This window comes from Phragmites australis, chromosome 14, assembly GCF_958298935.1.
Source record: "Phragmites australis chromosome 14, lpPhrAust1.1, whole genome shotgun sequence".
In the NCBI taxonomy this organism is placed as follows: domain Eukaryota; kingdom Viridiplantae; phylum Streptophyta; class Magnoliopsida; order Poales; family Poaceae; genus Phragmites; species Phragmites australis.
This window is the reverse complement of record NC_084934.1, coordinates 8738523-8810611: the sequence shown is the minus strand read 5'-3', so window position 1 is coordinate 8810611 and position 72089 is coordinate 8738523. Positions and strand designations below refer to the sequence as shown.

The following is a 72089-nucleotide window of genomic DNA, read 5'->3' as shown; positions in this document are numbered from 1 at the left end:
AGTCCTTAATTGTCTCTAAACCAAAAATCTTATGATCAAGTAGAGATAACATGGTATAACGCCTAGAAAGTGCATCAACAATCCATTTAGCATATGTTTTATGACATATGGAAATGACTCAATAAATTCTATCCATTTAGCATGTCGTTTATTCAGTTTAGCTTGACTTCTAATATGTTTCAGTGATTCATGATCAAAATGTATAACAAATTCTTTGGGCCATAGATAATGTTACCAAGTTTCAAGAATACGAACTAAAGCATACAATTATTTATCATAAGTGAAATAATTCAGACTTGCCCACTTAATTTCTCGCTAAAATAAGCAACCGGTTTACCTTCTTGAATTAGCACACCTCTAATTCCAATCCCACTAGCATCACATTCTAGTTCAAAGGTCTTAAAAAATCAGGGAGTTGGAGCAATAGAGCATGGGTAAGTTTCTCTTTCAACAACTTGAATGCTTTTTCTTGTGCAGATCCCTATTTAAAAATTATCCTTTTCTTTGTCAACTCATTTAATGGAGCAGCAATGGTGCTGAAATCCCGCACAAATCGTCGATAGAAACCCGCAAGACCATGAAAGCTTCTTACTTAAGTAACAGTCTCAGGGGTCGATCGGCTCTTTATGGCTTCGATTTTTTCTTCATCCACCTCTATTCCCTGTGGAGTAACAACATAGCCAAGAAAAGAAACTCGATCCGTGCAAAAGGTGCACTTTTCAAGGTTACCGAACAAACGTGCATCTCTCAAAGCATTAAAAACAGCACGTAAATGATCAAAGTGTTGTTCTTGTGACTTGCTGTAAATCAAGATATCATCAAAATAAACCACAACAAATTTTTCAATGAAAGCATGTAAAACTTCGTTCATCAATCGCATGAAAGTACTAGGTGCATTTGTTAACCCAAAAGGCATTACTAACCATTCATACAAACCAAACTTAGTTTTAAATGCAATATTCCATTCATCTCCTAGTTCCATTCTAATCTGGTGGTATCCGCTTCGCAAGTCAATTTTAGTGAAAATTATAGAACCACTCAATTTATCAAGCATGTCATCTAACCTAGGGATAAGGTGATGATATATGATAGTAATATTATTGATGGCACTACAATCAACACACATACGCCAACTACCATCTTTCTTAGGAACCAAAAGAACGGGAACAACACAAGGGCTAAGACTTTCTCGTACATACCTGCGGTCCAAAAGGCCTTGAACTTGTCCCTGAATTTTCTTAGTCTCTTCCGGATTGGTCCTATATGCAGCATGGTTTGGCAAAGCTGCTCCCGGAATCAAATTAATTTGATGCTCAATCCCTCGAACAGGTAGTAATCTCGGGGGTACCTCAGCTGGAAATACATCCACAAACTCCTGCAAAAGGTTAGCAATAGCAGGAGATAAAGAGATAGATATATCCTCAAGTGAAACGAAAGCATCTTTGTATATCAAAGCATAGCATGGTAGCTCATTATCACAAATTTCAGCAAGGTCAGATTTAGTGGTATGCATAACACATCCTTTCAGTTTAATTCCATCGGACTTAGAAGTTGTTGTTGCTTTCTCCCTTTTGGGTGGAAAAACTTTTTTCACTACTTGCGGATTTTCAGATTCATTCTCAAGCTCTTTTCTCATATTTTTAGCAATCTCTTGTTCACATTTCACAATTTCAGCAGGGGTTAAAAGTAAAAAAGTTATTTTCTTTCCTTTATGCATAAGAGTGTACTTATTACTTCTACCATGATGTGTTGCATCAGTATCAAACTCTCATGGTCGTCCTAACAAAAGAGAGAATGCTTGCATGGGAACTGCATCAAAATCAGCAAAATCATGGTATGAACCAATAGAAAAATGCACCCTAGCTGTTTGCATTACCTTCACCTTACCGCTATTGTTGAACAACTGAATGTGGTTTGGATGAGGATGTGTTCTTGTCGGCAAGGAAAGTTTCATGATCAAATCTGAACTTACCAAATTGTTGCAGCTTCCTCCATCAATAATGACTCAAACATCTGAAATAGATTATGGCGTTGTAACTGTTCCGCTTGCTCCATTTGAGTACTTAACACTCGCTGCACGATGAGTGTCCTATAATTCTCCATAGCAGCTGCACTCAATTCTTCCTCATGGTCGATATCCGTCTCGAGTTCGTCCTCTTTACCTGCAAAGTTAGCTGCAAGAGCATATTCATCCTCAACATCACTAGCACTTACATATCCACCGTCCTCTGTTGCAATGTATGCTCGTTGACTTGGGCAATCCTTCATGACATGGCACATTCCCTTGCATCGGTGGCATACAATCCCGGTCGATCGGCCTGTAGAGGCAACCGAAGAAGAGTTCTTGGCTGGACCCTGCACACTTATGGATTTCCTTACCTCAGGAGCGTGTGATGGTATTGAGGGTACTGCTGAACACGTCCTACTCGAGAAGGGGGTAGCAGACCATGAAGCTAAATGTGGGGCTATTTTGTCCTGACCTAGCGTTGATTTTGAAGAAGTCAAGCTTCCAAAATTGTTCCTTGACCTCTGTTGTCGTCCCTGCAATTCTTTTTCTGTCAAACACGCAAGTTGGAACAATTTACGAACACTATCGTATTCTTTGTAATCAATTATGTCCTGAATTTCACGCCTTAACCCTCTATAAAAGCATGCCATTGTAGCCTCTTCATCCTCAATAACATCACAATACAACATACTAATTTGTAGCTCCTGATAATATTCTTCTACGGATCTATCATCTTGGTTTAAGCGCTGCAATTTCTTACGCAAATCACGATTAAAAGAGGGTGGAACAAATCTGTTATGCATAGCAACCTTTAAAGCATTCCATGTTGTAGGCGCTAATCCATCGATGCAAACTCTATTCCACCAGATGATTGCAAAATCTTTAAATTCACTAGTGGCTTGCCTAAGTCTATGCACTTCAGGAACCAAATGAGCATCAAACTTCTGTTCGACTGTCATCTCCCAATCTAAATACTTTTCAGCATCATAAGCACCCGCAAAAGATGGTATAGTCAACTCAACTTTAGCAAATGGATCATCATTAACACATGGGTTATGTTGCTGAAAATCATTACCTCTCATACCTTGATGGTTGAAGTTCAATCGATTATGTTGTCATGCATCAAAGGCATCACGTTCTTGCCTCAAAATTTCTTCATCTGCGATGGACTCCTCTTATTCATGAGCTGCAACATGAGGATCCAGTTGACCATTGTTCGGTGGCAGATTAACCAATCGATCAAAGCGTGTATTGAGTATTGCAATGTGGTATTGGTTCCCGCAAGCTTCTTGTCAATGTCGTTACTAATAGTTTGCCGATGATCATCCAACAACATTGTGAGTTCTTCTCTCAAAACACACTCTTCCACATCCGATGTTTCACCTGCCATAGTTAGTAATAAACAGAAGATAACAAAATATATTATCCCTATCGACTACTAGGTGATGGAGGTGGAGTCACACACTCTCAAGCGTCTTACCACGCTCTTGCAAGTGTTCTTACCATACACAGCAGTTGGTACAACCGATGGCTGGTTCGTGATACCTTATTGGGTGCGAGTGAGATAGTTCTAAGGGGAGAAACCGTTCTGATCGAGAGAAGGTGTAGCTTGGATAGGAAATATTTAGTAGCAAGGAATAGCAATAATTGAAATCAGATTAGCAAAGCTGAATAAAAGTCCACAGTACTCGTCACAGTTGCTGGCCCGAACATGTTCCTAGAACTAGCTCAAGCAAGCCAAAAACTATAACAGACACCAGCACAATGGAACAAAATTCGCAATGCAAATTGATTCCTTTTTTTTAATTTTCTCTCTTCTTTTGCACTCTTTGCTTCTTCTCTTTTTTTTTCTTTGCTTCTTGCTTTCTTTTCTTTTCTTTTCTTTCTTTTTTTTTGCGAATGTGACACAAACTCAAAAGTCTTCTACTGTCTTTTCTAAGACCAGTGCGGTATGTGGGTCATGAACTTTTTTTTCGGAGAGTAGAGGTATAAAGGTAATAAAAAGATACTCTCTCTTTCTGAACTTTGGCTACCTCTGTTCCGGCTATGGTGGTCGGATCCGAGAAGGTGGTCGGAGTGACTGGTGAGTGGTTGGAGTGACTGGTTGGACCCCGAGTGGGTGGTAGGAGTGACTGGTTGGGACCTCGGGTGAGTGGTCGGGACCCGAGGGGTGGTCGGAGTGACTGGTCGGGACCCTGAGTGGGACATAAACTCGGCTATAGCAGACTAGGCAAGTCGAGTAACTCGACGACTAAATTAGCAAAGACTTGACGCTAGAAACTAGAACACGATGACTCGACCAGCAACAAGGCACCGACGATGGATTCAAACTCAACAATGCAAAAACTGTAAATAAAATTGCGGAAGGCACAAATTGGTTTGGAGAGCGGAAAACTAAGATCTAAATCCTTTTTTTGTGGGGTAATTTTCTAGACTCTAGGTAAAGGAACTTGATGAAACAAAAGGGATAACTGAGATTACCTAACGGGCAACTAAGGCTCTGATACCACGTGATGCGTGTTTGCCCGATCTTCCGAAGGTAATATGATAAGTTGATTAGTGAAGTTTCGATGTTGATGATCCAAAGGCTCCGATCAGAACAGATCAATAACCCTTGCAACCACTACACCACTACTCCGTGGTTATCAACCGTGCCAAGACGTGGTTGACCTCGCCAAGAAGGATTTTCCTGCAAGCGAATCAAGAACACAAGCAAGAACAGGTAGATGCAATCTGAATATTGCTAATTACCAATGAAGCACTCGTGTTTGGGGTTCAACAAACTGATAAACGGTGAAACTGTATTAAACACAATAATCTAGGCTAAACCAAGCCTAAACTACGACATCTACTGTGTATATATGGGGGGCATGAGGATGTCAACCTAGGGTTGTGTAATCGTGGAGAGAGGCGTGCACAACCTGGACTCCGACTCTGACACGATTACCAAACCCAGCAGGGTTCAAAACGGTGATGTAGCACCTTATTCCTTTGACTTTGACTAAACTATAAGGAATATTCATTGGAAAGGGCTCGTCGTAAGCTTTCCAGAATGTCCAAGATTGCCTAAAATGGACTTTGTATAAGAGAGTTATGCCCATTTTACTGACGTGCTGTCCTCGAACTTGACTTTGACCACGACCACGACTTCGACCATGACCACGACTTCGACCATGACCACGACTAGAGCTCAGCTTTGAGTCTGAGTAGACTTGGCCTTTGAGGAGTGACATCCGAGAAAGGTTATGGTGCTTCTCCCATGTTCCTGTGCAATAAAACATCAAAAGAATTTAGTAGTAATCCATCCAAGGAAACATGAACAGCAAGGAACGAGTTCACCTGATTGTCTAATTGTCGTGCATGTGCTCTTGTAATTGGGCCTTATATGACTTGAGGATTATTCGAGGAAGCCAGCTTGATGGTAATGTTCCTAGCACCAATATTTAGTTCACACGGTGTTTGTGCTATGATGAGGTCAACGGGATAAGTGATGGGGTCAGCTCCCGGAACTCCCGTGGACGCACAATTACTCCAACGACCACCGGGGCTGAAGCGCACAAACTCAGGAGACATTGCCGGCCATTCCTGTTCGCTCACAATGGTGGCTCATTCACGCATGAGGGCTTGTGCTATTTTTTCTTCTGTATGTTCCCTCTCCTTTTTTGCGCTTGTTCAAGCATTTCCATCATCCTAGCTTGTTTTGCCTGTCATTCTGCATCTCGCTCTACTTGGGATCTCTTTCGGCTCTAGTAACTATTGACTTCGCCTGGGAATCCATATTTACAACCCTTCACCCTAACTCCACATGTGCGACCATCATGCTCCTTGTTTCCTAGGGCCAAAGTGACCTCGTCCCTATCCCTGTCTGGCTTGAAAGGGCCTTGTGTAGACTGCTCGTGGGCTTCCATAAGTTTTTTTGCAAGCGTTTGCGTCACTTCCTGGTCTTTAGAGGTCGTAAAGCATAAGCTTCCATCAGACGAGTAAGAAGCACCCCTCCCAAGAAAGAAGCACATCGATTGATCGCTCTGGCCCACCGTCTCAGGCGTGACACCTCTCTCTCGCAGTTGATCTAGCTATTGTTGCCACTACTGTTCTTTCCTCATGTACCACGGATGCCGACTTTGTGAGGGTAGAGGTTCTTCTTTGAGTTTGCTTTGTTCACCGCACTCAACCTCTGTGCTTCTTCCGATGACTTGTACTCCACAAAGGCTTGCTAATGACCTTTCAGTTGTGGCCACTTACGGAAATCTGGCGTTGTACCTTTCTGCACATATGTACTGTTCAGTGTGCCCTTCCATTTCTTAAATGAAAGGCCCATGATCATTAGCGTCTTATGCTTAACTACTTCCATATCTGTCCCTTCAGGGAAGTCAAACTTCTCTAATATCTTGGGCCACAAGATGTCGTTCTTGATCGAATCAAGAACCACATGCGGATCACCTCGTTCGCCAGTCCACAATCTGTAGCTGATGGGCACGTGATCCTTAACAGTAATCCCACAAACTGACTTATGTGGCCCCAGAACTCTCTCAGGTGCAGTTGGCTCCCCTGCTGGAGAGACCTCCGTGATCACAAATTACCCGATAGGCATCTTCAAGTGACCTCGGACACGATGCCACGCCTGGGATTGCTCACTATCGTGACCCTTCGGAGCATCAAGCATCTACGCAGATGCGAAAAAACTATTGATGTAGAAGAGATGCATTCATCTAATTATGAATTACCTCATCGACTTCACAGGCGCCTATTTGTCCCAGGTTGAGGTAGTGGCTCGGGCTACCTTCTTCAATGTTTGACGGCGGCACTACATGTCTTTCTAGCACCTAGGTCGGATCGGGCTACTCTTGTCATTTTTCCAGAAGGGTCTAGTTTGGATCTGTCTGTGGTAATCTTTTCACATACGGCTCTAGAAAACCGTATGTACAGGGCATCCCACTAAATCATTTTTGTAGTAGTATTTCTAAATTATTGATGTGAAACTCATTAATATAGTTTGTCATAAATGAATTCAAGTCGACCTAAGATGTCAGATTTCCACCCTTTACCTCAGCATTATATTTCAGAAGGCACAAAAACAAGTATTGATGACCTTTAGTTGAAGCTTAATGGTCAAGCGGAATGTGGAAGAAGTTTTAATTAAGGCCTAAATTTCTTGTGCACATAGAATATAAAGGAAAAAAGTGAGAATTTTCAAAATGTCTTTTAGGCAAGAGCAATAAGGACCTTGCTCAGGTAGACCTCTTCCACAAAAAAGTATTAATGTTAAAGCATAAATAGTTACTAATAAGTAAGGGCAAACTGGTACAAATAAAACTAACTTGACCAGGGATTTCAATTTCCTTTTAAAATTATTTTCATTCACTGGCGATAAGACCAAAATTCGCAAAAAATCACCAAATTTAGATTGCACATAACTTTGGCAATTAAAACCTTTGACAATGGAAAAAATTGAATTAAATTCAAGTTGGAAAGACGAGAGATACACCAAAACTTATGTGACATAACTGTGAGTATCGAACACTAGTCTCATCTCTATTAACATTACCACAAATATGGTACATAGATTTATTGCAGAAATCAAAAAGGGAAAAGTCCATGTTTTGACACGACTACTTTATTAGACTCAAATACCTTTGTGATGAGTGATTGATAATGTGTGGTTTTGATTGAGTGCTTGTTTGATTGCCAATGCATAGGAATGTATTGCAATGATAATCTTGTCTAACAAAAGTTGCAAGGAATTGGAGTTAGTTCGGTGCAGAAGGTTTTCACTCATAGGATAATCTGGTGTGTGGGTTTTTTATCGCACCGGATAGTCCATTGTATGATGGATATGAGCACCGGACTAAATTCTACAGAGAAGGTCTTCTGGCACCAAAATTTGAATAAAGCACCGGATGGTCCAGTGTGTGCACGGGTAAGCATCGGACTAATATTTCCAGAGAGGCTGAAATGTATGCCTGGAGCAGAAGAACTCACCGGATGCTTCGGTGAGTGGAATGTGATAACCAGAGGACAACACCGAACTAATTCTTGCAGAGAAGGTTTTTGAAGCCAAATTTGAAGTGAGCATCGGATTGTCCGGTGTAGGCAAAAAGGTGATCGGCGGACCAATATTTCCAGAGAGGTTGCAAAACTTGGTTCCAGTGGGGATGTACCCACCGGATGGTCCGATGTGTGCTCAAGTGATCACCAGACTATATTTTCTAGAGAGGGGTGCAAATGCAAAGCATGGAAGAGTTGAACTCACCAGATTGTCCGGTGATGAGCAAGGAGGCACACCGGACAGAGTTTTCTAGAGAGGGATTTTTCTCGGTGCAAAATGGAGATGTACTCACTGGATGCTCCGGTGTCCAGAGGATGAACACACCGGAACATCCGGTGTTCACATTTTGGGTCATGTCTGTTCTTCTCAATTGGGATTTGATTTGGACTAACATGTGATGATATTACTTGGCTCTGAAGATACATGTTTGCTTGTCTATTGATGTGTAGGTGTTGGATGCAACTTGACGGTCGACGGTGGGTGATCGGGGCCAAGTGGGGTGCTTGGTGCCAGACGATCAAGGATGCTGGGATGAAGATCAAGCAAGGCATGGGATGAAGGTTGACGAAGACGGTGTCTTGACAAAGTCAAGCGAAAGGGATGCTGGTGCAAGTGACAATGTGGCCTGAGGGATCGGAAGCGGGAGGACTTGCCGGCGGTCAAGATCGCAAGACGAAAGACACGCGTCAACATCGGGATGCTTACTTCAGGACAAGTCAAGCAGTGACAAGTCACGCATTGAGAAGCGTGTGAGTCAATTTCGTGGTTTGGCCTCAAAACCGTGGAAGGATGGAGTGCACGTGTCATCATCGTAAAGCTAGCATTGAGGCAAAGCTAAATCATGAAGGTGTCACGGCCGTTCGATGGACAGAGCAAAATTCGGACCAAAATGTCCCTATGGTAGGTGGGAGACCATTGTTAGCATGGGGAAATTTAGGGACAATGATGCTTAAGGGTTAAGCAACCCCTCTAGGCTTGTAAATAGAAGGGGTTTGCTGGTGGTAACCCTTGAGCTAGCCATTTTGAGATCCAAGAAATAGGCTTCAGGGGAGAGGAGAGCATAGGCTTAGCCTTGTAATAGGTTAGAGCTTTTGGAGAGGGAAAACTTCTTATAATCCGCCTAAAATAGGGCTGACCTATAAGATTAATGAAGTGCAAGTTTCTCCATTTGCTCATGCTCAGCTCCTTCTAGTCTCTTTCTTTTGGCTCCGCGTTTCCTTGTGAGTTTGTCTTCTGGCTTGTGATTTTCGTTTCTCCTTTTGAGCTGAAATTTTCAGCACCATGCGAGGTTGATCTTCTTGTTGCCAGGGACATAAAATGCATGTACAATAGTACAAATTTGGGTATTGTATTCCCTTGCCTCTAAGTCATCAACTTTGAGATCTTTCTTGCCCGGTGCCCATCTTTTAGTCTTCTTTGTAAAGTTTTAATCTTTTTGTGACAAGGATCATGGATTGACTTTATATCGAACCTCGTGTTCATACTTTATCCATAGAGTAACAAGGTTGCGGTTTTCTCATGTGTTTCTCTCATTTTTCTTCCGCTTTCTTTTTCGATGAGGAGCGTTGGGTGATCAAGTAGGAGAAGGCCATCAAGTTTCGCAAGAAATTTTGTGAGGTGCCTATTCACCCCCCCCCCCCCCCCCCGCTTCTAGTCATCGTGTTCGGTCCTACAGAGAGCTATTCCTAGTGTCCAGATAAACCCCCAAACTTTAAAACCATTTATTTAACCCCCCAAAACTTTAAATATCAGATTACATAACCCCCTAGAGTGGTTTGCAATAGTAGTTTTGATGATGTGCCTGCCACATCACCTGTTTTTCCCATGTGGCTATCCCATCATCTCTCTCACGTTTTCATTTTGGAACCAAGTTAGCTTGGGCATTGGAAAAAGCTCGTCGCATATGGCCTGAGTCATCCTGCTAGAGAGAGAGAGACACTACTACAGAAACCCCTTCACTGCCTGTTTTGGAGCCGACAGTGGGCAACGGGCAGTGATAGTCGAGGACTGGTAGTGAAGGGGGTTATCACTGTCAGTTGAAGGATTCAGCCGGCAGTGATTCTCTGGCATCACTACTGGCTGTATCCTTCAGTCGGAAGTGATTTGTTGGAATCACTGCCAGCCAAAGGTTTGAGCCAGCAATGTTTTCCCTCTCCCCCCTCCATGGTCCTCCTCTCTGTCCTCTCTGTAATCTCTCTCTCTCTCCTAAATCTCTCCGTTTCTCTCTCAATACATGCATACAATGATACATATATTTACTGTAAATCAATAATAAAAACACCTTCATTAATACATAGTAATGAACACATATTACAAGTCAGGCATCGACAAACACACAATATGACAAGTCACCCCCTGAAAAGTTGGTTGAGTTGAGCCAGTCCAGTATCCCTCTACCTCTCCCGCGACGAGGACCGCGTCCCCGCACTGACAATTGATGGCGTGAGTACGTCCGGGGACGCCCGGGGGCCAATGGTGGTGGAGCGAAGGACCTGACAACCCTTGATCGACCGCAGTGTCACCTATGCTCCAGGATCGCCTGAACGCATCTATGTTTTGAGCCCTCGGCCTCCTCCATAGCACACTGACAGGCTACCCTCTCGTCCTCCTCCTGGGCACGTTTATGGGATACTGTTTCTTGCTCCTCCACAGTGCACAGCTCATGGGCTAACCTCTTATCCTCCTCCTCTTGGGCACGTTTACAAGATGCCGCTTCTTGCTCCTCATTCACATCATCGTTGAATGGCCATTGTATCCAAGAGTCATCCAACAATACCAACTTCGCATCATACAGAGTAATTCATATCGTTCATTAATAAATGGAAAAATCTACAATTTACAACTGAATAAGTGTTGGTTCTACGATATGCCATCCATTGTGAGGATGACAAGTGGGACCCGGTCCCACATGTCATTGACACACCGGTGGCATATCGTAGAATAGGTAATGTCATTCATTAATGTTGTGTGAATTGTGGAAATAGAATACGTTGTCAAGCCCCTTGTCGCATACTCTTTGCTTGAAGGTAAGATGTCATCTGAAGGTCTCACACGCGTGGATGGCACGATCGGTTCATGAAACTTGCCATTTGGGTTGATAACATGTTCCAATAAGAACCTGGCCATTTGTTCTTGAAGGGCATGTATTTCAGTAGGTTGTAACATACTTGTGCATAGTTTGGAGCGCTACGTTTGAAGGATCGAAAGAATTAGTCCTTGAACACGTGTAAAAATTGAAAATAAGGCATCGATATGTTATTTCATACGTCAAGGTCATTGAACCAAACAGCGTCTCTGTCCAGACTGAATGCGTGCATGAAAGTAAGAACATAAAACGCGCAGAGATTGTTGCCGGGTAGCTGCCTCATACACTTCAAGAGGAAAGGATTAGTCAGTGGAATAAATTGACCATTTTTATTTAGTAGGAAATGCAAGACATGAATATGTATTGTGTACCAAAAAGTCAGTTTTTACAGCGTACTCCTTCCTGAATGGAAAGTGGATAACACTCTTCTTGCGGTATCTTGTGTACACCCTAGACGTGAATATGAATACCAATTAAACTCAGATGCAATCGTCGAGAAGATTAAATGATCGAGTTAACCTATTTAGCATGTTGATGAGGTGTTGTTAAGTCATTTGATCTCTCTTTGCTGAGTCCAACACAATAATCTTGCTCAAGTTTGGGTGGATGACAACGAGGATCCAATGAAAACTGCAGAATATGTCATCATAGCAAATTAGTACTAGAATCGAGTTGCCCATAAAACGAGGACGCCCTTGCGTGCAAACACGTACTCATAGCTGTAGGGTAAGAGTATGAATTTCTTGTATTGGTGGTGAAGCAGACACTTCAATAAGTAGGCCTCGGTGAAGTCTGAATTCTTCGTTACAAGTTTCTGGTTCACAAGGCCAGGATCGATAAATCCTACTTTCTTATCTAAGTCTTGTTCATATGCTTGGATCTTTGTACTACGAAAGAGAGAAGTTAGCTATGCAATTACAAGGTGCAGGATCATATAACGTGAATTATATGTATAAGTCACTTACAGAGTCCACACTCTGACTATGGCCACATCGAGGGCATCTTCCTTGTACAGTTCATACAAGAGTAAGAACTCCAACCAGAAGAGCCATCCCCGTTGAGGAAATATTCTTCTTTGTATCTCATGGGGATCGCCTGAAAACCCTACCTTGACTGCTCCAAGTACCATTGATGTAATTGACGCATTTGAGTTGTAAGGTTTCTTTCTAGATCTAGTTTGACCAAAGGTTTGCCCAACTCAAAACGGCCATATAACATCCGACTTTGATATATCCTCTCCCATAGTAAGTCGTGCTAGTTCTTCTGCTGTTAATCTAGAAGAAGCTAGGAAGTTCGCAATGCTTGAAGCATCCTTAATGATTGGGCCTAGTTTTCGCTAGGCCTGCATCTTGCTGATGCGTTCATAGTCAGTCAGCAGCTTACTTGAAGCTGATCCCGTCTGTTTAGCTTTGGCCATTTTCATGAAAAAATTCAAGGCATCTTCAGGCACAACAGGCTTCGATGAAGGTGGTGGAGGATGGAAATGAGATGTGACACTGGCATCCACAACCTTTTTTGTTTCCTTAGCAGTGAGTGAATAGACATCCTTGGGTTCCACCAACTTCTTAGATGCCACCGACTTCTTAGATGATGTCGTCTGCTTAAATGTTGCAGAACCTAATCTTGTTTTCCGAGCTGATGGCTGGCTTCTTGAGCGATGGACTTCTTCGAGGCGATGGTTGATGAGGTGGAGTTCTTTTGGGAGATGGCTGAGGAGAGGGAGATCTTTGAGGCGATGACGACCCAGGGTGTAGTGGAGAGTAGAGAATCTCGTGAGCTGTCCCTGGTGGAAACACTATGTAGACCTTCTCTCACACGATGAATGTGCAATCGTTCTCTCCTATAGTGTTCGCCCCCTCCTCTACTGGGTAATCCACCTCAACATGGCGGTACTGGTCAACAGCCTCATCTACTTCGATCGTGGCATAGCCCTCCGGTATCGGACGTCCATGCAAATGTTCATGGGAGCCATAGGGATAAGCCACGCTGGAAGTGATGCGCGTTTACCCGATCTTCCAAAGGTAATATGATAAGTAGATTAGTGGAGTTTCAACGTTGATGATTCAAAGGCTCCGATCAGAATAGATCAAGAACCCTCGCAACCACTATACCACTAGTCCATGGTTATTAACCGTGGCAAGACACGGTTGACCTCGCCAAGAAGACTTTTCCTGCAAGTGAATCAAGAACACAAGCAAGATCAGGTAGATGCAATCTGAATATTGCTAATTACCAATGAAGCCCTCGAGTTTGGGGTTCAATAAACCGATAAACGGTGAAACTATATTAAACATAATAATCTAAGCTAAACCCAAGCCAAAACTATGATGGCTACTGTGTATATATAGGGGGGAATGAGGAGGTCGATCTAGGGTTGTGCAACCGTGGAGAGAGGCGTGCACAACCTAGACTCCGACTCCGACATTACAAAACCCGGCAGGGTTCAAAACGATGACACAGCACTTTATTCCTTTGACTCTGACTAAACTATAAGGAATATTTGGTTGATCTCATATCCATTGGAAAGGGCTCGTCATAAGCTTTCCAGAATATCCAAGATTGCCTAAAATGGACTTCGTATGAGAGAGTTATGCCCGTTTTACTGACGTGCTATCCTGGAACTCGACTTCAACCACGACCACGACTTCGACCGCGACCACGACTAGAGCTCAGCCTTGAGTCCAAGTAGACTTGGATTTCGAGGAGTGGCATCCGAGTAAGGTTGCGGTGCTTCTCTCACATTCCATCAGCTCTAGACATCAACTTTGATTTTCTTAGTTCTGGAAACCTATCCTTACTCAAATGCAACCAAACTAAATCACCGGTTCAAATTTTATTTCCTTCCTACCTTTACTTCCAGCAATCTTATACTTTTCAATCAAGCTCTCTATATTCTTTTTTAGTTGTGTCATGCAACTTAAGAATAAACTCGGCATGTTTCGTAGTATCTAAATTAAGTCTTTCAAAAGTAGGCAAAGGTAGTAAATCAATAGGAGCACGGAGATTAAATCCATACACTACCTGGAACGGACTTACCTTGGTGGTGGAGTGTACCGACTTATTGTAAGCAAATTCAATATGTGGTAAACACTCTTCCCACATCGTCAAATTCTTCTTTAGAACTGTCCATAATATGGTCGATAATGTGCGGTTGATGACCTCTGATTGACCATCAGTTTGGGGATGACACTAGTAGAAAACAACAGCTTTGTCCCCAATTTATTCCAAAGTGATATCCAAAAGTGACTCAAAAACTTTGTGCCATGATCCGAGACGATAGTATTATGCACTCCATGTAGTCGAACGATTTCCCTGAAAAACAAATCAGCTATGTTTGTAGCATCATCGCTCTTGTGACAAGGTATAAAATGTGCCATTTTAGAGAATTGATCCACAACTACAAATATGCTATCCCTCCCTCTCATTGTCTTAGGCAATCATAAAACAAAATCCTTGGAAATATCCTCCCAAGGTACACTAGGAACAGGAAGAGGCATGTAAATGCCATGTGGATTTAAGCGAGACTTAGCTTTATTGCAAGTGGTGCAACGTGACACGTAGCACTCGACGTCACGTCTCATCTTTGGCCAAAAGAAATGAGCTGCCAACACATCTTAAGTCTTCTTTGCTCCAAAATGTGCATCAATCCTCCTCCATGCACCTCCTGCAACAACAAAAGACGAACGGAGTTAGCTTGAATGCATAACTTGCTAGCACGATAGAGCAATCCATCATTCAGCACATATTTATTCCATGCTTTCCCTTCTGTACAATGTTCAAGCACTTCTTTAAAGTCTAAATTAGCAGCATATAAGTCCTTAATTGTCTCTAAACCAAAAATCTTATGATCAAGTAGAGATAACATGGTATAACGCCTAGAAAGTGCATCAACAATCCATTTAGCATATGTTTTATGACATATGGAAATGACTCAATAAATTCTATCCATTTAGCATGTCGTTTATTCAGTTTAGCTTGACTTCTAATATGTTTCAGTGATTCATGATCAAAATGTATAACAAATTCTTTGGGCCATAGATAATGTTACCAAGTTTCAAGAATACGAACTAAAGCATACAATTATTTATCATAAGTGAAATAATTCAGACTTGCCCACTTAATTTCTCGCTAAAATAAGCAACCGGTTTACCTTCTTGAATTAGCACACCTCTAATTCCAATCCCACTAGCATCACATTCTAGTTCAAAGGTCTTAAAAAATCAGGGAGTTGGAGCAATAGAGCATGGGTAAGTTTCTCTTTCAACAACTTGAATGCTTTTTCTTGTGCAGATCCCTATTTAAAAATTATCCTTTTCTTTGTCAACTCATTTAATGGAGCAGCAATGGTGCTGAAATCCCGCACAAATCGTCGATAGAAACCCGCAAGACCATGAAAGCTTCTTACTTAAGTAACAGTCTCAGGGGTCGATCGGCTCTTTATGGCTTCGATTTTTTCTTCATCCACCTCTATTCCCTGTGGAGTAACAACATAGCCAAGAAAAGAAACTCGATCCGTGCAAAAGGTGCACTTTTCAAGGTTACCGAACAAACGTGCATCTCTCAAAGCATTAAAAACAGCACGTAAATGATCAAAGTGTTGTTCTTGTGACTTGCTGTAAATCAAGATATCATCAAAATAAACCACAACAAATTTTTCAATGAAAGCATGTAAAACTTCGTTCATCAATCGCATGAAAGTACTAGGTGCATTTGTTAACCCAAAAGGCATTACTAACCATTCATACAAACCAAACTTAGTTTTAAATGCAATATTCCATTCATCTCCTAGTTCCATTCTAATCTGGTGGTATCCGCTTCGCAAGTCAATTTTAGTGAAAATTATAGAACCACTCAATTTATCAAGCATGTCATCTAACCTAGGGATAAGGTGATGATATATGATAGTAATATTATTGATGGCACTACAATCAACACACATACGCCAACTACCATCTTTCTTAGGAACCAAAAGAACGGGAACAACACAAGGGCTAAGACTTTCTCGTACATACCTGCGGTCCAAAAGGCCTTGAACTTGTCCCTGAATTTTCTTAGTCTCTTCCGGATTGGTCCTATATGCAGCATGGTTTGGCAAAGCTGCTCCCGGAATCAAATTAATTTGATGCTCAATCCCTCGAACAGGTAGTAATCTCGGGGGTACCTCAGCTGGAAATACATCCACAAACTCCTGCAAAAGGTTAGCAATAGCAGGAGATAAAGAGATAGATATATCCTCAAGTGAAACGAAAGCATCTTTGTATATCAAAGCATAGCATGGTAGCTCATTATCACAAATTTCAGCAAGGTCAGATTTAGTGGTATGCATAACACATCCTTTCAGTTTAATTCCATCGGACTTAGAAGTTGTTGTTGCTTTCTCCCTTTTGGGTGGAAAAACTTTTTTCACTACTTGCGGATTTTCAGATTCATTCTCAAGCTCTTTTCTCATATTTTTAGCAATCTCTTGTTCACATTTCACAATTTCAGCAGGGGTTAAAAGTAAAAAAGTTATTTTCTTTCCTTTATGCATAAGAGTGTACTTATTACTTCTACCATGATGTGTTGCATCAGTATCAAACTCTCATGGTCGTCCTAACAAAAGAGAGAATGCTTGCATGGGAACTGCATCAAAATCAGCAAAATCATGGTATGAACCAATAGAAAAATGCACCCTAGCTGTTTGCATTACCTTCACCTTACCGCTATTGTTGAACAACTGAATGTGGTTTGGATGAGGATGTGTTCTTGTCGGCAAGGAAAGTTTCATGATCAAATCTGAACTTACCAAATTGTTGCAGCTTCCTCCATCAATAATGACTCAAACATCTGAAATAGATTATGGCGTTGTAACTGTTCCGCTTGCTCCATTTGAGTACTTAACACTCGCTGCACGATGAGTGTCCTATAATTCTCCATAGCAGCTGCACTCAATTCTTCCTCATGGTCGATATCCGTCTCGAGTTCGTCCTCTTTACCTGCAAAGTTAGCTGCAAGAGCATATTCATCCTCAACATCACTAGCACTTACATATCCACCGTCCTCTGTTGCAATGTATGCTCGTTGACTTGGGCAATCCTTCATGACATGGCACATTCCCTTGCATCGGTGGCATACAATCCCGGTCGATCGGCCTGTAGAGGCAACCGAAGAAGAGTTCTTGGCTGGACCCTGCACACTTATGGATTTCCTTACCTCAGGAGCGTGTGATGGTATTGAGGGTACTGCTGAACACGTCCTACTCGAGAAGGGGGTAGCAGACCATGAAGCTAAATGTGGGGCTATTTTGTCCTGACCTAGCGTTGATTTTGAAGAAGTCAAGCTTCCAAAATTGTTCCTTGACCTCTGTTGTCGTCCCTGCAATTCTTTTTCTGTCAAACACGCAAGTTGGAACAATTTACGAACACTATCGTATTCTTTGTAATCAATTATGTCCTGAATTTCACGCCTTAACCCTCTATAAAAGCATGCCATTGTAGCCTCTTCATCCTCAATAACATCACAATACAACATACTAATTTGTAGCTCCTGATAATATTCTTCTACGGATCTATCATCTTGGTTTAAGCGCTGCAATTTCTTACGCAAATCACGATTAAAAGAGGGTGGAACAAATCTGTTATGCATAGCAACCTTTAAAGCATTCCATGTTGTAGGCGCTAATCCATCGATGCAAACTCTATTCCACCAGATGATTGCAAAATCTTTAAATTCACTAGTGGCTTGCCTAAGTCTATGCACTTCAGGAACCAAATGAGCATCAAACTTCTGTTCGACTGTCATCTCCCAATCTAAATACTTTTCAGCATCATAAGCACCCGCAAAAGATGGTATAGTCAACTCAACTTTAGCAAATGGATCATCATTAACACATGGGTTATGTTGCTGAAAATCATTACCTCTCATACCTTGATGGTTGAAGTTCAATCGATTATGTTGTCATGCATCAAAGGCATCACGTTCTTGCCTCAAAATTTCTTCATCTGCGATGGACTCCTCTTATTCATGAGCTGCAACATGAGGATCCAGTTGACCATTGTTCGGTGGCAGATTAACCAATCGATCAAAGCGTGTATTGAGTATTGCAATGTGGTATTGGTTCCCGCAAGCTTCTTGTCAATGTCGTTACTAATAGTTTGCCGATGATCATCCAACAACATTGTGAGTTCTTCTCTCAAAACACACTCTTCCACATCCGATGTTTCACCTGCCATAGTTAGTAATAAACAGAAGATAACAAAATATATTATCCCTATCGACTACTAGGTGATGGAGGTGGAGTCACACACTCTCAAGCGTCTTACCACGCTCTTGCAAGTGTTCTTACCATACACAGCAGTTGGTACAACCGATGGCTGGTTCGTGATACCTTATTGGGTGCGAGTGAGATAGTTCTAAGGGGAGAAACCGTTCTGATCGAGAGAAGGTGTAGCTTGGATAGGAAATATTTAGTAGCAAGGAATAGCAATAATTGAAATCAGATTAGCAAAGCTGAATAAAAGTCCACAGTACTCGTCACAGTTGCTGGCCCGAACATGTTCCTAGAACTAGCTCAAGCAAGCCAAAAACTATAACAGACACCAGCACAATGGAACAAAATTCGCAATGCAAATTGATTCCTTTTTTTTAATTTTCTCTCTTCTTTTGCACTCTTTGCTTCTTCTCTTTTTTTTTCTTTGCTTCTTGCTTTCTTTTCTTTTCTTTTCTTTCTTTTTTTTTGCGAATGTGACACAAACTCAAAAGTCTTCTACTGTCTTTTCTAAGACCAGTGCGGTATGTGGGTCATGAACTTTTTTTTCGGAGAGTAGAGGTATAAAGGTAATAAAAAGATACTCTCTCTTTCTGAACTTTGGCTACCTCTGTTCCGGCTATGGTGGTCGGATCCGAGAAGGTGGTCGGAGTGACTGGTGAGTGGTTGGAGTGACTGGTTGGACCCCGAGTGGGTGGTAGGAGTGACTGGTTGGGACCTCGGGTGAGTGGTCGGGACCCGAGGGGTGGTCGGAGTGACTGGTCGGGACCCTGAGTGGGACATAAACTCGGCTATAGCAGACTAGGCAAGTCGAGTAACTCGACGACTAAATTAGCAAAGACTTGACGCTAGAAACTAGAACACGATGACTCGACCAGCAACAAGGCACCGACGATGGATTCAAACTCAACAATGCAAAAACTGTAAATAAAATTGCGGAAGGCACAAATTGGTTTGGAGAGCGGAAAACTAAGATCTAAATCCTTTTTTTGTGGGGTAATTTTCTAGACTCTAGGTAAAGGAACTTGATGAAACAAAAGGGATAACTGAGATTACCTAACGGGCAACTAAGGCTCTGATACCACGTGATGCGTGTTTGCCCGATCTTCCGAAGGTAATATGATAAGTTGATTAGTGAAGTTTCGATGTTGATGATCCAAAGGCTCCGATCAGAACAGATCAATAACCCTTGCAACCACTACACCACTACTCCGTGGTTATCAACCGTGCCAAGACGTGGTTGACCTCGCCAAGAAGGATTTTCCTGCAAGCGAATCAAGAACACAAGCAAGAACAGGTAGATGCAATCTGAATATTGCTAATTACCAATGAAGCACTCGTGTTTGGGGTTCAACAAACTGATAAACGGTGAAACTGTATTAAACACAATAATCTAGGCTAAACCAAGCCTAAACTACGACATCTACTGTGTATATATGGGGGGCATGAGGATGTCAACCTAGGGTTGTGTAATCGTGGAGAGAGGCGTGCACAACCTGGACTCCGACTCCGACACGATTACCAAACCCAGCAGGGTTCAAAACGGTGATGTAGCACCTTATTCCTTTGACTTTGACTAAACTATAAGGAATATTCATTGGAAAGGGCTCGTCGTAAGCTTTCCAGAATGTCCAAGATTGCCTAAAATGGACTTTGTATAAGAGAGTTATGCCCATTTTACTGACGTGCTGTCCTCGAACTTGACTTTGACCACGACCACGACTTCGACCATGACCACGACTTCGACCATGACCACGACTAGAGCTCAGCTTTGAGTCTGAGTAGACTTGGCCTTTGAGGAGTGACATCCGAGAAAGGTTATGGTGCTTCTCCCATGTTCCTGTGCAATAAAACATCAAAAGAATTTAGTAGTAATCCATCCAAGGAAACATGAACAGCAAGGAACGAGTTCACCTGATTGTCTAATTGTCGTGCATGTGCTCTTGTAATTGGGCCTTATATGACTTGAGGATTATTCGAGGAAGCCAGCTTGATGGTAATGTTCCTAGCACCAATATTTAGTTCACACGGTGTTTGTGCTATGATGAGGTCAACGGGATAAGTGATGGGGTCAGCTCCCGGAACTCCCGTGGACGCACAATTACTCCAACGACCACCGGGGCTGAAGCGCACAAACTCAGGAGACATTGCCGGCCATTCCTGTTCGCTCACAATGGTGGCTCATTCACGCATGAGGGCTTGTGCTATTTTTTCTTCTGTATGTTCCCTCTCCTTTTTTGCGCTTGTTCAAGCATTTCCATCATCCTAGCTTGTTTTGCCTGTCATTCTGCATCTCGCTCTACTTGGGATCTCTTTCGGCTCTAGTAACTATTGACTTCGCCTGGGAATCCATATTTACAACCCTTCACCCTAACTCCACATGTGCGACCATCATGCTCCTTGTTTCCTAGGGCCAAAGTGACCTCGTCCCTATCCCTGTCTGGCTTGAAAGGGCCTTGTGTAGACTGCTCGTGGGCTTCCATAAGTTTTTTTGCAAGCGTTTGCGTCACTTCCTGGTCTTTAGAGGTCGTAAAGCATAAGCTTCCATCAGACGAGTAAGAAGCACCCCTCCCAAGAAAGAAGCACATCGATTGATCGCTCTGGCCCACCGTCTCAGGCGTGACACCTCTCTCTCGCAGTTGATCTAGCTATTGTTGCCACTACTGTTCTTTCCTCATGTACCACGGATGCCGACTTTGTGAGGGTAGAGGTTCTTCTTTGAGTTTGCTTTGTTCACCGCACTCAACCTCTGTGCTTCTTCCGATGACTTGTACTCCACAAAGGCTTGCTAATGACCTTTCAGTTGTGGCCACTTACGGAAATCTGGCGTTGTACCTTTCTGCACATATGTACTGTTCAGTGTGCCCTTCCATTTCTTAAATGAAAGGCCCATGATCATTAGCGTCTTATGCTTAACTACTTCCATATCTGTCCCTTCAGGGAAGTCAAACTTCTCTAATATCTTGGGCCACAAGATGTCGTTCTTGATCGAATCAAGAACCACATGCGGATCACCTCGTTCGCCAGTCCACAATCTGTAGCTGATGGGCACGTGATCCTTAACAGTAATCCCACAAACTGACTTATGTGGCCCCAGAACTCTCTCAGGTGCAGTTGGCTCCCCTGCTGGAGAGACCTCCGTGATCACAAATTACCCGATAGGCATCTTCAAGTGACCTCGGACACGATGCCACGCCTGGGATTGCTCACTATCGTGACCCTTCGGAGCATCAAGCATCTACGCAGATGCGAAAAAACTATTGATGTAGAAGAGATGCATTCATCTAATTATGAATTACCTCATCGACTTCACAGGCGCCTATTTGTCCCAGGTTGAGGTAGTGGCTCGGGCTACCTTCTTCAATGTTTGACGGCGGCACTACATGTCTTTCTAGCACCTAGGTTGGATCGGTGGTTGGTGGTGCCATTCCTTCCTAGAAGTTCTGCATACGATGATGACAAGCATTTGAGTAGTATACATATAGAGAGCTGAGAAAGGAGGGAGGTAGAGATAAAGCCGACGAGGGAGGGAGAGAGGCTGTCGAAAGAGTGAGATAACCATGAAGGAGTCGATAGATAGAATGCATACACATACAATATTGTAATTGAATACGTTAGAACCACATTTAACAAAAAAAATTCACATCTAACGTAGCAAAATAGGCATAATGGTAGACAATTGACACATTATTCTTACAAGTCAGCATTATCTTACATAGCAAAATAATGATGATTACAACCAGAACTAGCATTAAATTAAGCTAAAAGAAAACTGTTTAGGTTAACCTCAGATAGAGCATCTAACTCGTCTTAAGAGAAGCTGCTCTCTAAACTAGTAGGACTGACACATAAATACTGACTTGAGAAGAATGCTTCCTCTCTGAACCCATGAAATCAGTACTAAAGTCCTAGAAGTAATAAAGAAATATGGTCGGGAAGAATCGGCTATCGTGGCTTATGAACCGGCAGTGATGCCCCATCACTGTCGGCCCATTAGGAACCGATAGTGATGGGCCGGTATATAAGGCCATTTCTGTAGTAGTGAGAGAGAGAGGACGATGGGAGGGAGAGAGAGGCTAGCGGGAGGGAGAGAAAGGCAGAGAAAGAGGTCGATCAGAGGGAGGAGAGGCAGAGAGAGGTCAAGAGAGGGGTGAGCAAGAAAATATGACATCTGGACCTACTTGTTACGTGTGAACTGCCATGTCAGCAAAAATGACATCATGGGCTGCCACGTCAATGAAGCCACCGCCACGTCAGCAAAACCACTGTTGCAAACCACTCTAGGGGATTATGTGATCCGGTATTTAAAGTTTAGGGGAGTTACGGTTTTAAAGTTCGAGGAGTTATTCAGAGACTAGAAATAGTATGGACTTTTTTCTAATTTAATTCCTAGATAAATCATAAACAAGAACTGATATACCATCATTAATACAATAAGAGTATAACCTAGACATGCATATAATAGTACTACACATGTCTAATATACCCCATAACATGAACAATATAGTATTGTACAATATGATTAAAATAAGATTAATCACAGTGAACATATCGATTGGCAGCCAGCAACACCGAAACCCCTGTGATAATGATGCAGAAGGTGACAATGAACAAGAAGCAGATCACGATTAGTAGATAGTGATGATAAAGTAGATCAGGAGCAGTCGTGTGAAGCGTTTCCTAAAAACCTTATTTGCCCTCTCTCTGTGCAGGATCGTAAGGACGATGGGTTTCGAAAACTTGCTCTCCCGATTACCGATGCATGCCAGTGCAGCAGGATAGACCATCCTATGTGTGGCAACACAGGAGAGAGAGGCAAACCCCCTAATTGCATATATCTTCTATGGCGGTGACTGATAGATATATATATATAGAGAGAGAAAATTACGTGGTTAAGACGTGCCGTGATTGGACTTGGTTACGTGCAATGAACGGATTCTTAATATATATTTGTTTGCCCATAGAGCAAAATAATAAAACTACAAAAGTAGGCCACACCTGTGAAAGAGACTGGACCTGATTTCAACGAACCATTCACGTAGGTGTTGTGCACCCGCGCACTTCGCCACCACCATGGCCACTGCCCGGCATGGCGAGCGAGTGCGTGTGTGTTCTTCTAGTCCTTGAACGGGCTATCACAGATGATTGTTAAACCCTATCACAAGCATGTTTGATTTCCGTCTGTGTAAAAATGTCTGTGATATCGAGGTTGTCATATACAGGTAACACTCTATTTATAACATAGCTACACATAGACAGTTTTTGTTAATATCGTTATGTGTCTTATGACACATCACAAATGTTTTTTCTTAATGTCCATTTGTGATACAATTTTTAGAAAAATAGGATTTTAGATGTAGAAAAAATAAAAAAATATTTTTGCACCTAGGCCACATTGTCACGTGATCCATGAAATGTCATCACAGAAGTGTATGATTTTTCGCACGACATACGTGCAGGTGTGGTTTGTGGGCATCGAACCTCCACCCTCGTGTGTAAACTTCTTACCATCTCACCTATATATTATTGCTAATAGTAATAGGATATTTTATCCTTTTGATCCTTGTTATCTAAAACTTTGATCAATTATTTAGGCATCTAAATGACTTCAAATAACAATGTTAGAAACTATAAAGTTGTATATCTCATCGAGAGCTATAACTTTTATATAAAATTTTTCTTCATTTGACACAATTTGGAAATTCATAAAATATTTATCCTAAAGTCACATACGGTTTTTCTTAATAACATCACAGACGGATTTTCTTAATGTTCATATGTGTTTTAAGACACATCACAGACGGTTTTTATTAATATTCATCTGTGTCTTATGACATATCACAAAACGGTTTTTCTTATTGTTCGTCTGTGTCTTCACATCACAGACAGTTTTTGTTAATGTTCATCCGTGTTCTCACATCACAGATAATTTTTCTTAATATCCATCTATGTCTTCCCATCAAAGATGATTTTTCTTAACATTCGTTTTTGTCTTCACGTCACAGACAGTTTTTCTTAATGTTCATCTGTGTCTTCACATCACAAACAATTTTTCTTAATGTTCGTCCGCGTCTTCAAATCACAGACAATTTTTCTTAATATTCATCTGTATCTTTTGACACATCATAGACGGATTTTTTAATATCCGTCTGTGTCTTATGATACATCATAGACGGTTTTTCTTAATATCTATATGTGTTTTATCACAGACAATTTCTATCGAAAACTATTTATAACTTCTGACAGACTGAGACAGCCGATCATGTTACAGACATGTCTATTTTAGCAACCATCTATAAGTACTTTTTGTGACGGATTTTAAAAAACTGTCTGTGATATTCTATCCGTTTCACTGTTTCTGTGCTATTGAAACCACCGTAAGATCCACTATCATGCCCAAGCTGACTTTAGTTCGTGGCAATAAAACCAAAATCATTTTAGTGCGCGTGCTTTAGACTATACGCGGAAGTGTAACAGTACAGCCCAACACGCATGTGACGTGGCTAAATATATAACCGCACACACAAAACGTAATAGACAATACTAAGGATAGCTGCTGACTAAGGCACGGAGCAAATCTGGAGAATTGACGTAACGACTTGGTTATTCTGTGTTGTCACAAACACTACTAGACCAGTCGAATTTAAGATTGGATGTGCAACTTTCGTACCTAAATTCCATGTTCTATGGTCAAACTGCTTGAAATAAATCAGCACAATAAAAGACCCTGTGAAAATGAAGGATTTGACCATTACATCAGGGGATCCACAACAAGCATAGGCCCGACATCTATTCTTTCTGGTCGAAGATGAGTTGTTTTGGGTTGTTGTTTGCACCTTCAGTACACCAATATAAAATTCATGTCATATAAAACTATTGAAGAATAACAGTAGAAATAAGCCTAGCTCAATTAATTGAAGATGTGGATGTATATCTATATCGTCTGAGTTCGAGTTCTCTTAGACACGAATTTAAATACCTATTTTTTTTAAAAAAATAGTTGTGTACATGCGGGATGTCTTAGCCTCTTCTTGGTGCAAATGTCGAAGTTGCACTTCATTATCTAAAAAATTACATGTAGCCTATACTTTTTCTATTACTAGAGCATGTATTTTTAGGTTTACGGTTGCATATTTTTTTATGTGAAACTAATATAGAGTTTGTCCATAATGATGTCTGATTTTACCCTCTACCTCACAAGGCACACACTACTACACAACACCACATATGTAGAGCGTCCTATTAGTATCGGTTCGACAGTAATCGGCACTGAAGACATATCAGTGTCGGTTCTTAAATTTCCCTGCGCGAATAACAGCTGAAGATATAAGAACCGACTATCAGTGTCGGTTCTTGGCTAGAACCGGCACTGATAGTAACTGTATCAGTACCGGTTCTAACCACGAACCGGCAATGATAATCAGTATCAGTGCCAGTTCTATTTACGAACCGACACTGATAATTATTACTGCCACAGTTCATTAAAAAATTCATAATTTTTTCACACGAAGTTGGATGGGGAAAAACTTTATATGAAAGTTATAACTCTCGGTGAGATCTACAACTTTATAGTTGATCATTTTTTTATTTGAGGTCATTTAAATGCCAAAATAATTATAACAAAGTTGCAGCAGTGGTCGATGATATCTCATATTAAAAATTCATAACTTTTTCACACGAAGTTGGATGGGTAAAACTTTATATGAAAATTGTAGCTCTCGGCGAGATCTACAACTTTATAGTTGATCACTTTTTTATTTGAGATCATTTAGATATCCAAATAGCTGTTCAAACGTTCGGTCAGATGATGTCAAAAGAATTTATTTTGCTACTATACTCGTGAACGGATAATAGCTGAGATGATACAGGGTTCATGTGTGCGCACAAGTGGTCTTGTGTTCGAGTCTTAGTTTCCGCATGCGAGCGAATATCACGCGAGTTTGCTAATATTATGCGCGGTCGGGTGGGCAGCCTTTGGTCGGGTGCCTCTGGTCGCGAAAAAAATTAAAACGATTTGGAGTCACCAACTGGCACTGATAGTGATTTTCGGTGCCGGTTCCACACCCGTCATGATACGTGTTTGCCTGATCTTCCGAAGGTAATATGATAAGTCGATTAGTGGAGTTTCGACGTTGATGATTCAAAGGCTCCGATCAGAACAGATCAAAAATCCTCGTAACCACTACACCACTACTCCGTGGTTATCAACCGTACCAAGAGGTGGTTGACCTCGCCAAGAAGACTTTTCCTGCAAGCGAATCGAGAACACAAGCAAGAACAGGTACATGCAATCTGAATATTGCTAATTACCAATGAAGCACTTGAGTTTGGGGTTCAATAAACTGATAAACGGCGGAACTGTATTAAACAGAATAATCTAAGCTAAACCCAAGACTAAACTACGATGGCTACTGTGTATATATAGGGGGTCGTGAGGAGGTCGACCTAGGGTTGTGCAACCGTGGAGAGAGGTGTGCACAACTTGGACTCCGACTCCGACACGATTACAAAACTCGGCAGGGTTCAAAACGGTGATGCAGCACCTTATTCCTTTTACTCTGACTAAACTATAAGGAATATTTGGTTGAGCTCATATCTATTGGAAAGAGCTCGTCGTAAGCTTTTTAGAATATCCAAGATTGCCTAAAACGGACTTCGTATGAGAGAGTTATGCCCATTTTACTGACGTGCTGTCCTGGAACTCGACTTCGACCATGACCACGACTTCGAGCACGACCACGATTTCGACCATGACCACGACCACGACCAGAGCTCAGCCTTGAGTCCGAGTAGACTTGGTCTTTGAGGAGTGACGTCTGAGTAAGGTTGTGGTGCTTCTTCCATGTTCCTATGCAATAAGACATCACAAGAATTTAGTAGTAATCCATCTAAGGAAACATGAATAGCAAGAAACGAATTTACCTGGTGGTCTAATTGTCATGCACGTGTTCTTGTAATTGGACCTTGTATGTTTTGAGGATTATTTGTGGTATTGATCGTATACGAAGAAATCATGTGCTCATCATGGCACTGATAGTTAGTGACTATCATTGCAGAGTAATCAGTGTCGGTTCAAAACCCGTCACTGATGACGATTTTGAACCGATACTGATGAGGTCTTTTGGTGTAGTGATAAAAAAATAAGTGCTGACATTTTTTAATAGAAGCTTAACAATCCATCTAATAATGGAAGATGTTTCAGTTAGAGCCTTAGAGAATTTCCTTTGTAAATAAAAAATAAAAATAAAAATGACATTTTTTCTTAATACCTTCAAAAATTAAAATATAAGATAAATAAATCTTATATGTAAATTTTAAACGTCTACGAAAAAGTTCAAAACTTCTTGTTGAAAAAGCCTGAATTGTTTGAATTTGAATGAGATTGCCAGATAGTGGAAAATATAACAGCACCACCATCTCTTGAGAATAAAAGAAAAAAGCCTGTAAAATTAAATATTATGAGTGTACTCCTCAAGTATAAACTGTGTAAATAAAGATCATAAGATATCAAACCCTGTGACCCCCTACGCACGTCTCAAACAAAATTTTGTTACGCTAGAGGGTGTACTATGCATTTCTATGACAACGAGACTAGCTCAGCATGCCCAAGCAACACACATGAGAAAGTAAAATAGTGCGGGCCAAACACGCATTGACGTGGCTAAGATATAGCCGTATGCACGACGCACAATAGGCATGAGATTAATTGTTGCCTAAGGTTCAACAAAAATTTATGGAGAAATGGACATAACAGTTAATGGAGTTATGCTGTGCTGCCAACTGGACGAGGAAGAAGAGGTATACAACCACAACATATTTTCAACCTGATTTGACAGACAAATTCCTTCTCATCTAGGTTACCTCTTAGGTCAACATTGAAGAAAATAAAAGGTACTTCTGTTCTTGAACCTGGACAATATCATCTATCTTTGAACTTTTGCTTTTCGACGCCGTTAGGTATATTCTAACACCCCTTTTTCAGGGGACAACGTAATCTTTGTGATTCTGATCCAAAACAGACAATTAAATTCCTCGCTCAAAACTCAGCTGCTGAAAAGGTGCGAGCTGTGAAAAAAAATATCAAAAGTTTTAAGGAATGAAACTGGATTTACAAGTGACAATTTTTCTTTCCAGGGTTCCATCACACTCCTAGCCTTAGGTGCCGACACTAGTTCATATCGTGGTTGAGCAAAATCCAAAAAATATATATTGGCTCAATTCAAATAATTTCATTGATTTTATTCTGTATTGCTTGGAATAGTTTTGTTTGGTGTCTGTGATAGTAGGAACTTATAATTACAATTAATCAGATTTTTGTGACAATTACTTGGTTATTCATCATATTGGTTTCAAATAATATTTACATCAGTTGAGGAGGTAGCTAGGCATCCCTGACCATTTGTGATCTTAAATTTAGTTCTCAAAGTCCACGGAATAGTGTGTTCGGGTCTGTCGGTGGATAAACACCGCGAGCAGGGATCCTGAGGGACCCCCTTTGAGATTCGGCCGGGGGGCTGGTCTTGGAACTACCTCGTACGCGAGATTAATACGAGTGGGACTTAGGCAGGATGGATCATCAACTAGTAGAAATGAAGGCACCAAGAATTTAGACAGGTTTAGGCCCCACGGAGGAGTAATACCCTACTCCTGTGTGTCCAGTATGTTGTCAATGCTCCTCTCCTTTCGTCTCTCTCTTTTTTCCTTTTCTTTCTTTTTACAAAGTGCTCCCCCCTTTATCTACCGGGGGGGAGACCCTTCAGGGAGTGCCTAAAACGAGAGCACAAGTTCCCGTAAACAATAAATGAAAAGTGACAATCATTAGTCTACAGTTGATGTTACAGAGGGTTGAAAATACATCCATCGGACGGTTCCATTGGTCTTCGCGCTCCAGCTTTAGCAGGCGCAGGGGCGCCCACTTTCTAGCTTCTGAGTACTCTCTCATGCTCGTTTGGTCATAGTAGGTCTGATGCGGTCTGATGTAACAAGGCGATAAGCCTCGAGCCCATCAAAGATATCTTCAAGGTTTCTTTCTTCATGTGCCCCGCGAGGGGACATGCGATGGGACCTGCGCATTAATTGTGCCCACGCCTTTCTGCCAGGCGGCGGCAGGGACTGATGTATTCAGAACGGCAGGCGTGGGGGAGAGTGGTTGGATGTGACCATCCATGCTCCCCATTAAATACGGCATCGGGCCTCCCACCCCTGAAAATGTGCCTCGCTTACTGCGCCGAGGAATAAGGCGTTTGAACTCTCAACGATAAAAAGGGGAGAGGCAACGGACCGTCGCCTTCCTTCATCGCCATTCTTGCCTTCGCCATTCTTGAGCACTAGGAGCCTCTCTCAGTCTTCAGTGCACCTTGACTCCAGTCACTTCCAGCGCATTTCCCATCCCTGAAAATGCCAAGGGCAGGAGGCGGCCATCGGGGAGCGTCGAACGACGATGCCATTCTACCGAAATCCCGCCTCATGAATGAGGAGGGCGCGGAGAAGGTGCGGAGGCTTATAGTCCCCGCTAGCCAGCGGGGAGCATCGGTGGTGACGCCGGCCACCCATCCGCCCGCCCCACGTGGGCCGGGGCAGATCATCATCTTCGCCTCTTTCGTGGCCGCCGGTTTAGTGCCGCCGTTTTTGGCATTCTTCATGCAGGTGCTGGACACCTACGGCGTCCAGTTGGCCCACCTGAGCCCGAACTCGGTGGTGATCCTAGCGGTCTTCGCCCACCTCTGCGAGATGTTCGTAGGGGTGCCACCATCTGTGGCGCTGTTATGGCACTTCTTCATCCTCTGGGAGGTCGGGAAGAAGAAAGGGTCGGACGATGCGGAGGTCGTGGGCTCCTGCAACTTTCGCTTGCGGGAGGGTGTCGGCGACGCCTACATCCAGCAGGTGCTGCGCGGCAAGTGGGACAACTGGCACCGAGACTGGGTCTACGTCGACGTCAGCCCCCACGATCGCCTTTTGCTACCCCAGTCGTCGGCGGAGTCCAACAAGCGAGTCTGGAATTCCGCTCCCACGAAGGATGCCCGCCTGTGCCCAGTGCTGAACCGCATTGAAGATCTGCGTCGGGCGGGGCTCACCTCACTGATGGTGGTCGCCGACTTCCTGCGCCACCGGCTGGCCCCCCTGAGGGAACACATCCGTCCCTCCTGGATGTACACTGGGTCTCGCGATGGGATGAGGACGTGTATAGGTGACGGCGGGAACCTCGATGAGGGGGCCCTGGCAGCGCTGCTCAAGGTGATAACCGGCGTCGAAGACCTCGCCAGGGCGGTCCTACCACGTGAAGACCTGGCGCTCTGTTCGGACCCGGTCGGACAGCTCTGCAGGAGTCGACGCCGGTCTTCGACGCCTAGGGGTCAGCGGACCGCACGGGGCACCGAGACCCTGGGACACAGCACATTCCCGGGTCGGACGACAATGGAGAGCGGGGCACTGCCGCAAACGATGCAGATCACCGAGCCAGGGGGCAAGCGGAAGCGTCCCCGGTAGCCCATCACCCTACCGTCCTCGCCCTCTCCGTCGCCATCACCTCTGCCATCCCCGCGTCGAGACCCTCGACTGATGGCTGGCGGCCAAACTAGCCAGCCCTCAAGAGCAGGTCCCCGGGTGGATGCTGGGGCCAGTTCACAACGACCCGGGGGCCAAAGCCCACCCCCGAAGAGGAGAAGGCTGGAGCCCAGGTCGAAGGCCCCCGAGTTCCAAATCCCACAGTCCCGATGGCGGTACCGTGGGCCAAAAACCATGTAAGTCCATTTTTTTTTCGAGATTGTTTTGCCCGTGTTTTGGCTGGGGGTTGATCTCTTCCCGTTCCAGGCCGCCCAAGGGCTCTTCAGGAAGTTGAGCGTATCCCGAGCAACTGAGGCCTCCACCCGGCCCTGAATTGAGAGGCCAGGCTGGCTCTACCCTGAGTCCGACTGGGGAGGAGCTACCAGCTTCAGGGGAGGCCGTCGCGATAAGGGTGGCGCTGGCGCGGCCGTCGTCGGGGTCCCCGAGCGCCTCTGCTGAAAAGGCGCGGAGGGAATCCAGCTCTCAGCCATCCCCTAGCCAGGCCCCAGAACCCCTCCCCGAGGTGCTGGGGAGTGCTCGGGAGGTCATCAGCCGGCTAGAGGAGGCCCGCAAGCTCCTAGAGACCCGTGTGTCCATGGCCGGCACGGCTTACGAGAGGTCTCTGCAGGAGCTGACCATGGAGCGGGAGGCCTTGGAGGAGGTGCGCGAGGAGGCCATCCCCGCGTCGAAGGAGCGCGCCGGTGAGCTGGCCACTCCTGAGGAGCAGCTTGCTTTGCGCGAGCAGGAGGTTTCCTTACGGGAGGAGGCTGTCGGCAAGAGGGAGGAAGCCTCGCTATCCACTGAGATGGACCTCCGCCGCCAGGCCCAAGATCTTGGACACGGCCGTGCCGACGTTCTCCGCTGGGAGGAGCTGGTTGAGCTGCATGAGATGGACACCAACCTGGCGTCGTCAGCACTTGCCGCCTAGGAGGAGAGCCTCGCCAACCAGGAGGCACATGTGACTACCTGAGAGCAAGCCATCGAGGCCCAGGCCGAGCAAATAGAGTGGGCCCGCACCAAGGTGGCTGCCCAACTTGCGAAGGATGTCCCCGCTAGCAACAAGGGTCTTGAAGCTCGGCTGAAGAAAGCTGAGGAGGATCTTAATGCCATCCGCCAAGAGCGGACGCATATTAAAGCGATGATGCAGGACGTCTTCTGGCAGGCGCGGGGCTCCGTGGAGGCGGCCGGCCACAGGTCCGTGATGGTGGGTTCCCAAGGGCTAGATACGCTAGGTCATCTTGCCCTTGGGTTCTCAGAGATTGCTCAGTGCCTCGAGGCTCTCCCCGCCACGGTCCAGGAACTGGTGACCCGGGAGGGGCGTGCGCTGGCCCAGAATGTGGCCGAGCATGTTCTCGCCTGCTTCCGCAGTCGAGACCCCGCCTTCCTGCTGGAGCCAGCGCGGTAGGGAGTGGTTGAGGCGGAGGAAGCCACCGCTCGGGCAGCTATCCACGAAGTTGCCACCGAAGTGGTGGAATATTTTGTGCGGCAGCGGGGCCTAGGCAGTGACAGCGGTGATGACGCGTGATCTCCTCTGTAGCCCACAATGAGTTAGGGTTTCTCTTCTTTTTGAAAGTTGTAATTCTAGAAGTGATTCCCTGTTGATTGGCTCCCTTCAGTATAGTAGAAGCCGTCCTTGGAATCGTACTCCGTTTTGTACTTCTCCTTCCTTGTTTTCGTTTGTACTGATGCCCGGGGTGGCACTGACCAGGCGAAGCCCCGGCAGTTTACCCCCGAGAACAAGGTTGCCCTAGCCACTCATGCTCAAGCAGCAGGACTACCCTAGACCCTCGGGGGTTCGGTAGTGCTCGGGGTACTCGGCTCCCGAGCATCCAGCCCCTCCTGTGCTCGGGGCGTGCAGCCCTCGGGCGCTTGCAGGTACGTGGCTGCTGAGTCGAATAGACACAAACTTTTTTTCTCGGGAAGTGAGTCCATTTGGCACGGTACCCACCACGACTCGTGAACGCTTTTTGTTCTCGCGACCTCTCAAACATATAGATTGGAGACGCGCATAGGTGAAAATGCAACCAAGAGTCCTTATGGTTCGGTGGTGTCTGGGGTAGGACTGACCCAGCCGAGCACTGACAGCCCGACCCAGGGACTAGGTGGTCCCGGCAACTCATGCTCGAGCGGTAGGACTACCCGAGAACCCCAGAGACTCGGTAGTGCTCGGGGTACTGCCATGCCAGCCGGGCACCACAGCCTACCATGAAGGACTCAGGTTAGCGATCACCGCCTGTGCAGTACACCGACTACCGTTCGTCTTTGTCGTTCCAAAAAAGCGAATACGAGGGCGGGGTTTTGCGTGCGAGGAGATCGCCTCTCCGAGCAGATTAGCACAAGAGGGTTTTGAGAACAACTCGGGAACAATAGTTATTACGTATGTATGAACGCAAATTCACATGACTTTTTTATGAAGATACCCTAAGTAGTAACTTACCGAGTTGGTGTCAGCCTCCCGGCCGACCAGGCCAGGAAAGGGTGGATGCCTCGGTGCTCAAGGCGCCCGGGAACGTGGATTCCCTTGTGCAGAGCGCTTTAGCCCCCAGGTCGTCCTTTTAGCACCCGAGCATTTCCCGGGGGCTAGGTGGTCCCGACCACTCATGCCCGAGCGGTAGGATTACCCAAGAACCCCAGAGGCTCGGCAGCGCCCTGGGTACTGATGCCCTGGTACTCGGGTTGCTTGGTTCTCGAGCATTTCCCTACAAGCTCAAATGGGCAAGGTTTCTTTGCTTGGTGCGCTTTTTCGATGCAGTACTCATTATAGCTTGCTCTTTTTTTTGACCCGCGACCTCTCAAATGCCCGGACCGGCAAAGTGCACAGATGGAGATACGACCAAGAGGTCCCATGGTTCGGTGGTGTACGGGGCGGGACTAACTAGGCCGAGCACCGATAGCCCGCCCACGGGTACTAGGTGGTCCCGACCACTCATGCTCGAGCGGTAGAACTACCTGAGAACCCCAGAGGCTCGGTAGTGCTTGGGGTATTGCCACAGCAGCCAGGCACCACAGCCTACCACAAAGGACTTAGGTCAACGATCGCCGCCTGTGCCGCATACTGACTGGCATCCTTTTTTGTCAGCGGGAAATCGAGAGAGAGCGTGTTTTTCACGCGCGAGTCGAGCATCTCATCAAGCAGATTAACACATGAATTCCAGAGGAAAACTCGGAACAAGAGCAATATTGGCGTATATTAATGATTCATACAAATGTGACAAATTTAAATAGCAAGTGATAACTTACGTGGTTGGTATCAGCCCCTGTTGGTGACATGGGAACCAGGGGTCTCCGAGTCTCGAGGCCAGGACAACAGAATGCCACGTGGAGACTTCCCTCGGGGGCCATCTCCCCGAAACCCTGAGAAGACCCAGTTCCGGGAGGGGTGCTCGGGGCCATGAACAGTGGTCCCCGAGTACCCATAGTTCCCCGAGGACCCAAGAAGTACCAATTCCGAGAGAGGGCGCTCGGGGCCATGAACAGTGGTCCCCGAGGACCCGTAGTTCCCCGAGGACCCGAGAAGTACCAGTTCCGGGAGAGGACGCTCGGGGCTATGAACAGTGGTCCCCGAGTACCCGTAGTTCCCCGAGGACCCGAGAAGCACCAGTTCTAGGAGAGGGCGCTCGGGGCTATGAATAGTGGCCCCCGAGCACCCAGAGTTCCCTGAGGATCTGAGCAGAGATATATCTGGGAGAGGTTGCTCGGGGCCATGAAAAGTGGCCCCCGAGCACCCGCGATTCCCCGAGGACCTGAGAAGCCCCTTGCCGGTGGACCCCACAAGGGCTCAACGGTGAGGTGTCAATCGGTGGAAGGCCCGATGCTGCATTTAAGAGAGAGTGTGGCCTGTCACTTCCAACCACTCCTCCCCATGCTTGTTGTACTGAGTACGCCAGCCCCTGCCACCGCCTGGCAGGGGCGTAGGGACATTTAATGCGACGAGTCCCATCGCACGTCACCCTGCGGGGCCCATGAAGGCCGAGGATCTAAGCAGAGACATATCCGGGTGAGGTTGCTCGGGGCCATGAAAAGTGGCCCCCGAGCACCCGCAGTTCCCCGAGGACCTGAGAAGCCCCTTGCTGGTGGACCCCACAAGGGCTCAACAGTGAGGTGTCAATCGGTGGAAGGTCCGATGCTGCATTTAAGAGAGTGTGGCCTGTCACTTCCAACCACTCCTCCCCACGCTTGTTGTACTGAGTACGCCAGCCCCTGCCACCGCCTGGTAGGGGCGTAGGGACATTTAATGCGACGAGTCCCATCGCACATCACCCTGCGGGGCCCATGAAGAAAACGACTTAGAGATATCGTCGCTGGGCTCGAGGTATATCACCTGCCCCCCTACTGTGTCAAACCAGCTCTGACCGAGCAGGCATGCGGGGTTGTTCGGCGACTGCCCGATGGGCCCCCCACTGCACCGGCTAAAAGTTGGCGTAATGGGCGACAAGACAAGCCGAGGGCGCATTTTCAACCCCCTGTAACATCAAACTGCAGCCCCATGATGGTTGCTTTCCATTTATGGCTCATGGGAACTCGTGCCCTCCTTTTTGGGCACGCCAAGCCTCCCCCAACAGGATAAAAGGGGGGTGTACTCCGGAGAAAAATAGAGCAAAAAAAGAGTCCAAGATGCTTTGAAGAATCGAAGAAGAACAAGCTCAAACACAAGTCTGGGAAGCTGAGTAGAAGCTCAGAGAGATCGGCACTTGAAGACCGAAGCTCTAGACTTAGACAAAAACCTTTTAACACAAGAGATCCAGAGAGAGGCATTCCCAGAGCATTAATAGCATACACACAGGAGTAGGGTATTACGCTCCATGTGGCCCGAACCTGTCTAAAATCCCTCGAGCATTTACTCCCACTAGCAGACGATCATCCGTCCTGCCTACATCTCATATATTCACATTAAATCCATGTACGAGGTAGATTCAGAATCATCCCCCCGGCCGAATCTCAAAGGGGGTCCCCCAGGATCCTCGCTTGAGGAGTTCATCCTCCGACAACCCCCGACCAACTTGGACAAGGGAAAGACCCCTGGCTTAGTTGGCCCGAGCATAGACACGCTTACCTATGGATAAAATTTGCGAAGGTGCTCAATGTTCCATGCATTCGGGAGAGGCTGCCCGTCCTCACGACGAAGGGGCCTTCCCACATGGGGGAGAGCTTGTTCTTTCCTTCACGCGTCTGAGCGCATCGGAGAACCAAATCCCTAACCTCGAGCGACCGAGCCCGGACACGGCGCTGATGGTAGCGCCTTAGGCTCTGCTGATATCTGGCGGCTCAGACGGCAGCTCGTCGCCGACGCTCTTCCAAGTACTCGACATCGTCACGTCTTCGCTATTCTTGTTCACCCTCCGAGTATGCATTCACCCGAGGCGAGCCGAGCGTAAGCTCGGAGGGGAGGACAGCTTCGGTGCCGTAGACGAGGAAGAAAGGCATCTCCCCGGTGGCTCGGCTTGGCGTGGTTCAGTTTTACCATAACATAGCGGGTAGCTCATCGATCCACCCTTTCCCATGCTTTGCAAGCACGCCATAGGTCCGGGTCTTGAGCCCCTTCAGTATCTCGGCATTCGCGTGCTCCACTTGTCCGTTGCTACGGGGATAAGCAATAGAGGCAAAGCAAAGCTTGATCCCGAGGTCTCGCAGTATTCCCCAAACAGGGCACTTGTGAACTGGGTGCCATTATCGGTGATGATCCTGTTCGGGATGCCGAAGCGACTTGTGATGCCGTGGATGAATTGGACCACCATGTTTTTGTTGACCTTGATTACTGGGACCGCCTTCGGCCACTTGGTGAACTTGTCGATAGCGACGTACAGGTACTCATAACCCCCAACTGCTTGGGGGAATGGACCCAAGATTTCCAACCACCAGACCGCAAAGGGCGAAGACAGGGGGATGGTATGAAGAGCCTGAGCTGGCTGGTGAATCTGCTTTGCATGGAACTGGCACGCTCTGCAGCGCCGAACCAGCTCGGAAGCATCCAGGAGGGCTGTTGGCCAGTAGAAACCTTGCCGAAAGGCATTCCCGACCAGCATGCGGAATGATGCATGGCCACCGCACTCGCCCTCGTGGATCTCAGTGAGGAGCTCACTGCCTTCTTCCCGTGTGATGCATTTCAGGAGGACACCGTCCGTGCTGCGCCGGTATAAGTCCCCATTTACTAAGGCATAGCGTTTGGACTGTCGTGCAATCCTCTCTGCAGAGGCGTCATCCTCGGGAAGGATGTTTTCTTTCAAGTACCCTCGGATCTCGTCGATCCACGAGGGCTCCTAAGGACCACCGGCAAGTGCAACACACTCGCCGGGCGACGGCACCTTGACGGGACGTCCCACTGAAGGTACAGCCTGGGTCCCCTCGGCTGAGCTCGAGGGTTCCCCTTCATCCTGGTCGGCAGATAGGATGGATGGCCGTGTGAGCCTTTTTTCAAAGGTTCCAGCCGGGACGAGCGCCCGGGCGGAAGCCAGGCGGGAGAGGTCATCGGCCACAGTGTTGTTGAGGCGGGGTATATGCCGTAGCTCCAGGCCGTCGAAGTGCCGCTCCAGTCTCCTGACTTCTGCCATGTACGTTGCCATCTGCGGGTCTGCGCACTGGTACTCTTTTGATACTTGGTTGACTACCAGTTGGGAGTCACCTTTGACAAGCAGCCGCCAGATCTCGAGACCTACCGCGACACGGAGTCCAGTGATGAGGCCTTCGTATTCCGCCATGTTGTTTGTTGCTCGAAAATGCAGCTACATGACATACTGGAGTATTTCACCTGTCAGGGAGGTGAGCACCACTCCAGCCCATGCACTCTTCAGCGTGAGGGAGCCCTCAAAGTGCATGACCCAATACTCGGATCCGTCTTGCCCGGGGTACGCGAACAATTCTTCGTTGTCTATCTCGGGGACCGGCTTCCACTCCGCCACGAAGTCGGACAGCGCCTGGCGTTTGATCGTGTGGCGACTGATGAAGTGCAGATCGAATTCTGCGAGCTCGACCGCCCACTTGACGATACACTCGGTACCTTCTCAGTAACGCAGGATCGGTCCTAGTGGGTACGTGGTCACCACCAAGACTTTGTGCGCTTGGAAGTAGTGTCGTAGCTTCCTGGAAGCGATAAGCACTGCATAGAGCATCTTCTGTGCTTGAGGGTATCTCGTCTTGGCATCCTGGAGGACTTCACTAACGAAGTACACCGGTTGCTGTATCCGGCGGCCCCCGACCGCGGCCTAGCCTGAGGCCTTGCCACAGCCTCTGAGCTCAAAGCAAAGTTCAGAGCCTACCGAGGTCTCGAGCTCAACTCCCTGGTTGGGATCGGTCCCGCGTCCTGGAGGCTGCTCGGGGGTGGCCGGGAGCTCGGACCCAGCACCTTGCCCTGGGCACTCATCATGCTCCACCACCAGCACCATGCTCATGACCTGAGGAGTGGCCGATATGTAGAGCAATAGAGGTTCGCCCTCGCCGGGGGCCACTAGTAAGGGCGCCGAGGTGAGGTACTTTTTAAGTCTTGGAAGGCCTGCTCAGCCTCCGGTAGCCAGTCGAAACGACCGGTCTTCTTCAGCAATTTGAAGAGTGGGAGCCCCCACTCCCCGAGCTTGGAGATGAAGCATCCCAAGGTTGCCATGCATCCAGTGAGACACTGTACTCCTTTGAGCCGAGCTGGGGGACGTATCTGCTTGATGGCCCGGATCTTCTCGGGATTGGCCTTGATTCCACGACTGGAGACCAAGAAGCTGAGGAGTTTGCCCGCGGGTACCCCGAATACGCACTTCTCAGGATTGCACTTCAGGCGCGTGCTGCGGAGACTGTTGAACATCTCGGCCAAGTCTTCCAGCAGGGTGGCCCATTCCCGGGACTTGACCACGATGTCATCGATATACGCTTCGACGTTGCGACCAACCTGCGTGTTAAGGATAATGCAGACGGCTCGCTGGAACGACGATCTAGCATTGTGCAAGCCAAAGGGCATAGACACATAGCAATAAGTCCCCACAGGGGAAATAAAAGAAGTTTTTTCTTCATCTTGCTTAGCCATGTGAATTTGGTGATAACCCGAGTTTGCATCAAGAAAACTCAAAAGATCGCATCCCGCAGTAGAGTCGATAATCTGGTCTATGCGAGGCAGAGGGAAAGGGTCTTCTGGGCATGCCTTATTAAGGTCGGTGTAGTCAACGCACATTCTCAGCTTGCCGTTGGCCTTTGGGACGACGAGGGGGTTTGCCAGCCACTCCGGGTGAAGGACTTCTCGGACAAAGCTGGCATCAAAGAGCTTGTCGACTTGCTCCCGAATGAACTCCTGGTGCTCAGGTGCCTATCGGCGAACCTTCTTCCTCACGGGCCGTGCATCTGGGCGCACGGCAAGGTGGTGCTCGATCACCTCCCTAGGGACCCCAGGCATATCCGACGGCTGCCATGCAAACACGTCAGCGTTAGCCCGGAGGAAGGCGACGAGCACGCTTTCCTATTTGGCGTCCAGGTCACCACCGATTTTGGTGACCTCCTTCGTGGGGACGGAGGTGTCAGCGATGAGTCGTGACTTGGACGTAGAGGGTCCCAGACCCCCCGGGTGTCCTTCGACCTCGGCGCGGGCGGAGGCTAAGGCCGAGTATAGCTACTCGGTGCAGGAGACGGTGCTACCTGTTTCGGTGGGCACGGAGATAGGGCCGGCCGGGCCCGGCATCTTCACGGTGAGGTAGGCGTAGTGTGTTGCCACCATAAACCTGGCGAGCGCCGGGTGCCCAAGGATCGCATTGCAGGGGAGAGGGACCTCCGCAACGTCGAAGACCACGTTCTCCGTCCGGAAGTTGTCCCGGCTCTCGAAGGTGACGGGCAACTCGACCTGCCCGAGGGGGAGGGTGTACCCCGGCGTCACCTCATAGAAAGGGAGGGACGACTTCAAACGCTTCGGAGGCACCTACAGCTTTTTGAACGCCTCTTGGGATAGGAGGTTCAGGCCTGCACGCCCGTCGATCAACACTCAGCTGACCTTTACATTACAGATGGTGGGGGATACCACCAGAGGCAGTCGCCCCACCCCCGCAGTACTCACAGGGTGGTCCGCCTGACTAAAGGTGATCGGGGTCTCCGACCACTTGAGGGGCCTTGTGGCCGCCGCGCTCGGAGTTGCCGAGCACAACTCACGCCTCATTGTTTTGACACAGCGGCGAGAGGAGGGCGTGTACGTGCCCCCATCGATGAAGGCAACGGTGTGCTCGGTCTCTTGAAACCCGAGCTCTTCATTTTTGGGGGCGCCTTTGTCGTCGTCACCCTTGCGGCGCTCCTCGCGCTCCTTCTGGCGTCGCTCCGTGAGACCCTTCACCGACTGGCACTCGGTGAGGTCGTGGTAGTCGATCTGGTGGATTTCGCACCATTTCCCTGCCTCTGGCCTCGCGGGAGCGGGCTTTTTCTCGCCAGCCACTCGGCGTGCCAGCCTGCGTGCGACGCCTTCCGCCGGCAGAACAAGGGCAGTGTCGCGTTTTTTCCTCTTCTTCTTTTCCCACTTATCGAAGCGGGAAGGACCTGTTTCGTCGTCTGTGGGTTTCTTAGGGCGCGGACCGTGCCATGCCTGAGCTTTCACCGCCTTGGTGCACTTGTCGGCCAGCGCAAAAAGCTCTGCGGTGGTCTCAACCTCGTGCATGCCTAGCTTCTCGAGCATCCGTTCATTGCGGACGCCCTGCTAGAAGGCGACGATGATAGCATGGGGGGTGATCCGCGGGATGGTATTGCGAACCTGGCTGAAGCACTGTATGAACTGCCTCAGCGTCTCTCCCTCCCGCTGCTTGACGGCATAGAGGTCGCACTCCAGGCCGGGGCGCGCGAAGGTGCCCTGAAAGTTTGCCACAAACTGGTGGCACAGATCATCCCAGGAGCAAATAGAGCCTGGGGGTAAGTTCATAAGTCAAGAGTGGGCAGAGCCCCTCAGGGCCACGTGAAAGTAATTTGCCATCACCTTTTCATTCCCGCCCGCCACTTGGACAGCGGTGGTGTAGATCTGGAGGAACTCGATAGGGTCGATGGAACCGTCGTACTTCTCCGGTAGTTCGGGCTGAAACTTTGTGGGTCAGTTGACCCGGCGGAGCTTGCCGGTAAACGCTCGGCAGCCCGTGCCATATACCTCGGCGCCGGCTGTGCCCCTGGGGGGTGAATGCCAGCCCATCGGGGAACCCTGGTGGTCGCGGGCCGGCATAGACGAGGCTTGGTCCTCCACTATCTCAGCCTCGCGACAGGACTCCCGGCGGCGCTCGAGGGTGACACGCGCATCCTCGCTGGCCCTCCGCTTATTAATGTGCAAGCGGAGGTCTTGAGCTCCTGTCGTGTTCAGGGGAGCGGCACTACATTTGGAGCCCCCCTGGCCGGCTCTACCTCCACCCGAAGATGCCCCAGCCTTAGTTGTACCATAGAGGGAGGTGGTACGGGAACTCTGGGCAAGTACTCGCCGATGAGCCGTGCCCACCATGTCAGCTACCTCCTGTAGCCAACGGCCCTCTAGCGTTTCTCCCATTGCCTGGACAAGCGGGTGCCTAAGGAGTGCTTGCGCCACAAGCAGGGCATTCCCAGGGCTGGTGTTGCCAAAGTTGAGTTTGCGCCGTATCGGCGCTCGGCGTTGTTCGGATGCCGATCTTGCAGCAGGGACGATCGCTGCTTGCTGCGGGTTTGGCGGCTTGCCCGCGGCAGTCACGGCCCTACTGGGCCCAGCGCCATTGTCCCCGACGCAAAGACGTGCCGTATGAGCCAGCTGTCGACACCGCTGAGGACGAGCAGGAGCCAGGGCCCCCTGGGCCACGTTTTCCATCTCCTCATTCGAGTCCGAATCAGCGCGCTGACAACGATGTCCACCTGCCATTTTTTTTCTGCAAAGAACGAGGTGGATTCAGGGATACAACTCCCCTACCTGGCGCGCCAGCTGTCGGTGGATGAACTCCACGAGCAGGGATCCTAAGGGACCCCCTTTGAGATTCGGCCGGGGGGCTGGCCCTGGAACTACCTCGTACGCGAGATTAATGCGAGTGGGACTTAGGCAGGATGGATCGTCAGCTAGTAGAAATGAATGTACCAAGAGTTTAGACAGGTTCAGGCCGCGCGGTAATACTCTACTCCTGTGTGTCCAATATGTTGTCAATGCTCCTCTCCTTTCATCTCTCTCTTTTTTCCTTTTCTTTCTTTTTACAAAGTGCTCCCCCCCTTTATCTACAGAGGGGAGGCCCTTCAGGGAGTGCCCAGAATGAGGGCACAAGTTCCCGTAAACAATAAATGGAAAGTGACCATCATTGGTCTACAGTTGATGTTACAGAGGGTTGAAAATACATCCCTCGGACGATTCCATCGGTCTTCGCGTTCTAGCTTTAGCAGGCGCAAGGGCGCCCACCGGCCAGCTTCTGAGTACTCTCTTATGCCCGTTTGGTCAGAGTAGGTCTGACGTGGTCTGATGTAACAGGGCGATAAGCCTCGAGCCCATCAAAGATATCTTCAAGCTATCTTTCTTCATGGGCCCCGCGAGGGGACATGCGATGGGACCTGCCGTATTAATTGTACCCACGCCTTTCTACCAGGCGGCGGCAGGGACTGACGTATTCAGAATGGCAGGCGTGGGGGAGAGTGGTTGGATGTGACCGTTCACGCTCCCCATTAAATGCGGCATTGGGCCTCCCACCGACCGACCGACACCTCATCCTGGAGTCCCTGTGGGGTCCACCGGCATGGGGTTTGCCGGATGCTCGGGGACCAACTATTCTTGACCCCGAGCACCCACTCCCGGACCATGCTTCCCTCGGGTCCTCGGGGAGGTGGTCCCGACGGAAGACGCTATGTGGTACCGCGCTGTCCTGGCCTCAGGACTCGGGAACCCCTGGATCCCATATTACCGACAGGGTCCTATCACAATATGAATGTAGCATTGAAACAGTTCAAATGTTTTGCATGGATATATTACCTTTTAAAAAAATGTTTCACGGCAATCTATAGTACAAATAATTCTACAAAATACATTCTAGTTTGCAAAACGATTTCCCTACATATCGTTTAATTAGTGTGCTGTCATAGAAACCGATATTGACCCTTACTTTGTTCTATGCGCATGGAGTTGCAACAAGTGAACTCAGACCACAAGATTTAAAACCAGTCAAAAATGTTATATTCCATGTTATCGTGCGCACAGGTAAATTCTAGGCAGCACTCACCAGTGGAGGCCATGATATTAAGAGCCGTTCTTCTCTGCCCCTCCCCACAAAGTGAATGTGTGTGAGAGAGAGAGACAGAGAGGGGGGGAGGGGGGGGGGGGACACACACAAAGAGAGAGAGAGAGAGAGAGCTACATCCATGCCTTTCTTTCTAGGCATGCTTCAGATCTACTTCAGATGAAGGCATAAGCATGTCCTACTTGAATCTTTGCCTAGTCGAAGCTTCAGATATACTCCAGATGAAGCATATGTCCTTGTTTCTATGCTTCATCATCTCCCTTGTCCTTACCTTTTCGGATTTTGCAGTTAGTGAAAGCCAGTTCGTGTACCATGGTTTTTCTGGTGCTCACCTTACCCTTGACGGTAATGCCATGGTCACACCAGACGGCCTCCTTGAGCTCACCAATGACACAGTCAATCTAGGCCATGCATTTTACCCAACTCCCTTGAACTTCCACCAGCAGCTCAACGGCACTGTGCAATCCTTCTCAGTTTCCTTTGTGTTCGCAATACTCTCCGTCCACGCTAACATAAGCACCATGGGCATGGCCTTCTTTGTTTCCCCAACCAAGAACCTCTCAAACACAGGGTTACAATACATTGGCCTCCTCAACAGCGGGAACGACGGCAACACGAGCAACCACATGTTTGTTGTCGAGCTTGATACTACCCAAAATGTTGAGTTCAAAGACATCGACAACAACCACGTAGGCATCAACATCAATAGCCTCCACTCCTTGAAAGCCCACCACACTGGATACTATGATGACATGAGTAGTTCCTTCAAGAACTTGACTCTGACTAGCGGCAAGGCGATGCAGGTATGGGCAGATTACGATGGAGAGACCTCGCTAGTTAATGTGTCCTTGGCTCCGGTGGGAGAAGCCAAACCTGTGGCGCCTCTGCTTTCATCTCTCTATAATCTCTCAGCTATTCTCAGAGATCCATCATACATCGGTTTCTCAGCCACAACTGGTGCAGTAAGAACGCGACACTGTGTGCTTGGATGGAGCTTCGCCATGAACGGACCTGCTCCAGCCATTGACATCTCCAAGCTGCCAAAGCTACCACGTATTGGCCCAAAACCTCATTCCAAGGTTTTGGAGATTACTCTTCCTATAGCCTCTGCAGTGTTCGTTTCTACTCTTGGATTTGTCATCGTATTACTTGTGTACAGAAGATTAAGGTATACTGAGGTGAAGGAAGACTGGGAGGTTGATTTCGGGCCACACCGATTCTCCTTCAAGGACTTATTCCATGCGACGGGAGGGTTCAAGAGAAAGAACCTACTTGGTGAGGGTGGCTTTGGAAAGGTCTACAAAGGAGTTCTTCCAAAGTCCAATGTGGAGATAGCTGTGAAGAGGGTGTCTCCTGAGTCAAGGCAAGGGATGAAGGAGTTCATTGCTGAGGTTGTTAGTGTCGGCCGGCTTCGACACCGCAACCTTGTACCCTTACTTGGCTATTGTCGGCGACAAGGTGAACTACTTTTGGTGTATGACTATATGCCAAATGGCAGCCTCAATAAGTATCTATACTCTGAAGATGGCAGACTATCTTTGAGTTGGGCCCAAAGGTTCAACATTATCAAAGGTGTTGCATTTGGCTTATTCTACCTCCATGAGAAGTGGGAGAAAGTTGTCATCCACCGAGATATTAAGCCAAGTAACGTCCTCCTAGATCGTGAAATGAATGGACGGCTAGGTGATTTTGGTCTCTCAAGATTGTATGATCATGGCACTGATCCACAGACCACGCATATGGTTGGAACCATGGGTTACCTAGCCCCAGAGATGGTACGCACAGGTAAAGCATCCACTTTGACAGACGTATTTGCCTTTGGCGTATTTCTTCTCGAGCTCACTAGTGCCCAGAGGCCTGTTAAGCAAAATGAACAAGGTAACCAGGATACATTGATCGATTGGGTTTTAGAGCATTGGCATAACGGATTGCTGATGGAGACTGTGGATCCAAGACTCCAAGATGACTATAATGCTGAGGAGGCATGTCTAGTACTAAAGCTAGGACTTTTATGCTCACATCCATTTATTAGTTCAAGACCCACCATGAGGCAAGTGATGCAGTACCTTGAAGGTGATACACCACTCCCAGATCTGACAGCAACACATTTCAGATTCACTATGCAGGCCCTGACACGGAACAATGGATTTGAATCACCTAACATGTCGTATCCAGATTTAGCTACGAGTATTGGCACATTTTCAAGTCTCTCGGGAGGAAGATGATGATGTATATATGGTGTTCAGAATTATTGTGCCTCTTGAAATAAATACTACAAGTGCTTTCCTGGCTACTGTTGGACTTAATCCTTATCATAGGCCTCGAGGACTCGTTTCACGACAGTGCGAAAGGAAGAAGTTCATATACGGCTATAGCGTCGTTCATATGTATGCAGAGTTCGAGTCAGAGTCGGATCATAGAATGGCACGATTCGTATTAAGATTCAGAGTTAACAGGTCGCTATAAATATGAGTTGTAATCTCTAATTTGTAACAAAGACACAAAGTTGTGTAAGTCACAAGTTGAATAAAGTCAAAAATTCCTCCAGAGAGCCTCACGTGTTTTTGTTCTTGTTGATTTTCGTTCTCGCCCAGTAGTACGCGACTCAGGAGTAGCTGGGTGTTGCTAGTCGATCGGCGTGATCGAGAGCAGCACGTACACAGCGGATAGCCAGACTAGTCATGGTCGAGCACGTATGACTGGTCACTCAAGCTGGTCGTGAGTTGGCGTGCTCCATACTTTGGTCGCTTGGGTAGTCGAGGAGCCTGGTCGCTTGCGTTGTCGCGAATCCGGAGTGGTCACGCACGTGATCCAGTGACCAGACCTAACATCTGGTATCAGAGCTCGTAGTGCATAGCACTAACTCATGAAGATGTGGATCGTACCTCAAGGTGAGGTGGCATGGGAGAGCGGCGGTAGGCCGTTCCCATACCGGCAGTTGATGGCAACGAACTACACGAGCTGGGTGATTCGCTTACAAGAGATGATAGAAGATCAAGGCATCTGGGAGGCAGTCGAGCCAGCGGTCGGTGAGGCCATCGACGAGAAGAAGGACAAGAAGGTGAGGTCGCATCTCTTCCAAGCACTTCCGGAGGATCTCCTGATGCAGGTGGCAAGGAAGAAAACTACAAAGGAGGTATGGGATTGTCTCAAGATAAGGTTCGTCGGCGCAGATCACATCAAGAACGCGTGGCTTCTCACGTTGAAGAGCGACTTCAATGCCATGCGCATGTAGGAGGGAGAGAGCCTGGACCAGTATGCTGGAAGGCTCAACAGCATGTCCGTCAGGTACACAAAGCTATTCGAAACCGTACCAGATCAATTTCTGAGACGTTTGACGACGCTGCATTGGTCAAAAAGCTATTCGAAACCGTGCCAGATCAATTTCTGAGTGTGATCGCCAGAATCAAGCAGTTCTACGACCTCGACAAGATGCCGTTCGAGGAAGCCGTGGGGCGGCTTTAGACGTTTGAAAAACATACTCGCCCGCGTGCATCCGGTAGCAATAGCATCGGTGACAGCCAGCTTCTGTTCACTCAGGCCGAGTGGCAGGTGCGGCAGAAGAAGGATGGTGGCAACTCCTCATCAAGCAACAAGGGCAAATCCAACATTGCTGCAGATAGTAGCAACCGCAACCGGGGTGGTCATGGACATGGCAGAGGCCATGGCAGAGGTGGTCGTGGCGGGATGTCACACAATGACAAGGAGAGCGGCTCGGGCAGCGGTCGTCGCAACAAGAGCCACATAGTGTGCTACAACTGCTACAAGATGGGACACTACGTGAATGAGTGCACGGCACCGAAGAAGAAGGAAGAGGAGACACATCTCACTCGTGCTGACGATACCAAGCTTGCCCTGCTACTCGTAGTGTCAGAAGAGCTAGCACAAGAATAGCAGTACCAGTAGGGAGCCGTGCTGCTGAATGAGGAGAAGTTGAAGCTGGAACTGCGAGACACAATGGAGGGAGGCTCTAGCTTTGAGGTTTGGTACCTAGACAATGGGGCCAATAATCACATGATCGGTGACAAAGAGAAGTTCAGAGAGCTGGACGAAGGTGTCACTTGCAAGGTGAAGTTCGGGGATCGCTCCACGGTGCAGATCATGGGCCTAGGGTCTGTCGTGTTCAACTACAAGAACGGTGACCAGTGACTATTGCAGGAAGTCTACTACATTCCAAGACTGTGCAGCAATATCATCAGCCTTGGACAACTTAACGAAGTTGGACACACAGTGATCATGGATGCTAAACATCTACATGTGTATGATAATAGTCCTGCACGGTTCTGATGAAGGTGAAGCGAACTCCAAATCGCCTCTACAAGATCGAGCTGCATTAAGCGACACTAGTGTGTCTCTGAGCCAGCCTCCAAACCCCGGCGTGGCTTTGGCATGCAAGACTCGGACATGTCAACTTCATTGCTATGAAGCTGCTCTTCGAAGAGGGGATGGAGGCAGGAGTGCCGCCAATCACACATTGGAATGAGTTATATCACGGGTGTTTGCTAGCAAAACAATCGAGGAACCCATTCCTGGCAATGGCAAATTTCAGGGCAGAGAAGCCACTAGAGCTGCTACATGCTGACCTTTGCGGGTAGATCACACCCTCGACTCTCACCGGTAATAGTTACTTTATGTTAATTATTGATGATTACTCATGGTGGATGTGGGTGTTCATGATCAAGTCGAAGGACCAAGCTTGCTCCGTGTTCAGAAAGTTCAAGTTGCAGGCCGAGAACACGAGCGGGCAATGCATAAAGACGTTGAGGACTAATTGCAGTGGCGAATTCCTATCTCATGAGTTCAATCAGTTATGCGAGGAGGCCGGAATCAAACGGCACCTCACCACGCCATACACGCCACAACAAAACAGCGTGGTGGAGTGGAGGAATAGGACCATTATGGCGATGGCGAGGTGTAGCATCTAGGCCCCTAGGTAAGTGGTAAGTGTTTCGGTGATTAATGACAACCATATTACTGTGACTAACAATTTGTTTTGAAGGGAATCAAAAATTCAGTATACAATGACATTTGGTTAATCTTGGTCCCTAAAAGTGCTTATATGGACAATCAAAGGACATATGCTTTAAGACTAAGGATCTTCTAGTTCTAAGTATCACAAAGGAGATGAAGGATACTTAGAGTAGTATAGGTCTCCTTTTTTCTTTTTGTCTTTTGACCGTACTATAAAGGGGGGCTAAAAGTAGTAGCTTGACTTAGTGAGTCTAGACGTAGATGATGCACACTTGTTAAATTCTAGCACTAGGTAGAGCATACAAGTCCATGGTGAAGCTATCAAGGAATTAGAGCTCAAAGAGAGTTGAATTGGACAAGTTCACAAAACATTTATTCACCGGATTATCCTCTGATGGATGTCTAATACTCACCGGATAAACACTAATTGAGGCATCCGAATTATATGAAAAATTTCAGAAGTGTTACACCGGAATATCCGGTGCTAAAAGTCCGGTGACCACCGGAGCTTTTCCAGCAGAGAAAATTTTTGGAGAAAAACAATTTTGTACCCACCGGATTATCCGGTGAATGCATAATATGAACACCGGACTATTTCTTGCAGAGAGCATTGCTTCGGGCCACAGTGGAAAATTACGTTCACAGGATTATCCGGTGACTTAGCTGGCAGACCACCGGAGAAATATTGTGAAGAAACTCAGACAAATTGAACTCACCGGATTATCCGGTGGTAGCAAAAATATCACCGGAGTATTTCTTGCAGAAGGTTCTGAAATTCGAAGGGTCGGGTGAGTTGTACGCACCGGATTATCCGGTGTTGACTGTTGTTCACCGGAGTTTATCACCGGATAAATGTTGCCGTGCAACGGCTAGTGACAGCTGGCTCTGGGTTTGAACCCACCGGACTATCCGGTGATCTTAAGGATACAGCCAGTGGATTATCCGGTGATTACAGTAAAATGAGAGTGGTTAGCCAACGGCTAATTTTTGATCTCTAGGCTATAAATACCCACTCAGTTGGTTTCTACAGTTGCTCTTGCAACCCTGTAGCAGCTCATACACTTGGTGTGTCATTTAGAGGCAAGAGAGGGAGCACTTGTGTCCATTTTAAGTTCTTAGTTGAGGATTAAGGACTTCTTTGAGTGCTTGGAGAGTAACAAGTGTGCATCTAGCTGTTGTCTAGGCTTGGTCTTTGTCAAGTGAAGCTTGAGGCTTGTTACTCTTGGTGGTTGGCAACACCTAGACGGTCTTGGTGATCGGAGGATTTCTCGGTGAGCTCTTGGAGCAATTGTGGGAGCCCCGAAAAAGAGGATGTACTTGGTTTGATACCCGCCAATCCGGAGATGGAGAAAGGGTAATCAAGAGGGAGCACTTGAGCCTTGGTGACTCAAGGGGGAGCGACATCCTTGGTGGATGCTCCAACGAGGACTAGGGGGAAGTGCCAACTTCTCGAAACCTCGGGAAAAAATCGGTGTTGTCTTCTCCGACTCTTTACTTTCTTGCATCTTATTTTGAGCTTTGTTATTATTGCAATTTCTTCTTAGGAATTGTCTTTCTTAGTTAATTCTTGCGTGGTTAGCTATCTTGTGCTAGTTAAAATTCCTTACTTGCGTTTCTTATAAGTTTTATTTGGTCAAGCAGTAGTTAATTAAAAAAAATTAATATCCCAATTCACACCCCCCCTCTTGGGCTATTCGATCCTTTCAATTGGTATCAGAGCCACGTTCTCTTGATAGGCTTAAAATCCTAGAGAAATGGCCCCGGGGAGCGGAAGTAGCGTGCCAAGGTTCGAGGGAAAGAACTTTGCTTATTGGAAAGTTCGCATGGCGAGCTATCTAGAGGCTATTTCCCCCGAGTGTTGGCAAGCAACCTCCGTTGGGTTTGAACAACATTTTACCGAACAAGAAGTTAGGTGGAATGCTAAGGCTAAGAATGCTATATTTGAGGGAATTAGTGAAGAAGTTTTCTCTAGAGTTAGAAGTAAGGAATTTGCTCATGACATTTGGGTCGCTCTTTGTGAAATTCATGAGGGATCTAGGAGAATTCGTGAAGAAAGATATCATGTGCTTATGAATGCTCTAAATCAATTCAAGATGTTTCCAAATGAATTATGCAATGACATGTATTCTCGTATGAACATGCTTGTGGAAGAAATCAATTCTCTTGAGCTCACTCAATTGTCCGATGGAGATGTTATTCGTAGGATCTTGATGGTACTTCCCAAGCCACAATACAATATTGTTATCTCTCTTCTTCATGAAAGAGACATCAATGACATGACCATCACAGATGCCGTTGGAAAGATATGTGCGCATGAAATGTTCTTGTTTGGAGATCATGAGTCCTCATCCAAGAAAAATCTTGCTCTCAAAGCAAAGATGGTCGGCAACAAGAAGAAGAAGATCAAGCTTCCTTCATCATCAAGTGAAAGTGATGAAGATGACGATAATGATGAACATGATGATGATGACTCCGACACCGAGCTTGCTCTTCTCATGAGAAGAACCACAAGGATGATCTCTAAGTTTCAAAAGAAGGGCTACAACTATGATCCCAAGAAGAACAAATTTTGTCCAAAGAAATTTGACAAGTTCGGTGGTGGAGACAAGAAGAAGTGCTACAATTGTGGTAATCTTGGTCACATATCATATGATTATCCTCATCCTGACAAGAGAAACAAGAACAAGTCCAAGAAGCTTGATGCAAGTGAAGATGAGGACAAGTACAAGAAGAAGGATCAAGATATGAAGAAGAAGAAGCTCTTTAACAAGAGAGGTGGAGGACGTAAGGCCTACATTGTTGGTGAATGGGTCTCCGGTGAGAGCTCAAGTGATGACTCAAGTGATAATGATGACAACAACTTCGCGGGTCTCGCAATCGTCAATGATGATCCACCTCTACCTCCACCACCTATGTGCCTCATGGCAAAAGGTAACAACAAGGTGAGTAGTGAGGAAGATGATAGTAGTGATGATAATGGTCTTTCTCCTAATGATCTATCTAAGCTAATGAATGACTATGCTGCTATCATCAAGAGGCAAAAGGCTAAAATCAAGTTGCTTGAAAATGCTAACTCCATGCTTAGTTCCAAACATGATGAGTTGCTCACTAAACACAATAATTTGCTTGGAAAATATGATGAAGTAGTTGAATCCAACAAGTCTCTTAAAGCAAGTAACTATAAGCTAAAACTTGAGCATGATGGCCTAATATACAAACACCAAGAACTTGAATATGCCTATGATGCCATTGATCGTAGCTTGGATGAATTGGTTGATAATGATGTAGTTAAGGTCAATGCATCTACCTCTTGTGATGATCTTCTTGATATATCATGTGATATTACATCATCATCTAAGACTAACCATGCAAGGGAGCAAGAGCTTCAAAGTGAAATTGCAAGTCTCAAATCTTGTGTGGCCCGGTTGACTAAGGGGGAGTACAAGCACAAGGAAATCCTCATGATGAATGCTTTGTACTTCAACAAGAAAGGACTTGGATGCTTCCCCAACCCGGTAAAAAGGGTCATAAAGACACCGGAGATCAAGAATTGTTTCATCAAAGAAGTTGGTTCATATTGCCAACATTGTCAAGTCACCGGACACCACACAAGGGAGTGTCCAATTCCTACCAAACCTCTCCCTATTTTGCCTTCTAAATACAAGTCCACATTTAATGATCATCATTTTCTATTACATAAGCTTAAAAATGGTAAAATTATGGCAAAATTCATTGGAACTCAAGCTAAGGGCAAACTTCCTAGGCAACTTTGGGTGCCTAAATCTCTTGTATCTCACATAAAAGGTACCAAACTTGGTTGGGTACCTAAACAAAAGGCTTGATCACATGTGTGTAGGTGAACTACAAAGCCGGTGGAAAACATTGGGTGCTTGATAGCGGATGTACACAACATATGACCGGCAATGTAACGATGTTCACCTCGCTAGAAGATGAAGTGGATAATCATGATAAAGTCACTTTTGGTGATAACTCTAAGGCAAATGTGGTAGGTTTGGGTAAGGTGGCTATCTCAAAAGATCTCTCTATTTCCAATGTTCTTTTAGTAGAATCACTTAGCTTCAATCTACTCTCCGTAGCTCAACTATGTGATTTGAGTTTCACATGCTTGTTTAGTGATGTTGATGTTACCATAACGAGTAAGAAGCATAATGACCTAATATTCAAAGGATTTAGACATGGGCATATCTATCTTGTGGATTTTTCCTCTAATGATGCTAGCTTGACTACATGTCTCTTCACCAAGACATCTATGGGTTGGCTTTGGCATTGTCGGCTTGCACACATTGGGATGAGCCAACTCAAGAAGGTATTCAAAAATGGGAAGGTGGTTGGTGTGAAGGATGTGATTTTCGAGAAGGACAGGTTGTGTAGTGCGTGTCAAGCCGGAAAACAAGTTGCAAGTCCTCATCCATACAAGTCCATGATGTCTACGTCAAGACCCTTGGAACTTCTACACATGGACCTCTTCGGACCAACTACCTACAAAAGTCTTGGTGGTAATTTATATTGTCTTGTCATTGTTGATGATTATACAAGATATACTTGGACTTTCTTTTTAGATGACAAAGGAAAGACCGTTGAAATCTTCAAGAAGTTCGCAAAAAGGGCTCAAAATGAGTTTGAGTCCATACTTGTGAAGATCCGGAGTGACAATGGGACGGAGTTCAAGAACACTCAAATTGAAGATTTTTGTGAAGAAAGAGGCATCAAACATGAGTTTTCATCAACCTACACACCTCAGCAAAATGGCGTAGTAGAGAGGAAGAACAAGACCTTGATTACACTTGCAAGAGCAATGTTAGATGAGTATGGTACTCCGGAGAAGTTTTGGGCGGAAGCAATCAATACGGCATGCCATGCTTCTAACCGAGTCTACCTCCATCGACTATTGAAAAAGACGCCATACGAGCTTCTTATTGGGAGAAAACCCAATGTCTCTTACTTCCGGGTGTTCGGGTGTAAGTGTTTTATCTACAAGAAAAAGGAACGCCTAGGCAAGTTTGAAAAACGTTGTGACATTGGTTTTCTTGTTGGCTATGCATCAAACTCCAAAGCATATCGAGTATTCAACAATGCCACCGGCTTTGTTGAAGAAACTTGTGATGTGGAGTTTGATGAATCTAATGGCTCCCAAGGAGAGGATATTTCTTGTGATGATGTAGGTGATGAACCCTTGAGAGATGCAATGAAGAATATGGCAATTGGGGATATCAAGCCTAAGGAGGACGATGAAGATGTACCCTCTACTTCAATACCACACACCTCAATGGCACCACAAGTTGATAAAGATGAAGACAAAGATGATCAACCACTTCCATCACATGATGTCCATATCTCTCAAGAGGAAGCTCAAGCTCAAGCTCAAGATGTTGGATCACCACAAAATACACCTCAACAACCACAAGTGAAGCATACACATATTTCCAAGGATCACCCGATTGACTTGATCATTGGAAGTCCATCTAGGGGAGTACAAACTCGCTCTCGTTAGTGTGCTTCATTTTGTGAACATTACTCGTTTGTCTCTTGTTCAGAACCCACACATGTAGATGAGGCTCTCACTGATCCTGATTGGGTGATGGCAATGCAAGAAGAACTCAACAACTTTACTCGAAATGAGGTATGGATACTTGAGGAAAGGCCTCAAGACAAGAACATAATTGGAACAAAGTGGGTCTTTCGCAACAAGCAAGATGAACATGGTGTGGTGGTACGCAACAAGGCAAGACTTGTCGCACAAGGCTTTGCACAAATTGAAGGTTTGGATTTTGGCGAAACATTTGCTCCCGTGGCAAGGCTTGAGGCCATCCGTATCCTTCTAGCATTTGCTTCACATCATGACATAAAACTCTATCAAATGGACGTGAAAAGTGCATTCTTAAATGGCCTTATTAATGAACTCGTATATGTTGAACAACCCCCCGGTTTCAAAGATCCTAGATATCCTAATCATGTTTATAGGTTGGTCAAGGCACTTTATGGTCTCAAGCAAGCCCCACGAGCTTGGTATGAACGCCTACGTGACTTCCTCATCAACCAAGGATTCAAGATTGGGAGGGTGGACACCACATTGTTCACAAAAATCATCGACAATGAGCTTTTCTTGTGTCAAGTTTATGTTGATGATATAATATTTGGTTCAACTAACAAAGAGTTTTGCAAGGAATTTGGTGATATGATGTCTAAGGAGTTCGAGATGTCGATGATTGGTGAGCTAAATTACTTTCTTGGATTCCAAATCAAGCAATTAAAGGAAGGGACATTCATCCATCAAGAGAAGTACACGAGAGATATCCTCAAGAAGTTTAAGATGGAAGAGTGCAAGCCAATCAAGACCCCCATGCCTACAAATGGACATCTCGACTTGGATGAAACGGGTAAATCGATTGACCAAAAACTCTATCGTTCGATGATTGGGTCACTCCTTTACCTTACCGCATCTAGGCCCGACATAATGTTTAGTGTATGCATGTGCGCTCGTTTTCAAGCTAATCCTAAGGAATCTCATCTTTGTGCGGTAAAAAGAATCCTTAGATACCTAAAGCATACACCTAGCATAGGCTTGTGGTACCCAAAAGGCGCTAGTTTCGTACTGCTTGGATACTCGGATTCGGACTTTGCCGGATGCCGTGTGGATCGCAAGAGTACTTCAGGTGGGTGCCACTTGCTAGGGCGATCCCTAGTCTCTTGGAGTTCTAAGAAGCAAAATTCAGTAGCCTTGTCCACAGCTGAAGCAGAATACATTGCCGCCGGAGCATGTTGTGCTCAAATCCTCTATATGAAGCAAACCTTGTTAGACTTTGGTGTTCGTCTAGAGAAGGTTCCACTCCTTTGTGATAATGAGAGTGCCGTAAAAATTGCTAACAATCCCGTTCAACACTCCCGCACAAAGCACATTGATATCCGTCATCACTTTCTAAGAGACCATGTGGCAAACAATGATATCTCTCTTAGTAGTGTTCGATCGGAAGATCAATTGGCGGATATCTTCACTAAACCTCTAGATGAAGCCACTTTTAGTAGATTACGAAATGAACTAAATGTGATCGATGCTTCTAATGTCATTTGATACCTTGTCATATAGATGCATTCAAAATAGGACCTTGTCTAACCTTCTCAAGGTAATGGTGGACATGGGTTTTGCTTGAAATGGTGGGTCACTAGTTCTTCTCAAGGCATGTTGTTGGGTTCACCATGAAGAAGCTTGAGAAGGGAAGTAATATGACAAGATAGATTAATTTTACGCTTCGCATTCACATGTCATATAATATGCACTCATGTCTACTTTCATGCATATGTCTTACATTGCTTAAGCATTGGTGGTAGAGAGATCACAAAGGAGAATATCACTCTTTGAGATTACAGTTCGCTCTCAATGTGAACGTACACTTCTAAAAGTGTGATTAGAAAGATATAAGTGCTTAATGCCTATTGAGTCATGACCTAGCGAATTTAAAGCCTTCATCTTTAAGTTCATAGGAAATATGGCTCAAATATTTCCTTGGTGTTTTCTACCATCTTCTTTGGCTCTTATTTGATTATTTCAAAAATTATATATGTTAGAGCCTTTTTGGCAAATATTTGTAAATGAGAGTTTGAGAGGGTAAGGGATTCACTCAAACTGGTCCAAATATGTGTTTATGTTGAGTGGTTATTTGAAACTTGGACTCAGTGAGAGAAATTAGTTCAGCCTGGTTTTTCTCATATCACCGGATAGTCCGGCGCTCCTTTCATTTTACCAGCGGAATATCCTGTGATCTCTGTCTCAAATCAGTTCAACCATGACAATGGTCCGGTGATCAGTTAGTTATCAGCGGACATTCCGGTGCTCATCAGTTCAGTGAACTTCAAAATCTTAACATAAGTCCGGTGATGTTATGTTGTGATCAGCGGAAAGTCCGGTGAGTATAATAGGTTTCGGCCTTCAAAAATTTAGTTCTGCAAAAATTAGTCCGCTGTCTTTTCCTGGTGATCAGCGGAATATCCGGTGATGTCATCCGGTGCTAAATATAAGCTCAGCGGAACATCCTGTGAACAGAGTTTTTCGATCCCTGAAAGTTGGTTCTGCAAAAAATAGTCCGGTGGTCTATCCGGTGCTCTCTGTTGCCTCCACCGGATTATCCGGTGCTTTCAAAAACTGCGGGACCCACCTGTCATATATGTCTTCCCGGTCGGCCGGCTCTCTCATTTTTTCGCCGCCGCTCGTACGTCGTCGCGCGACCTCGCCGACTCGCCGCCTCCCAGTTCCGTAGCGCCGCCGCCGGAGTTGTGCCGTCCACCGGCGCCACCAGTTCGCCACCGCCGGCTCTCCGCCCGTCGCTGCCCTGAGATCCCGCGCGCAGAGCTGCCTCCGCCGTGCCCTCCTCACCGCCGCCGCTCCTCTTGCGCCGCCGGCTATCATCTCCGGCATCATCACCGCCTCCTCTCTCTCTCCTTCATCGTGGTGAGCACATTTGTGGCCGGTGTACTCAAATTGATGAAGCCCTAGATCAAATTCATACAATTGTGTGCCAAAATTCATGAAATTTCTTCAAAAATCAAAGCAAATTTGATCCAATTCGTTGCTATTCCATCTTTTAGACATGAATTGAGTACATGATAGTCAAAATTGCGCATAATTTGGCCAAATTCGTGATTATTCAAGACAATCCATGCAAATTCCATTCAAATTCATGTAAATTTGAGTCAATTTCTCTCAAATTTGGGATCATTCAGTTTCAATTGACATAAATTGAGAGCATGTTCATCAATTATGCGTCTTCCTTGTTAAATCCGTTGACTTTAATACAAATTTGCCTCAAATTCATGTCAAATTAGATGAATTGTGTCAAATCTTGCCTCTTGCCGTGATCAAATCAAGAAATTAGCTTCATCTCCACCTTTTCATCACCTACTAGGGCATGTTCATCTGTTTGTACCATATATCGCTCATTTCACTCAAATTCAAGCAAAATCGTTCACATTTGCTTCAAATTCATGCCTATTTTGATTAATTTGCCCAAATTCAAGTCTTCCTCTATGCAATTGATCAATATCTATTGTCTCTTGCCTATATCCATAGCATGATTGTCTCAATTCATATCCATCCATGCTTAGGGTTCCGTTTAGGGTTCATTTCATTCGAAATCTTAAACCCAATATGATCACTCATCTCTATTTCACGTTGCATCTGTCAGATGGGTCGTAATCGCAATGACAAGGGCAAGGGCAAGACAATTGAGCAGCCTAAGCAGAAGAAGTCAAAGACTCAGAAGGAATGGGACAGAGCGCTTGCTGCTGTTGATGCCTACAACAGGCAGGAGGGTTTTGTGATCAGAGATGAGACCACCCCTCCTACACGTCGTTCCACCCGCACTCGTGCTTCCGGGAGGTCAGGTTCGACGCCTTCCAGCCAGTCAGGGGGCTGGAAGAGGGTTCGCCAGGAGCTAGAGGCAGTAGAGACACAGCAGCAACAGTCCGAGCAGTCTGAACAGCAGCAGCAGTCCGAGCAGTCTGAGCAGCAGCCTCCAGCTCAGGGAGAGGTTCGTTTGCTTGATCTCACGTCCTGCAAGGGTCCGAGGATCAAGAGGCTGAGATTCGTACCAGTCGAGGAGTGGTTCCCTGAGGTCAGAGAGGAGGGGATTGATCCCCGGTTCTGGACAGTGGTACAGGAGAGCTTCTATCGCTCATTTGGCAGGAAGAGCGTTCAGTTAAGTCAGCACAGGACGCTGAGATGGGAGTACTTGCAGTCAGCTGCAGGGGGAGCAGATGTGAGACGACACTTTGATGCATTCCCCGGTCTCACCGCTCTCCTTACTCAGGTGGACAGATATGTTGGGGATTGGGTCAGAGTATTCTATGCGACAGTATGGATCGCTCCCGACAGGTCGTTCATTCAGTTCATGTTTCAGGGAGAGGTCTACAAATTGTACCGGGCAGATATGCTCGAGGCTCTGAGGCTTCAGGAGAGTACCAGATTCTTGCATGAGGTCGTTCATCCGAACGCTCATCCTCCTCGTCGTCCTCTGACCGGTGGCGTTTTCCTGACGGATGACGAGATCCGTCTGTTGTTCAGGTCGCCTTTTCCTCCAGGTTCACTGAGACTGCCAGAGATGCTGACTCCAGAGGCAAGGGCAGTTCACTTTGCACTCAGACGCAGCCTGTTGCCTAGGATCGGGAACGCAGAGGCTATTACCAGTATCCAGCAGTGGTTGCTCTTATCTATCCTCACTCATCAGCAGTTCGACATTTTAGATCTCATCTTGTGTGAGATTGAGGATAACATAGCAGAGGGTCTGGGCAGACAGCAGCCATTCGCGCATTTCATCTCATATTTGTTGGCTCGCTCGATTCATTATCCAGAGCATCTTGGCGTCTACCAGCAATCCCTGAAGCGATTCCCGGACTATATTCCTAGCGCTCCGACGGACAGACGTCGCGGACAGCGTGCTATGGCGCAGGCTCAGCGGCAAATCCCAGCAGAGGAGCGAGACAGAGTTGCCGCTGAGGACCAGGCCCTTGCAGAGGCCGAGGCAGAGCTACCTCATGCCTTCATAGACTTGGATGACGACGATAGTGACTCGGAGGATATCGAGTTCATTCCACCACTCCCGAGACGTCATGATGCTGAGGCTGGTGGTTCTACTCAGGGTGCGCCTCAGACATCAGTTCCTTCCTCAGATACTGAGACAGCTACCACCGAGCCCTCTGCTGCAGTGCCTTCGGAGATCACTCTTATCCTTCGGCAGATGCAGCAGCAGCAGGCAGCTCAGGCAGAGGATGCTCGCCGCCGAGAGGAGCAGCAGTTTGCACTGATGCAGTCACTACAGCAGCAGCAGCAGGCCATGTTTGCAGCACTTCAGGCAGACCGTGAGAACAACGCCAGATTGTTCTCCGTTCTTTTCCAGGCACAGGGCCTTCAGTTGCCAGCTCCAGCACCTGCTTCAGCTCCTGCCCCGAGTCATCTCCCAGGAAGTGTCAGTGCACTCTTGCGTACTCCAGGGTCCGATTTCCCTCTGTCAGCTCTCTTGGCCTCCGGAGTGTACTCTCTGCCTGCTGGGATGTCTCAGAGGCCAGTGTTACCATCGTTGACTTCTCCTATACCCACTGGCCCTCTGAGTTTCGAGGACACTCCACAGCCGACAGTCCCCGAGCAGCAGCAGCCAGTCATCTCTCCTCATGTCCCTCAGCTGTCAGTTGTGCCTTCTTCAGTCGCTGAGCCAGCACTTGACGCTCCAGATGCTGCTCTTCAGTCCGTGCAGGATCAGATCGTTGAGGCGACAGCAGCTGCGGGTCACAGTTCGTCCAGCTCTGACTCCGAGGCCGATGGTTCTCAGTTCGTCGTTGTCACACCCGGTTTTTACGGACAAAACCAGATGCGGCTTATGTGTGCCCAGGATGTTCAACACACATAAGGACGTCATAGGTGAAGTAACAAAAGCAATACTTTTATTAAATAAACGTTAAACTCTTACAGCAATTGACATATATTATCTTCTATCAAGATATCTGCAGCGGAACAGAAGCACTGGTGCCCAACAACACCGCAGGCAACTGACCGGGAGACACGCGCCTAGAACGTCACAACCTCGTCTTGATAGTCTTCAACATCTTCACTCACTGAGCAGCAGCATACATATCGCATGGTATAGGGAAAATAGCAAGTGTGAGCACATAGAGTACTCAGCAAGTGGGGGAAAGTAATGATATGCAGGCTTATATCAAGAATAGGCTAACAAATGGTATTTTTGCGTAAATGCGAGTAATGAAAACTTATTTGGACTCAAAAGCATTAAGCAATTATTAAGTGAATGTAACCCATACAGTTCAGCCGCAGCATACAAGGCTCCCCCACCTTGCACACCATAACCTTCTAGTACTCCCTGTACTATAACCAAAATCATCTAGTACTCCCTGTACCAGAATCATAACCACAACTATCTAGTACTCCCTGTACCAGAAACATAACCATAACCATCTAGTACTCCCTGTACCAGAACCATAACCACAACCAAATCCATAACCACAACCCACTAATCATGTGATGATCCAAGTCTCTCATATCCGTGAGCACGGCTGTTATAACAGTTTTACACTCTGCAGAGGTTGTCCAACTTTACCCACGAGTCAGTGAATTCCATGTTGCCGTGTTTGCGAAACACTTAACACACGCCAGTGGTGTGCCGCCAAGAATCACTGTATGACACTTTCCACTAACCAGAGACTAATCCAGTGCATGTCTGCCCACTAGGTTTCACCGCCAGGCTTTACGCAAGCAACAGCTCCTACCCAGAAGCCCCCTTTTGTGCTGACCCAACGCACACTGGACAGACTCTAATCAGTATGTCACACTTTACCCATATCAGCCTCGTGGTTGGTACGTTACTTCTTGGGTTGTCGCTCCACGAACCGGTCCTTACTTAGGTTACTTGAGCAAACACTAAACCAATGTCATAACCATGACAACCATCAAAACCACTTTGCTCAAGGCCTAATGTTCCATGTTGCTAGACCATTAACACATTAACGACCATTGTTGCATATATTCATTAATCAAGATTATGACACTTCTCAACATCCCAAAAGCATGGCTAAGCAATCTACTCATAAAAGGCTACTAACCATAAACCATCTAGGTTCCAAGGGATAATAAGGGAATATCTAGGGAAAAACCCTAACATAGGTGACTACCCATCATATTGACACTGCATGCAATTTTGTAAAACAAAACATTTAAAAACATAGGTTCAATATGATCAAGGACACTTGCCTTTTTCCCAATGCTGCTCAGTGTTGTCGAAATCTTGGTCTTGAAGTCCCTCGAACTGCTTCGGAACGTTATCGACTAATCGCGAGAACTACCGACAAACAACACAAAGGAAAACACTAAGAACAACATACCAAACATCATCAAAACACTTTAAAAATACTATGGTTGGATAGGGATGATTTTAGAAACATTTAGACGCAAGGATCGCCTAAATCGGAGTTAAGATAAAAAGAGAACAGCTTTTGGGACATGGATTAGACTGAAAAGAAAGACTAATTTACTGGAGTTATCTTCCTATGGGAAAAGAGTTTATTGTGCAATCATTGCGCTAGGCTTGACAACGTTATTGCACAAGATTCAAGAAGTTTATGGTAGACTAGACTTCACTGACTAGGCTAAGGAGAATGATATGACTCTAACTTGGCATGCTATGCAAGTACTATCTTGGATTAAAGAAGGGATACACTAGGGTCTAGTATCGATCACCTATGTTGGATCAAAAAGGCTAAAGTTTTCACTTCTAGGTTAAGGATACTACTGGTGACTATATGTAGCGATGGTGGTTCGGGTTTCGTCGAAGATGGCGATCGGGCATGTGGTCACAGACATCAATGTCGGCTTCAGTGGTGTTTCAGTAAAACGAGGGGAGCATGGCGTAGAACGCGGAAAGACTAACTCAGTGGTATGGTTGGGTTTGGAAGGGGTCATTCGAGGTAGCGGCAAAACAGCGATGACTGCTTCTAGGTTTGGTGGTGACCGCGAAAAAATGCAGGAACGAAGACGCTCGCGTTCCAGGAGATTGGCTATGAATTTTGAGAAACCGTTTGAACAAGGATGTTCATATAACCCGGGAACACAATGCTATGGCATAGTTTTGGGTAGATCATCCACTGAGAGGAAGAACGATCAGCATAGATGAAACGGGTGATGGCTGCGACATGCTGTGGTTGGCAATGGCGTCCTGGTCGTGTCGTTGCACAAACGGGGATGGACTCCTAGGGTAACGTAGAAGACTCCATGGGACACGCCGTGACGCAGTTGGTGCATCCATACGGCTTTCGGATTGACAGGGGACGCGAATGCAAAACCGGTGCGCGTGCTGAACACGTCCAGAAACCGGACAGCGGGTATGTCGATCTTGATTTCGATAGTTTGGCTAATCCACTGGCCAAACCGGTTGGTGAGGGTGTAGGGAACATCATGGGACATGTGCTGGTAAAAGGGCATGGCAAACGGTGCACTAGTTGGCCGGGAACATCGATGCCAATCAGCTACAGCGCTGCTGTCTCGCAGCTGTCCGCGACGGTGACGACCATGACGGCATAGATCGGGCTTTGGCCGGGGCTAGGGCTTGGCTAGGGACTTAGTATGATGCTAAAACAGTAGTAAGGGAGGAGAAGAAGAGGTCCTCACGTTGCTTTGGTGGTCGAGGAAGAAGGATTCGCGGAGAAGACGACGTAGCGCATCACGGGCGGCGGCGGCGACGACTCCGGCGAACGGCGGCGCTCCGGCGACTCACGAACAGAGCAGCAGCGACTTCTAGGGCTTGGGGACGTGAAATAGAGGTAGGAGAGGGCGTGCAACTCATATATATAGGGCTAGGGACGGCTGGATGAGGTAGAGTCCAAACCGAACACGAGTTGGATTCGAGTCCGAGTCAGTTACGATTTCCTTTTTCGCAGCTCTGTATTGCGAGGATGATATCTCTGTCGTCCGGACTCCAAATTGGACGTTTCTTGATTCTAAATTGTAGTACTCGAAAAGATCTACAACTTTGGTAGTCATTGGAACTTCAGAAAACGTCATCTTGAGTTCCAAAAATGCGTCACAAAATAAACTGTCTCAACTCGGACTTCTCTGCGCAGCACTGATTTCGGGGGCCATAACTCCCAGCTCCATTATCCAAAAGATGACTTCCATAGGTTCAAATCGAAGCTCTCGACGAGACCTACAACTTTGGTATTGTCAAGATTTGCATTTGAAGCCGTTTTGAACTCCAAAACGTCATGCGAAGATGAGGCTGTCCAGGACTCCGCGAAAATTTACTGATTTCGTGGATCCTTTGTTGGGCCATCTAGAAGACTTGGCTAAGGGTTTGGACTTGAGCAAGATTGAGCCCAAAGACACTTTAGGTATATATAGGGTTTAGAAAAGAAACTTTTGTAAAGAAATTTGAATAGAATTTGAATTTGAATTGAGTTTGGAGTGAATTTGAGAGAAACGAAAAATGAGGTTGATCAAGAATAAGAGTAGGTAAGGAATTTGAATTTTAGATTTGGGTAGAATTTGAGAAAGAGGAAAGATTGGATTTAAACAAGGATTTGAATAAGATTTGAATTTAACTAGAGAAGGATCAGGTATGATCAAGGATTGAATAGATGATGAATTCAAAGATTTTGATTTCCAACCATTAAGATCCTTAACTTATTCACTACTGAGTTTTGTAAAAACCTTTTCAAAATCTTTTTCACTCAAAACACCAAAGAGAAATAAAAGGAACTCTAATGCATTTACCTGGCTCCTAACAAAACTCAGCATGCAATGCACAGAAAATAATAACCTATGTTGATTGATTGATTAAGAAAATAGGTTTTAAACCTATACTACTAGTGAAGCTATTCAATACTCTTGGAAAATTTTAGAAATTTGAGAAATCTGAAAATCAGGGTGTTACAGTCGTGGCACCTTCTTCGACACCATTGGGTCCTCCATCTTCTCCAGCTCCGGCTGCTTAGTCATGTCCTAGTTTTTCTCTTTTTGGTGCTTAGATGCCAAAGGGGGAGAGTCTAGTAATAGGGGGAGTTGGTAGAGAAAGTATCTGGTGAGTCTAGTGAGATTTTGATTCAGGGGGAGGTTAGATTTTTGGGTAGCTAGTTTTGAAATGTTGGATCTTATGGATTGATTTTGATGTTATGACAGGCTATCTGGCTCTGTATATGGATGTGTTTCGCCTGTCATCACATTGTGTTTATTTTCATGCTCGCATAATTCCTACCTATTCTAGCATGATAGTTTTGTAGCGCTAGGCTTTATCTCGCTTTTATTGCTTTATACATTCTTTTGCCTAGTATGATAGGTTACTCTTCAAATTCATATCTCTATTGTTATTTGTGTTGTCATCAATCACCAAAAAGGGGGAGATTGTAGCATCTAGGCCCCTAGGTAAGTGGTAAGTGTTTCGGTGATTAATGACAACCATATTACTGTGACTAACAATTTGTTTTGAAGGGAATCAAAAATTCAGTATACAATGACATTTGGTTAATCTTGGTCCCTAAAAGTGCTTATATGGACAATCAAAGGACATATGCTTTAAGACTAAGGATCTTCTAGTTCTAAGTATCACAAAGGAGATGAAGGATACTTAGAGTAGTATAGGTCTCCTTTTTTCTTTTTGTCTTTTGACCGTACTATAAAGGGGGGCTAAAAGTAGTAGCTTGACTTAGTGAGTCTAGACGTAGATGATGCACACTTGTTAAATTCTAGCACTAGGTAGAGCATACAAGTCCATGGTGAAGCTATCAAGGAATTAGAGCTCAAAGAGAGTTGAATTGGACAAGTTCACAAAACATTTATTCACCGGATTATCCTCTGATGGATGTCTAATACTCACCGGATAAACACTAATTGAGGCATCCGAATTATATGAAAAATTTCAGAAGTGTTACACCGGAATATCCGGTGCTGAAAGTCCGGTGACCACCGGAGCTTTTCCAGCAGAGAAAATTTTCGGAGAAAAACAATTTTGTACCCACCGGATTATCCGGTGAATGCATAATATGAACACCGGACTATTTCTTGCAGAGAGCATTGCTTCGGGCCACAGTGGAAAATTACGTTCACAGGATTATCCGGTGACTTAGCTGGCAGACCACCGGAGAAATGTTGTGAAGAAACTCAGACAAATTGAACTCACTGGATTATCCGGTGGTAGCAAAAATATCACCGGAGTATTTCTTGCAGAAGGTTCTGAAATTCGAAGGGTCGGGTGAGTTGTACGCACCGGATTATCCGGTGTTGACTGTTGTTCACCGGAGTTTATCACCGGACAAATGTTGCCGTGCAACGGCTAGTGACAGCTGGCTCTGGGTTTGAACCCACCGGACTATCCGGTGATCTTAAGGATACAGCCAGCGGATTATCCGGTGATTACAGTAAAATGAGAGTGGTTAGCCAACGGCTAATTTTTGATCTCTAGGCTATAAATACCCACTCAGTTGGTTTCTACAGTTGCTCTTGCAACCCTGTAGCAGCTCATACACTTGGTGTGTCATTTAGAGGCAAGAGAGGGAGCACTTGTGTCCATTTTAAGTTCTTAGTTGAGGATTAAGGACTTCTTTGAGTGCTTGGAGAGTAACAAGTGTGCATCTAGCTGTTGTCTAGGCTTGGTCTTTGTCAAGTGAAGCTTGAGGCTTGTTACTCTTGGTGGTTGGCAACACCTAGACGGTCTTGGTGATCGGAGGATTTCTCGGTGAGCTCTTGGAGCAATTGTGGGAGCCCCGAAAAAGAGGATGTACTTGGTTTGATACCCGCCAATCCGGAGATGGAGAAAGGGTAATCAAGAGGGAGCACTTGAGCCTTGGTGACTCAAGGGGGAGCGACATCCTTGGTGGATGCTCCAACGAGGACTAGGGGGAAGTGCCAACTTCTCGAAACCTCTGGAAAAAATCGGTGTTGTCTTCTCCGACTCTTTACTTTCTTGCATCTTATTTTGAGCTTTGTTATTATTGCAAGTTCTTCTTAGGAATTGTCTTTCTTAGTTAATTCTTGCGTGGTTAGCTATCTTGTGCTAGTTAAAATTCCTTACTTGCGTTTCTTATAAGTTTTATTTGGTCAAGCAGTAGTTAATTAAAAAAAATTAATATCCCAATTCACCCCCCCCCCTCTTGGGCTATTCGATCCTTTCACGAGGTCCCTCCTAAAAGCATTCTTTTTGAGTTTGTAAACCCATTTGAGCCCGATTGGCTTGTAACCAGCTGGCAATGTTATGAGAGTCCATGTGTTATTCTTCTCTATGGATTCGATCTCCTTGGCCATAGCGTCCTCCCAGACTTGCTATCCAGCAGCCTCAAGGTAGCAAGACGGCTCCTGCGTCTCCACAAGCATGACCTCTACTTCCAAGTATTCATTGAGATCCACCCTTGGAGCATCTCTCATGATGTCGTCAATGTGTCTATATCAAATAGGGCCCTCATCAGTGCTGCCGCTCCCGCTTGATAGCGGTGGGGCCTAATCATCCACCAACAATTCAGGTGCTGGCAACACCATTTGATTGGTGGGGGTTGTTGGAGAGTTAGCTGTCGTACGAGCCGTAATGCGTCTCCTGGTTATTGGCCCTTCCGGCATCAGCTCGCTGACCAGCGGAGTCGATGAAGGAGCTTGATCATCATGTGCCACGGCGTTGGCAGACCTGCCGAACCACCCGTGAGTGGGACAGAAATGCCCACCATCGGCTCAATGCTAATCACCACCTCAACATCAAAATCAGACGGCTCTCCGCAACCTGCTCTTTTACAGTAGCTCCACTCCATGCTTTCATTGAATTTAACATCACGACTTACATGAATTTCTCCGCGCCTTGGATCAAAGAGACAATGTTCCTTGCAACCATCCTCGACGCCAACATACGACCATCGGCTGGTTTTGGTTGTCAATCTTCTTCAAAAGTGGCATTGCCACCTTCGTGTGTGCAGTGCAGCCGAATACATGAAGGTGCACCAAATTTGGCTTCCTTCCGTTCCAAGACTCGAACGGGGTGCATTCGTCCAACGCCTTCATCAGCAGGTGGTTCAGCAGATACACCGCATGCTGCGCCGCCTCCCCCCAAACCTTCCATGCACATTCAACCAGCTGGTGGATTCCACAGCCGGCTGCGAAATGCTAAGCTTCCTCGACGCCTACTCCGGGTACCACCGAGTGTGGATGGCAATGGAGGATGACAACAAGACTAGCTTTATTACCCCCTTTGGAGTATACTGCTATGTCCGGATGCCCTTCAGTCTTCAAAACACCGAGGCCACCTTATCCCGCCTAGTACACAAGGTGCTGCAATAGCAGTTGGGCCGCAACGTCGAGGCCTGCGTGGATGATATCGTGGTAAAAAGCCAACTAGAAGCCACCCATGTTGCCAACCTACAAGAAACATTCAACAGCCTCCAAGCCGCTGGCGTACGGCTGAACCCAAAAAAATGCGTATTTGGTGTTAGGGGTGGAAAAATGCTAGGAGATCTTGTCTCCTGAAGAGCCATCGAGGCCAATCCGGGCAAGGTTCGTGCTATCATAGAAATGTCACCTCCTGCCAATTTGAAAGAAGTACAACGTCTGGCTGGCTATTTCACGGCCCTCAGTTAGTTCCTCGCAAAATCCGTTGAGCACAACCTCCCTTTCTTTAAAACACTAAGTGGCTCTGAGCCATTTAGCTGGACACTGGACTGCCAGGTGGCATTCGAGGCCCTAAAGGCACACCTTTCCCACCTCAAAACACTCGCGATGCCCCTCCCAAGCGAAATGGCCCCTCCCCACCTTTCACAACATCACTATCCCAACGTCGTACCCGCTTGGTGACATGTTTCGCAACCGGGAGGTGACAAGACGCATCGGTAAGTGGGCGATAGAGTTAGCCCCCTTCGTGGTAAAGTTTGTAGCCCGCACTGTCATCAAATCCCAAATCTTGGCAGACTTCATCACTGAATGGACCCCAGCACCCACCAAACCCACTGCGACACCCACCCAAGACATCTAGACCATCTACACTGACGGAGCATACTGCTCCATGGGCGCCAGAGCTGGAGCAGTCCTCATCTCCCCCACAGGCCAGCGGGTATGCCCGCTCCGGAGAGAGCTTGCAAAGCCCCTGGTGTACGAGCCTTCCCTTCGAGTTGACCTGGAGCGAGTGCTCGATGATGCTGTGATCGACTCCTGTGAGGTCCTACGGGGACCATGCCAAGATTTCGAGGTTAATCTGTAAGACGGCCAGATGTTAGGCTTCTTGCCCGGAGGTGAGGGTTGCCCCTATTCGGAAGGTCCGGTCGGGTTGGTCTTGGTGTATGGGGACCATCTTTATGTCCCCCTTTGGTTGTGGTCTCGGAGGGCAGCGGTGCCCGAGATGCACCGACGAAGGTCCTTCGAGTCCTCCTATGTCATAGTGTGGATATGGCGACTGGGGAGCGGAGCAGGGTGCCCATCCTCGATGCGTCTTGCCAGGTCTTGGTCACCGTGGATGGTTATTATCCACTGGGGTCCGGGTATTTTTAGGCAGAGGTAATTGTGATGGGGTACAGGTCCAAATCTGTTCAAGGTTCCCCGTCCCAGGATGGCATTATAGGCGTACGATACATCCACGATGTCGAAGGTGATAACCTTGTATCGTGATAAAGAGCCCTCGCCGAAGATGACCAAGAGTTCTATCTGTCCTAGGGCATTGAGGGGGCCCAATTGAATCCCTTTAGCGGTCTGTTGCTCAGTGAGAGCTGGCTTCGCTAGATTCAGAGCTATTCGAAGGCATGCAAAAATAGGAGGTCCACCAAGCTACCTTCGTCGACCAGTAATCTTCGGACCGCGACTTTGGCGATATTGGTTAGATGACCAGGGCATCCGAGTGGGGAAATTTTACCCCTTAGAAGTCATCGAAAATGAATGTTACGGGGGCGTCGACCAAGTCAGGGGCCTGTCGATAGATGCTAGTTGCTCTAATGTGGTGTACCCCGTGTGCGTAGTCTCGCCGCTGTCGTTTCAAAGTGCCACTGGAGCTCCCTCTGCCAGTAATGGTAAGGATGATCTGTTTGCCACACGCTCCTTTGTCAATGTACCACTCTAGGGATGACTGGGGTGGTGAAGGTAGGGCCAGCTGCGGAGGATTCTGCAAGGCCAGGTGGTCGACTCGTCGGTTGGCCAATGGCTTGTGATCTTTGGACAGCCCCTTTGGGGCCCCACCATTTGAGGCGAAGGCCGCCTGCCTCCCAAGATACTCCTCTCAGAATGTGGCAAGGGTTCGACAGTTATCGGTATTATGCCCTCGTCTTGTGCCGTGTAGAGTGCACCAGGACTCTTCCTCAGAACGCTGGTTTGGGGCGTGGCTTTGCTCTGGGAGGCCTCCGGAGCATCCTTGGCTACGTCCCCTGGGGTGGCTTTGGTTTGGAGCCCTGTGGCTTGGGCTGATATTGTTGACATTTTGGCGTTGTCGTTGCCGCCCCCTTTGGGACCCGGAGGTAAGGACCTCCTCGAAGCTCCTTTTTGCCGGGGGAGCAGGAGCATGTGACGATCTAACCTATGAGTGTGGTGTCTCAGAGTTGGCATGGGAAGCCTCACCATCTTGTGAGCACCTTCGGTGGAGTTTTTCCTCCTTCGCCCGCGTATATTCCTCAAACATTCTCATGAGGACTTCTACCATGCATATTGGGCGTCGGTTTAGCTGATCATATAGGGGGCCTTTGGCCAGGCCCTGGGTTGCGGCGTCGATGATTGAAGAGTTCGATATGCCCCTAATCTGGGCTTTGGTCTGGGAGAACCTTCAAAAGTAGTCCTGGAGGGTTTCGTCTGGCCCCTACCTGATAGTGAATAGGCTACCGGAGGTTACTGGTTCGATGAAGGTGCCCTGGAAATTGCTACAGAAGATGTCTTGGAGTTGGGACCAGGCGTGAATGGTGCTGGTGTCCAGTGCCCAAAAGCAGCGTATGGCCACCCCTTCTAGGGCGAGGGGGAAGCATTTAGCCATGGTAGCTGGTCCGCCCCTGCTAGCCTCTATGGCTAGGGCGTAGGATCTGGCAAACTCATCGGGGTTCAAATTGCTTTAAACTTGGGAAACTTTAGGGTCCAGAAACCCTCTGGGAACGGAATGGCCTGCAAGTCGGCCTGTAGAGGAGAGTCATGGTCCTGCAGGTGGTCATCACAACACCGGCCCCGGGGCTCTGGGGACCGAACGGGCCGTGTCCTTGCGCCGAGGGGCTCATCTGTTCATGGAGCTTGGGTCGAAAATGCGCCAGCCGTCCCGGGCGCGATGGCGAAGGTGTGGGGCAGCTTCCTGCTCGACCCGTAGGGCCGTCTGTAGCTCCTCCATCTATGCGAGGAGCGCCACCAAGCATGATTACTGCTCAGGAGAAGCGGTGTTTCCGACGGCAGCACTAGCTACAGCCCCTAGGGTTGCAGCAGGGGCCTCGCCTTGCTGCTGTTGGTTCTCCAGGGTACAGAACACTTTGTTGTCACCCGCAGCTGTAGTTATGGTTGGGTCGGTAGTGGCTGTAAGGTTCCCGTTCCCCCCGGCTGGGGGGCCATTGTTGGTGTCGGCTGCGTATAGCCGGCTAGACTACCGCGCAAGCGAGACTGGGGGTTCGGCCGCTACCGATGCGGCCTTGTGGTCTTTTTCTTGGGTGGCATCATACCTCTCTTAGCACTTCTGTGTTCGAGTCCCCACGAATGGTGCGATGTTGGTGCAAGAGTTTGTCTTGCTCCAGTAAGTACGATGACAGTTTATTCTAAGGAGGAGACTCAAGCTTGGAGACGAAGTTTGAGAGGAATTAACACCATGAATATATTGATGATAGAAAAATGTATCACTCTGGAAGGAGTATCACAACATTCACTGTCTTATTTTTTCTTTCCCGCTGTGTCTGTGGCCTCCTATTTATAGAGCGTACAAGTTACCATAATGTACAAATATCAAGGGTCTAACTAAATTATTGGGCCTTATCTTGGATAACTATATTTTACCTTATCGGGGAGATAAATATCCATCATGGTAATTATCGTGGACCTTTCCCCCTGAAGGGGGCGATCCGGTCGCCAACTGCGGCCTCGCACCGCACTATCAGGGGTGTCAGAGCAGGCACCATCATGCCGGGGTGTTAGAGTGGCGTCCACTAGCCTAGGTATTTAATGCCGGTCACCTCCTCGTAGGCAAAGTACGACCGGTTATTCCCTTTTGACAGATTTTTCCTGAGGCATGATGACTGACCCAGTAACCTCCAAGAAGCTGGTCCAGGCAGCGAGAGGCTGAACCTTTGGAAGGCTGAGCCTCCGGGAGGAAGGAATTCAGAAGGTCGGGGCTTCGGGAGGCTGAGCTCCGGAAGGCCGGGGCTTCGGAAGGCGGAGGCATCAAGAGGTTGAGCCTTTGGGACGCAGGGCTCTAGAAGGCCGGGGCTTCAAAAAGCAGAGGCTTCGAGAGGCCAAGCCTTTGGGATGTAGGGCCCGGGAAGGCTGGGGCTTCGGAAAGTGGAAGTTTTGAGAGGCCGAGCCTTTGGGAGGCTGAGCTAATTAACCCAAGGGGCTATCGGGGGTCCTTGATAACGACCCCCAACAATAAGCATCACATGCAAATTCACACAAGAACACGATATGCATATATATTACATAGGCATATACATCATAGGTGTTAAATTTAAATTAATTAACACATAAGAACACATTGTTCAGAACATGGTTCACAACATAATTAAACATACAAATAACATCAGAAGAACATTATTCATAACGTAACCTATACACAACATGAATTCCTAATATCTGGTCTTCGAGGATTGAACTTCAACAGCACACCTGTTTTTCACTACACTCAGCCAAAGTGTTGTCTTCATACATCATTTCACTGTCATCATGATAAGGCACCATCCGGACTAACTCAATCATGCACCAGAACCAAACAACATTGCTTACAAATTTTTTGCCCTTGTTATGTAAGAGATGACGATTCAAATTAGTCTTTCAGTTCACAAAAATGTCTCTATTGTGATGAACACCAATAGAGAAATTTCCATCATTGATAAAAAGACAATAGAATGCGATTCATAACATAAATTGGGTCCATGGTGGTCCCCTTCATAGTAGCGAAGAACACATGTTCTACAGGACCAAAATCAACACCAAGCATCCTGACCATGGGAGCAGGAATAGGAATAGCCCCATCCTCCCAACACTTGATAGCAATGAACAAAGACATATTCTATGTAGATTTGGGACGCACAACAACAACAACAACAACAACAACAATACTCATTACATAGATGAAACACTAACAAAATTGCGATGCAATTGAAACTCACCTTAGTGCAAGGAAAGGGTTTCGTTGCCTAGATCTCAAACCTCCCTCGCAAAATCAAACCCTAAAAACCATTACAGAAGGGGATCGAATGGCAACAAGGAGAGCGAGAGAGATGAACTTCGTCACTTTAGTGAGGGAGATGAGCGGTTTGTAAAAAGGGGTAGTGGGAAGCAGAGAGAGGGTTCAAATTTAAAACAGTAACTGGATCATTAATTACAGATGGTT

The 72089-nt window shown here is 46.6% G+C and overlaps 1 protein-coding gene across 1 annotated transcript; it reads left to right on the top strand.

The window, feature by feature from the left end:
* Positions 1 to 43169: 43169 nt before the first annotated feature.
* On the top strand, positions 43170 to 45631 carry LOC133891641 (L-type lectin-domain containing receptor kinase SIT2-like). Its single transcript, XM_062332373.1, has one exon. The coding sequence runs from the start codon at positions 43266 to 43268 to the stop codon at positions 45315 to 45317; it is 2052 nt and encodes a 683-aa protein (XP_062188357.1). The 5' UTR covers positions 43170 to 43265; the 3' UTR covers positions 45318 to 45631.
* Positions 45632 to 72089: the final 26458 nt, after the last annotated feature.

Coding starts and splice junctions, on each gene's coding strand:
- LOC133891641 (XM_062332373.1), top strand. CDS start 43,266: ATGTCCTACTTGAATCTTTGCCTAGTCGAAGCTTCAGATATACTCCAG.